The sequence below is a fragment of the Amphiura filiformis genome, chromosome 18 (assembly GCF_039555335.1).
Source record: "Amphiura filiformis chromosome 18, Afil_fr2py, whole genome shotgun sequence".
NCBI lineage: Eukaryota > Metazoa > Echinodermata > Ophiuroidea > Amphilepidida > Amphiuridae > Amphiura > Amphiura filiformis.
The window spans coordinates 23,017,304-23,087,762 of record NC_092645.1 but is presented as its reverse complement, the minus strand read 5'-3'; the positions used below and the strand labels follow the sequence as shown (position 1 = coordinate 23,087,762).

The following is a 70,459-nucleotide window of genomic DNA, read 5'->3' as shown; positions in this document are numbered from 1 at the left end:
TTGGACCGGAGCACTGATTGAATCTGAGAGCAATGTGTATGGGCACCGGTGAGGGTAATGTGCGATCATGGATGATCTCGTCCCATGTTCGTGTCCTCCCGCGTGATCTTGCATGTCGTTATCCGGCTCTTTTGGTGATCCCCGCTCCGATTAGGCGTAAGTGATCGATCCTTACTGAATCAGCAAGATTCAGTTGCGTGTGATTTGATCAGTTTTGAAAACAATCACCGCACACTTTTCCGCCGGGCCCGACTATGTACGATCCGGGACGGATCGGTTTGGGGAGGGGGGTGTGTAGCGGAAATGGATTCAGAAGAGAGATGGCGCCCTTCAGTTGTTTTGGGTCACGTGATATATCGGAGTATATAAGCCGGTGCGCCGATTGTTCTTGGCTCTTCCATACCCTGCGATCGTCGAGGCAGGTTGGTCAAGACATACATCTCTCTCTCTGCATCAATAACCACTACTACCGCTCCCAGCCGATCACTTGGATCAGCCCAGAACCCTAATAAAGGATGAGAACAATGACATATATCCGACTCCTTCGTCTGACTCATTAGTGTGACTAGTATCCATAAGACTGTGCGGATTGGCCGCACACCCACGTCATATCACCAAGTTGCCTTAGACACTCGCTACCAGATTCCGCCACAATACTTTAGACCCTATCATGTATTAATAATGTCGGTTCACAGCGGTTGAAAGAGGATTGAAGTAAGAAACAAAGGCACTAAAGTGACTTTAATTTGCTTAATTGCACACAAATCGCTTAAAACCGTTATTGCAGACTTGTGAAGTCCATCTTGGAGTCAGTTACGTCTTGTGGCCTTTCGTTTGAGGGCAACTACAATTAGCTTTATACCAGGGTCCATCACTGTGTTGTCTAGATCATGAGATTCGTGGTATTCGTAGGTAACCTTAGCGAAAACGTCAAAAGTTACCTTCGAATAAATCAATTTGGACACAAATTACTCAGAAACCAGAAGGTCGGTAAACATTTAAAATGAAGCACACATGACAGTTGACAAATCCAAGTATTTACCCCTTCTAATCTTCTTTGAATCTAATTTTTCTTTCAAATGAGCAGACCGTCGTCTATTTCAGTACATATTTTTCAACAATTAAGCCGTATTCAGTTTTGCATGGTGGGCATGTATGTGAATTCATAACTTTCATTGACATATGATTTGATAGCAAACATACAAGCCTTCGTTATGTACCAATATGGGCATTGGCATGAATGGCGGTGTTTCACAATACTGTCATGATGTCAAATTGTATTCGTACCATTCGGTTACCGAAATTTACCTACGAATACTTGCTTTTATTGTTGACATCTCAGAAATATTTAAACGCAGGCTATTGAAACTTGGTAGAAATAAAGAGTGCATTACCCTGCACCTATTGCTTAACTATTGTTTACTATTCTCTCACTTTGTGGAAATGACACAGCTTTTAACATGTATTCCAAACCTACCTTTGTGCCATTTAGAATTTCTGGCAGCTAAACACAATAATAAAGATGTCCGAATGCAATGCATTTCAGTATTGGACATATCAAAGCTTGTATCAATTGCGCATTTATTAGTGATTTCCATTTTTTAAAGATATATCTAGTGCTATGAAAAATTGTATTCGTAGGTAATGTAAAAAAATTATCACAAAAAGTTAATAATTATGTACAAATATGTGAAAAATTAAACAGGCAATCTTTGAATACACACCTTTCAGGAAATCAATTTAGATTCAATCCAATAACTTCTTTTCATAACTGATTTAGATGTTTTTAAAAATACTTTAAGAAATATTTTGAAAAAATGGGCAAAAATAGCATGTTTTGGGGTCTCTGTGTCTAAGTTTTTCACAGAAGGGGGTCTTATGGCGCGAAGCGTATGATCAAGGCGAATAAACACAATACAAAAACGAATGCCAATTGATTAATACTTTGAAGTTATGGCCCTGAACATGCCGTGTACACTTTTCGTTGGATTCGACCATATGATTGTTCCGATCGAGATTTATTTATTAATCAATCAAATAGCCACTGAATGTGAAATAACTTTGCTACTACAATGGTTATTATTAATGTATTTTGATTTTATATTATGCAGAATTAGTCTGACAATTAGAAAAATAGCAACTATGGGTTATAAGGCCTCAAACCAGTGAAAACATATTGCTTTGTATGATCAGGTCCTCAAAAAGTGTTTGTGTTAACGAGTTTCCACTGTATAAAAAGATATTTTACATAAATAAAAATCCATTTTCAGAAAACAGGATTCTTGTTCGAGCACACGTCTGTGAAGTTGGCCAAAGGAAAGATATACAAAATGGTTGGCGATGGTTTTTGTCGGATATAGACCCATGTAGTTGTACAAGCATCAGAGTTGGAGTTGATGATCCTGGCGATAGTTGGCGATGGTTTTTGTCGGATATAGACCCATGTAGTTGTACAAGCATCAGAGTTGGAGTTGATGATCCTGAGTTCACGAAGTACGTGGATATTCCGTTGGTTGGTGACGACGAAGAGAACATAAGGAACCGTTATAACTTGAATTGCAATGGTAAGAATCTATTAACATTGAGAACGAAAACACATAAGAGCTTGTATCCAAAACGGATTAAATTCACTTTTGGTCGAAATTGATATGTGCAAAAAGACATGAAAAACAGTTACAAAATACACAATTCGACCTTGTTCCACTATCCACCTGTGTACGGTGTACCATGTTCGTGCCTGAAGTTATGACCCACGGTGTGTTAAAGGAATTTCCGTAATTTTTTGAAAATGGTTAAAATTTGTTATTTAATCGTGGTACAACATTGATAGGAATGGTCTTAATCAAAAGATATCAAGAAAATGTAACATTAGTGGATAATTAATTATTTTGAAAATTGCACTCGAACGAAATTGGTCTTGTTTCAAGACATGTGCACAAAATTGTCAAAATTGACAGGATTCTCACAGAATAACAACATATTTAAATGATGTATTTTGTTTTCACATTATCTTTCATGTGCAACTGATTTTGATATACAGGTTTTTTGGTAAAGTGGTTTTACGAAAATGTGTCAAAACTGTTTGTTTCTAAAAATATGCCAATCAAATTAAGAATATTACCCACCACTAATTGTAACAGAATCCATTTCACGTGAATACATCTCCCAAAACAGAAGCCAGTAGCGTAGCCAAGACACAAAAAATGAAAGAAAAAAGTGCCCCTCTGACAAAAAATAAAAGAGGAAATCAGGAGGGCAAAGGAAAATAAAAGGGCAAAATTCAACCCGATCATGGGCGAAAATAGTGTAAAATACACAATTTTGCGCGATACGCGTGCAGATCGTCCCAATAAAGCCTTCTTTGAAGCTCGAAGAACTATGTATTGTATAATGCAACTGTAATTTTTTCGTCTGTGCCCCTGAAATTTGATTCCCCACCCCTCCCTGACCAAAAAAGCTGTCTACACACCTGCCAAAAGATTACATAAAAACATCTCAAATGTCCCCATAAATCCCCGTAGTGGAAGAGTGTCTAATTTGCATCAATCCAAAATGGCCGCTTTTGCAAAGGGCGAAATTTCAAAGTTGGTCAAATCTTGTTAATAAGGATTTGTCATAAGGATTCAGAAAAAGTGTGGTTTGACCTTTCTGCGATGTACATTTGTTGCATTATAGGGGAAAGTGTCAAAATGTGGACTCTACAGGGGACAAAACAAAAATGATAAAAATCTCCGATTTTGATAAAAATGGGCTCATATTGTTTACTGTTTTGTTTAGAGAGGGCAACGTCGAAAGGAGCAACCTTTGTAGAAACCACTTCTGAGAAAGCTTCTTCAGAGGCAACAACCAGTGAAGGAAAAATCTTTCCGAAAACTGCATCTGAAGGAACAACTTCTGACGAAACAACTTCTGAGACGACTTCTTACCAATCTTACCAAACAAGTTTAAAAGATACAACGTCTCATAAATCGAATATACTGTCAAAAGGTACGTCAAACACCTTTATGAAGCCCTTTAAATGCCAGAAAAATGTGGTGGCAAAAATGCATCTTGATCCAAAAAGAGATATGGCCCTTATAGGTCATGCAGAGGTGTAATTCAGATTTTGTTCAAAACTACTCATAATTATACGTGCACCCTGGTACTACAGCTTCCTGAAAATTTGATGTTGTTTTTCATTGCGAAAAAAAGTGTTACACTCCTGACAATTTTAGGATTATAATCGGTTGGCTTTTTTTTTTTCTACAAAGAGGGAGGCTTAGAATATTTTTCCATAAATATATGACTATCCAAGCACACATTCTAGAATCATTGTGGTTTCTGAAAAAGACTCTGTTTGTAAAATAACAGGAAAAAGTCAAAGGAGTCCTTTTGAGTCCAGTCCTCGGAATTTAGGGTTAGGGTTTAGGGTTGGGGTAGGGCAGTCTTGTAATAAGACTAGTAGAATTGCACCCTATTCGGTAATCGCTCCAGCAATTGCTCATCGATAATGATTCGACTGAGCACTAAGCTAAGCTAACTTACAAAATCAGTATTTTAACCTCCTTAAAATATACTATAGATTTACAATTGTACCCAATTGCTTTTGAACCACTGAAATGAATCGTACATTTTGGAATGCCAAATACCAATTCATCTCATTAGTCGGTCAATGCTCAACATTAATTTTAAAGTGCAATGCTAAAACAATAATTTAACATACTATCTTTTACGAGGGATGGTGGGTTGTAAGTAAATTTTGAGCTTTATTACGTAACTGTTTTGGCTGCGTTCTTCATATTTGCCCACTCGTTCTACTGGGACCATGCAGACTCGGGCCAATATCAAATCATGACTATGCCAAAAGGGTGCTAGCTAGCTTTTACTAACAGAGACAAAAAAATAAAATAATAGCAGGGATACTATATAGAAATACCCAAAATTGAATATACAATAGAATGTCGCATCAACACATGAATAAACAGAAAGAGCTTCATTATATCTCAACTACTACTCAAGCTCCAAAATATTAAATTCAAGCCTTTATCTCCATAGAATGTAGTCAACCCATGCCTCTTGGTATGGAAAGTAGATCCATCAGTGATGATCAGCTCAGCGCCTCTACTTCTGTTGGGTTAGGTTACAGCCCTTCAGAAGGCAGACTAAACAACGACAAACATTGGGCATCAGAGAGTAGCGATCCCAATCCATGGTTCCAGGTGGATTTCCGATTTGAAGTCATAGTAACAGGGATCATCACACAGGGAAGTTCGACGAGTGCGTATAATGCGTGGGTAACAGAGCTTCAAATTAAATTGGGCGATTCTGCGGATTCATTATTACCTATAATGGATGCTGATGATATGACCATAGTAAGTGTGCATAGTGGCGGATTGAACTCAATCTGGCAATTCTTCATACATGTTGGTAATGTGACCACATACGCTTCATTCCATCGCCATCTTGATTACCGACCTATTATGAGTGTTTGCCAAAATTCAACCACGCGTCTCCTGTTGCAAAAGGGACCTGACAACCCTGCTTTTATTGAATTAATTAGTATTTCTGAAATAAAGTATTATTAACTGTTATTATGAATTCATATTAAGCTAATTACATAGCACTTGAACCAACACTTCACAGCCTGTGAATCATTACAACAGGCATGAACAGATAGGTTAGCGCAGTTTATAGAACATTAAATTCCAGCGCGAGAGATCCCAAGTTCGAGCCCTGATGAGGTGAGGTTAAGTAATGCGCTAGCTTGTAACCTCCCTGGATAGGAAAGTAGCTGCCTAATTGTCTACGTTTACCCGTACGTTATAGCGAGCTGTTCCTGATCGCGATGGCTATATGTAGGAGACTAGGGGAGCTGCGTCCATGAATGTTGAAAAATGATTTATATCTTAGGCCACAGTGTGAAGAGGGGATTTATGGTGCACGATGCCAACATCGTGCACCATAAATCCCCACATTTTAAGTATTTATTATTTATAAGGAAACAACTGCCGGTTAAAACCAATGGAAAAGTCCTATTTCAAGATTTGCAAGTTCTGGGCACACACTTTGGAACATCTATTCGCTTCAGAAGTAGTGATGTAACAGGATTTTCAAAGTACCATAGCGATATTTGAAAGCAATTTCACACCATTGCTTATCAAAGAATAAGCATCCAGACCTGTATCGTAATTGAATGGAAATTTCAAATTATGCTGAGTCAATGTACGTTTAACTAACACCACACTTCAAAAAGAGCTGTATTGTATTCAATTTATGATTGCACACATACACAGAAAAGACATGTGATGAGTGCAGCCTACTTAACGTGCTGGGCAATACATTTACAAATTGTTTTCACTTATCGTTATGGTAATTAATCCTGTTACATCACTATTTCTACGAAGAATAGACATGCATAGGTGTACAGCGCCACGAATTATCACTTTCCCTTTGCTAGTTTTGACAAAAAGAGCCTCCAATATAAGATTAGGATATACTTATTAAGGGGAATCATGTGAAATAATGTAATTAAAATTTGTTTCTATTTTATCTAGACATTTGAAGCAAATACCGATCGCAACTCCGCGGTCCAAATATCTCGCCCTGAACCAATCGGTACACGGATTCTGCGCATCATTCCAACTACATGGGAGGATGGTTTAATCGGTTCATGGTGCCCGCTTCGTGTGGAAATAGTTGGCTGTAATTTATAAAGGAACATAATTGCTGCAGCAGGAGGCCTGTAGAATAAAGTCCGATTCTTACTCCACATCGCAGCTTGATGCGATGCTGCGATGCTTTCAAAACATCGCAGCATCGCGCGATGAAATTAAAAATGTGCATTTTAAAAACTCTATTTCAAACTCTAATGGTGACCCGCAGATCAAATTGCTAGAATTGTACATTAAACACACCTAAACAGACACAATGCAATTTGCAGGCAGCAGCTTAATCAGCGCCAATATTGCAACATTGAAACAAACAATTATACAAACATCCAATCCAACCCAACCACGTCCCCCAGTAGGCAATGAGGTTAAAGTGCCTTGCCCAAGGACACAACACGTTGGCACGAGCGGGGCTCGAACTCACAACCTATGCATTATGAGTCGGGCGCCTTATCCACTAGGCCACACGTGCTCCCATTAGGCCACACGTGCTCCCATTTTAATTTCAGCGCGCAATGTTGCGATGTTTTAAAAGCATGTGGGGGCTGCATCTACTTTAAAGGTCATTCTGTCGACCTTGATTTTCAAGCAGCCAATCACAAGCGTGCACGGCTGCGATATCGCAGCGCGATGCTATAAAGTTGAACAATATCCAACTCCATCGCGGGCCGAAATTTCCACCACGTGATGAGAATTTTCACCGCCGAGCTCGTTAAAACCTTGCTCAGATTTCAGTTTTTGCAGCATCGCATCGCGTTGCGATGTGGAGTAATCATTTGATATCATTTGTCCAAAAGGAATGACATACTAGTAAATTTCACCGTAATTTATTTTATAAAGCACACCAAAAGATGTCGTCCCATAACGTACACCACCATAAAGCATGCTATAATAGGTATTAGGGGAGAGTTGCACGGGGTTCCCTTTTTCAAGATTACCCTAGAGCCAAATTAATTAAAGAATTAAGGTGCATGTTATTTTCACCAGTTTATATCACAGACAGTAAAAATCTTACAGGGGAAAACAGTCACGGCTGTTTGATTTCGAAAAGAATGTCCACGTCACTTTGGCGTACTTTATGGTATTTGATGATGAATGTGTACGATGAGAATGACGGTTAAGATTTGAGTGACGCTAAGCTGAAGTCATCATTGCCTACGTGTATAATGTGCCCACACGCCCTTAAACGTTTGCCTTCGTGTAATCAACTGATAGAAATGGGAACATGTTGCTCATATCAATAGTATTTAATTGATGGATATTTTTGAAATTTTTTGTTTTTAGTATGAGGAGGAAAAGTAATAATAATGAGACATTCTTCAGACCGATATTTGTGTACAAACGTAATCGAGTATTTTACTCCTCCCCTTAAAGCCATATTATAACATTTCTGTAAAAATAGATTAGTATTTATTTTCCATAAAATGTTAGCTTTTAATCTCAGATATGTCCCCTTTTAATTTTGAGCCGAACAAGTGAGGTAAAGCATAGAAAATTGGAATTTACTACTAGCGCCCATGCATGTTACTCCCGCGGTTGTAATACGGTACGATCCTCGGGGTGTGTGTGTATGTGTATCCCGCACGCCGTGTACGTACTGTGCATACGTGTTCGACTAATATTTCCATCGTAATAATAAAACGCCGGTTCCATCGTTTTATTCAAAATCTCGGATTTTGACAAAACTACAGCACCTAAAGTCTTGATTTTTGCAGAGTATCTTTATTGACTAAAGTACATTACAATCGTGTAAAAACCAGAATTTAAAAAAAATGAGGGCGTTCTCCTCAGCAAATGTTATAATATGGCTTTAAACAGTTTCATTTATAGGACCTCATCGATCTTTCAGTTTGTTAAATTAGTTATCGTGTTTGGATTCTAATCACTATGTTTAACTTCAAGTTGTATTAGTTGACGAGGTAGTACCAATATTTCAAAATGTGATGTTGGCCTAGGTTAGGCCAGTAATCTAGGCTATGTGACACAGGCAATCAGATATGTTTGAATCACAACACTTCCGCTTAAGCAAGGCCTATATAATTATTTATCTAGGCTTATACACCTAAAATGAGCATGTTGGCTTAACATCATGTTTTTGTTGCATTTTTTTTTATACCGTCGTATTTTATAATGTTATTACAATGTTGCATTTACGTTGGCAAAGTCCCATGACGTTATTAAAACAACAACAACAATAACAACAACAATAACAACAAAAACAACAACACTTTCATTATATAACCATCAGACCTTCGTTGTTTTGACGTAACTACAGCCAAATTGCAACCAATGTTAAGAATGTTTCCCACTGGAAGATTATGCGCCTAGCGTAAGTGGGATTTCAAAATTTGCATGGATAACATATGCAAGCCTATAGCCTAGGCCATACTCATAGACTTAGCCTATTCTAGCCTAGCATAACTTCTAATCGATGTCTCTAGATAAAAAAGTTATGCTAAAAATATCTACAAATTGTCTCAAGGGTTAATAGGGGTGCCGTCATAATATTTCCTACGACAGGGTCCAAATTTCAATATTGATCAGATTTTGTTCAAGTAGGCCTATTCCTCAGGTTATAACGATGCTGATAAAGTATAGTTTAGTTTGAACTATCTGCGACATACTGCTTTTGGCCAGAAATCAAACGTTTGCCCATTGCAACAAAAACGTCTCAAATATTTCGGTATGTAAAATAAAGTCAAGTGAATATATAACATAATTGGTCATGTATTTTTAGGGTAAAGTAGTTATAAATATTGTTCTCTGCTTTTTCAACTAAATCTTGGTAATAAATCACTATAAAATGGGGTAACTTAAGCAGCTTTGACAGGTAATTTTTTACATTAAACTCTATATAAATCAATTAGTAAGTTTTTAGCGGGTTCACCGTCGGACAAGTTTAGAACTGCCAAGCTTTCGTCAGGAGTAGCTCTGACTTCTTCAGGACAATGTATCTGACAATGAGACATGTAGGCCGCCCCTTGTCTACTAGTGGCTCTGAAAAGAGCCGTTCACTGAAGACTGCCCCTTGTCAACAGCGAACAAGCAAACCTCGCCTATCTGATGATGTAAAAGGTTTGATTGCTCTGAAAAGAGCCGAAGAATGCCCCTGTTAACAGTGAACGAAGCAGACCTCGCCTATCTGCTGATGCAAAATCAGAGAGTTTACAACAAAGTAGGTAGCCCGTACCACTTGTGTGATTATTAAATAAATAAATAAATAGGCTGCCCCTTTATTTAATTGTGAAGTGAAAAAGACGGTGCCTCGCGTACGTAACAATACACACATCATTATAACCACACCCTCACGTGCGCGTATACATTATGTGAGATCAGTAATTATCAGGATTGCTTGTCAAAATGGCTGTCACAGGATGTTGCAAGTAACACCCACCATTGACAACCTTAAAACATTTTACAAAAGGGTTTAATTTAACGTTTGTGATATGCCAACTTAAATGTGTTAAGAAACGTTTAACATAATTGCTTAACATTGGATTTTGGCGACCGTATTGAAAAAAAAGCGCCCTCACATTAAAGTTATCAGGTTACAGGCTTCTTTCCTCATAAATTCTTGTTCCCCAATCCAGAAAAAACATATACGAATTTCTCATTTTCTTAGTGGGTGCACGTGGGGTGTTGGTACATTTAATGGTGGGTCAGTCCATGTCGAAACAGATTGAGTGTACACCCACCCTCTTGGATTTTGCTCTCCTTTGGCTCAGGGGTACCTTTCATGGATCCCTAGGTGAGGTCACAAGAAAAAAATTCAAATTCCATTTCGTTTGCGAATGGCGGGCAATCAAAGTTTGGCGACCTCGACCAAAATTGTGAATTTAAGGGTCCAAAGGACAAAGTGCTCTCTTTGAGGGGCACTTTCTTCTTAATTGAATCAGTTGTGATCCTCTTTTTGAATATGGTCACTCACTGGCTGTGTCTGAAATACCTAATGCCAAAAAAGATAGATTTCGGAATTTCGTTGGGATTCAGAGGGGGTCAAAATCAGCACTTCGTACTGTTCAATCAAATTATCTTGATTTTGAAGGACCCATGATAATGTCACAGTGCACTTATAGGTCCTAATTATGTTCAGAATGGATTAACCATATGCCAATGTCTATGAGCAATTAAAAAAAAGATAAATTTCTAGACCCCTATAGAATTTTAGGCCACCCCTAAAGTGGTTCAGCCACAAATGGCACTTAAAGTCGGCAAATTTTGACCCCTAATAACTTTAGGTGTACACCAGATATGAATTTCTAGTCTTTTGCATCTGAAAGAATGTAGTTTAATGTTACTAGGAACATAAGATTTGTTTTGTATTTTTTTGTTTTAGTATTAAGTTGACGCTTTTAAAAATAGTCATTTTTGCCTAACATACCATGCATACAGGATACGGTACAAAATGCCAATTTTAGTATGATATTTTTTTATATTTTTGATCACTTTATAGCCATTTGTATTATTTATCCTGATATTTCAAGTTGCTCTTGAGTCAAGTAATAAGAAAAAACTACTTTCTAATCCTCTGTATGGATGTTTAAGGGGGTCAAAACTGCACTTCCTGGCAACGATGCACATAAAGTACAGGTTATGGGGTCAAATTTTCAGAATGCTCCCAATTATGTCAAGTAATATATCAAATTACTCGTATGGTCATGAGGATTCCAAAATGTATAGTTTGTTATGTGTCAGACCTTTCAGGAGGGTGCTATGACGAAAAATGTTTATAGGTCAACGACCTTTTGAAAGTATCAAAACACAAAAATACAAAACAAATCTTATGTTCCTAGTAACATAAGACTACATTCTTTCAGATGCAAAAGACTAGAAATTCATATCTGGTGTACACCTAAAGTTATTAGGTGTCAAAATTTGCCGATTTTAAGCGCCATTTGTGGCTGAACCACTTAGGGGGGGCCTAAAATTCTGTAGGGGTCTAGAAATTTCTCTTTTTTGAATTGCTCATAGACATTGGCACATGGTTAATCCATTCTGAACATAATTAGGACCTATAAGTGCACTGTGGCATTATCATGGGTCCTTCAAAATCAAAGATAATTTGATTGAACAGTATGAAGTGCTGATTTTGACCCCCTCTGAAATCCCAACGAAATTCCTAAATCAATCTTTTTTGGCATTAGGCATTTCAGACACAGCCAGTGAGTGACCACATTCAAAAAGAGGTCACAACTGATTTAATTAAGAAGAAAATGCCTCTCAAAGAGAGCGCTTTGTCATTTGGACACCTTAAATTCCCAATTTTGGTCAAGGTCGCCAAACTTAGATGGCCCGCCATTCGGAAACGAAATTGAATTTGATTTTTTTCTTGTGACCTCACCTAGGGGTCCATGAAAGGTACCCCTGAGCCAAAGGAGAGCATAATCCAAGAGGGTGGGTGTACACTCAGTCTGTTTTGACATGGACTGACCCTGGTGTGTATTGTTACGTATGTTCGTGAAATACTAGCACTTAAATCTATTTTGTCTATGACGTGAATATTTAAAATAATCAATAAAACATACTAATTTGAAATCCGTTCAGTAGTATTTTATACTGTATTCTTGTGTATCTGGGGAAATACATGTAAAACTTACTTAAATAAAATTTGTAAAAATTCAAAAATGGGCTATAAGAACTGTGGCAAACGGTCACTATAGAGATCACACAACGCCATTGTTTGCTAATTATAACGTATAGGTTGAAGATATGTACACACTGGAATTAGGTACATTCATGTACAGGTACTTCATAAATGAGCTACCCTGTTCATTTGATAATAATTTTACTAAACGTTCTGACATACATAGACAAGATATGTTCTGACATACAAGACAAGATATGTAAATGACCTAAATTTAACCAAAAATAAGAAAGTGTTTTCTGATCATGCCATACGTACAAGAGGTCCCATTCTTTGGAATTCTTTAGATAAAAATCTGAAAGCTTCAAACTCTGTCAAACATTTCCGCAATGAATTTAAAAAAACCCTTATTTCTCAATATAATTAATCTTTTCCGTAAGCACGTCCCCGACCCTTGTCTTGTCTTTTGGTTGTGGTAAACTTGCTTTTTATTTTTTGTGCTAATTTCATTTGATTTTAGGGAAAGGCTAATTTTCAAGCCTTTTTGGTCTTCCAGCCTTTTCCTCCATATGTATCGTGTTTGTATATTTTTTGATGTAATGTATTGTAATGATTTTATGGAAATAAATATGAATATATATAAAGTTAAAAACAAAAGTAACTATTATAACAACTAGTTTCTCATAGGCCGCCCGTATTCTATTTTTGAGCATTTTTTATTTTAATCCACACCAAAAGTCTCTTAAAACATAAATAGATACAAAATCAACACAACTCAACCCCAGTGCTGCATACAGTTATAATGTTCAGATTTTATAATTGGCCTGACCATCTATAATGTGAAATTTGAGGCCTTTATATGATATTAGACCTAAAACAAAAGTTTTTGTTTTACTTTTTCAAGCCACCTACAGGAAACAAATGTTTTTTCCTAAGAACCTATAATCAATTTTACATTCGCTAATGAAGGCAATCAGTTGCTGTTTCTACAATATTACCCCCTCAATCAATCAATCAATCAATCAACCAATCAATCAATCAATCAATCAATCAATCAATCAATCAATCAATCAATCAATCAATCAATCAATCAATCAATCAATCAATCATTCAATGAAATAAACAATCAATTAATCAATCAATCATTCAATGAAACAAACAATCAATCAATCAATATATATATACTTGATTGATTAGCTGACTGCAATGATTGGATGTTATTTTTGTATAATTAGGCTCGTATTATGGTAATTCAGAAATTTGTATATATGTTTAGAGTACTTCAATTTACAAATGTATATTGTTTTTATTGTTGTTGTGTATTGCAGTCAGGGTAATAGCAGCATATAAAAGGATCAAAGATATCCAGGATTAAAGTCAACACATTTTCCAGATCACAGGTTTGTGGTTTAGTGGTTTAACATACGCTTAGAGTTCATTTTTTTGTGCAAGCTGTTCCTATTATTAACAACACCCCTCTGAAAACAAGCACCTAAAACACATTAATATTTAAAGCAATAATTACCTTGTGCTTCCTTTTTAGCCAGTTAAACACCGTGTTTTGGGCCAAAATAGTTAAAATTGCAATATTTGCTAAATTGTAGACTAGATTTGTCATTTCGTCATACAGACCGGCATGCCTATATAAAGCTTTTCAACTTGGCTTAAGCATTTCCTTGAGCCTGGTCCCATCAGGTCCTAAGCATAATTATGTCTGACCAGGCCGAATGGTTGAACAAAACAATTTTGAATAATATTAATTGTTATCGGATCTATAAAACCACTTTGGAAACACCTATACAAACACATTCACATACAATCCCAAAAGTGCGGGCAAAAAAAAAAGTGTAAACATTTTGGTTTCAATCGTTTAGTTTTACTCTCTCCGATGATACAATGAGTTGTTTCTATCAAAGTAACCACGCATGCGTAAATATTGTTTGTAGCAACGCCTCGTTGTATTATTATTATTTTAATATCGTCATTTTGGTTGTGTGCGGCGTCACTCCATAACCAAACCCCCTTTTGTGTGAATTTGTAGGAAGGATAAAAGCCGATTTCCATGGAATAAGTCTTAGATAAAAGTAAGTATGTTTTGTATTATTGGTCGTATTCTCAAATTTGCATGAAACTTCTAAGATGTAAGTTCATTATCATAAATATCAATAATGATTATGTGGGCAAACATAACGCAATAGTACTTTTTAGTGTTAATTAATGTATTACAATTTCAGCGTATCTTATAATCATGTATTGTCTCATATTATCTAGTCAACTCACAATTCAAAATCCATAATACTATGCCTTTAAGCCAACTTTTCATCAATACCCTTTTCATCAATGTTTAGTGTAGCAATAATACGTAATATCAGCACAATACCGTAGAATTCCGTCTAGAAGCATACATGCCTCTAAACGAGGTTTTTTTTAACGAAACATATGAAAGGCCAATACCCTTCTCAAAAACATTGCAATAGATTGGTCTTACAAATATACATGTTTGTACAGCCGCCTTTATCAGTAATATAGTTGTTCAAACTCCAAATAACGTTTTTGTTGAGAGTGTCTGCCTCTTGTCTCTTGTATCAAAAAAACCTCGTTTAGAGCAGTGTTGTAGGTCTCGAGACCAGGTCTCGGTCTCGAGACCATCTCGAGACCTTTTTTGTAGTGTCTCGGTCTCGGATGTCAAGGTCTCGGTCTCGGAACTCAAAAGTCTCGGTCTCGGACCTCAAAAGTCTCGGTCTCGAACGTTTTTTTGTTCGAGACCTGTCGAGACCTGAAGAAAAAGATATGATTTTCTGTTTTTGTTCATTATTTATTCCTTACCATAAATTTCAATGAATGTTGAAGAAATTGTTAAGAATAAAGATACAGAAATCATTTTATAAGGTTATAAAAGGTTATAAATGAATCATAAATGAGCTTGTTCGGATGTGAGCTTCGAATTTCAGTTCATGATTAAACATAGGTGGGCAGGTGGTGGAAGTGAGGATCCCACTTAACTTTTGCAAGGGGAACATTCTCCACAAAAGCAAAATAGATAACAAATATATAGTTGCCCTGTGCAATGTGCATCTTCTTTTCAGCACGAAAAACAGTGTGTTTTTGGCCCAAATATGGTAAAATTGCTCAATTTTGCGCGCTTCGTGCACTGTTGTTTCCTGCCCTTCACACACTAGCCTAATTTTGCCTTCACTATCGCCAACATTTTTGAAATTTTCCCAAAATTTGGAGAAAAAATTGCAAAAATTAAGACAAAAGTGTTAACTGCAGGTCCAAATTTCTTGAACAGTTGGTACAATGATGGGTTCCCTTTTAAATTCTCAGCGGCACACCCCTACCCAAACCAAACTTGAGTATCCCAGGGGATTAAACCAAGGTCTCGGGTCTCGGTCTTGGTCTCGGAACTTAGAGGTCTCGGTCCCGGAAGGGGTGGTCTTGGTCTCGGAAGGGTTGGTCTCGGTCTCGGTCTCGATCTCGGACGGGCAGGTCTTGGTCTCGGTCTCGGTCTCGGACATAGAGGTCTTGACTACAACACTGGTTTAGAGCCATATATATGCTTGTAGACGGAATTTTACGGTATTTAAAAATGACACAAAACTGGATAGGAAAAAAAATTGTAATAGGATGGAGTGCTTGATATTTTGCTGTTTGTTTGGTTGCTACTCCTGCTGTTGTATTGCTGTAAATTGTAGATATTATTATTTGGGAAGTTGCGGAAGTAAATATCTACCATTTCTGATACTAATTAATAATTTTTCTTTCTCAGTTCTTTAAACATGTGGGTGTCCCACTTGATGAATCGGTTTATGGTTGTACTAATGCTACAACTGCTTTGCGTTCTACCAGGTAGGTAATTTGTACTTGATCCTGACATTTCTTCCACCTTAACATTTCGATTATTATTTTTATTTTGGCTGTAACTCAAGTTAAAATCGGTTATGTATTCATGGTATTTGTATAACTTACACTCTGAACGCTGGTCACAGCTTCTTTTGTTATGCATAGTCGCGCATACATGTTGATCAGCATAATTCAGAAATAAACCTTTTTTCTTTGAAATTAATTATCTCGGTCAAATATAAAGCAATATTTTTGTTTCCTTCAGTAATGTCAGTTAAAAACATAGTGCTTGGATATACATTAAAAAGAAAAATCTTGGTGCTAAAATTAGGCATGAAATTGTGTATTTTACTGTAAGATTTTTATAGACCTTAATTTCGCCCGCGAGCTTTTTGCGGAATTCATGTTTTAGCGTTTCAAACTAATATAATTCGCTAAAGAAAGGTATTTCCCACCTCTGTAAGGCACATTATAGTTTCGTCAGAATATCCGTTTTGATTTCACCTTTTTTCACTTGCGACTCCCAAAATGTCCAACCAGTGCTTCATTTCTAATATAACTAGCAGAAATAATCGATATTTCTATTGTTGCTTGCAAACTCATCTATCCATGGGTACATTCGCGAGTTGATTTTGACCGAATTGGCGCAATCAAAACCGAAATTCAGACACAACTATGACATATAGCCCATTATGATGTGTTTTAGAAAGTTGGGAAATATCTTTCGTCAGCGAATTATGTTACTTTGAAAAGTAAAAACGTTAACCCCAGAAAAAGCTCGCGGGGCAAAATGAAGCCTGTGAAAATCGAAAATCTTACACTAGAAGCCTAAATTTCACACCTAAGTTTAACACCAGGGTTTGAAAAAATATACAGTACCAAGCATTATAGTTTTCTTCTGACATTTACCGAAGAAATGAAAATTATTGCTTTTCATTTGACCGAGAAAAATAATTATTGCGTGAAAAGGTGTAACTAAATATTTTGCTTATTTCAACACCGAATTCGATCGTTTCAAGCGCCTAATTAAGTGACTGAGTGGGTCTTGTTGAACAATATGCATCGACTGACTAGCGTTCAGCCTGCTGCTTAGGCACTTGCCAGAATGATAGCCGTTTATTTTCAAGTTGAAGTGATTAATTTGCAAGTCCTTTGAGTGTAAATTCAAGCATTTTAGTATGCCATGTGAAACAAGAATTAGAGAGGGTAGGGTAGAGTAGGAACAACCTTCCTCCACCGCTTTTATTAGACGAGGAAATACATGTAGGCGGGGGTGTGGGGGTGTGGGGTGTGTGGCGGATATGAGTGTGTAAAAATAGTAATATTGTTTGGAATTCAATACTATGCCATTTGCCTATAGTCTTGGCCTAAGTGCTTACCAACATCAAGTAGAAATTCAATTAACGTTTTAATCTAGTGATATACGTGTGTATAATTAATGACTACGGGTCATACTTTTGTCGTTGGAGTTTGGCGATTGAGATCTGAGCAGACTACATAGATCGTTTCTTTATTGTCTAACAAACCAATCTTAATTCATTTGGTAAAAAGCAATCGCTTTACGTGGCTTTGAATTAAAAAAGAGTGTTTTAATATCTAGTCGCTATTCTCTCAAGAGTAAAATCCCGTTGTTAATGGCAACCCGGGTGGCAACCATAATTACAAAATGCTTTTATTCCAATTAAAACTGTTGACGCGATGAGAAAAATTACCGGATGAATGGATTTGGGCATAAATCGAGAAATGAGCATCAAATTCAACAAATTTAAAATTTAACGAAATGGGCGATTTTATACATTTATTACGAGTTATGTAATCGATCATTGCTTCGCAATCAGTCAACCGATTCAAGTAAAAAAGGCATCTTCTAATCTATTTGATAACTAATAATCAAACGCCATATCAAACGTTAAATGACTTAGCCTATACTCAATATTTTGAATGCTTAGACTTGTGCCAAGTATTTTAAAATTTGCGTCTAAAATTGTAAGAAAACATTCAAAGTTGCTTTGGGAGGGGTGGGTCATTGTTCCTCTATATGAAAATGATGCTTTTGTACAGATGTATAGATAAATGTAAATACCACACACAAAAGCCTTTTTGCCAGCAAGCACTAACGGTCGGTTTCTCGAAGCATGGCTGTGATCAGGCTTCCTAAGCCATCATGCTTAAGCCCAAAGTCTTATAGTCTTATATACTAGTGCTTACAATTTCACATCATACATCACTTTGAAAGATAAATCAATAAAATGGATCCACTTTGGTAGAGCTAGTCTACTGGTTTAGGGAGCCTGACCACTAGCCCAGCTTCGAGAATTAATAAAGATATTTGTCACTTCCAAACTAAAAAGCCAGTTCTAAAATTTAATATTGGGCCAATGAGATGCGCCGTGTTTAACCTTTACTCTACTTGTCAGAAACAGGTCGGTCAAAAAAATTGTGCAAGTGAGAAGCGCCCTCTTTGTCAATTAGAAAATACTGTTGTGCTATGATGCTTACATCAATTGCAGTCTTAGCTTTTACATACTCTTTGTTTTGTTCAATTTGCTTGTTTTAATCTCGAGATATGTTTAGTTAAAAACGAAAGGGTAAAATCACAATTGTGCCACTTTTACTAGGGAAGGGGGCTGTACATGTAAATCAATGATAGCATCAAGTGTTTCAAGAGTGCCTTTGTGAAATCAAAAGAATGTATTACACAACAATACAAAATTGTTTTTGCTGTTTTATCATGGTAAGGTATAAATGAGTCTCTTTTTCCATTTGAAACAGATTAAAAGATAAATAAATATTTCACATTCTGCTGTAACATTAAATATAAAATGTACATGTCAATGATTTTATCATGGTAAATACTTTTATCTTTGTCATTCAAGATATGTTAAAAGACAAACAAATATTGCACACTCTGGTGTAAATTCAAATCATGTCAACAAAATGTTGCATATCGTATACGTTTGAAATTTTACTGAGTAATTATTACATAATCATTTCTAATCCTACAGGTGATTGTTCTTTTATTAAGGGGGTACTACACCCCTGGGCAATTTTGTGCCTATTTTTTGCATTTTTCTCAAAAATATAACGCATTGGTGACAAGTAAGATATGCATATTATAGGGGCAAGGACTACAACTACTGCACTGAAAAGTCAGCAACTTAAGGCAAGTAGTTATTGATTTATTGATCAAATATTGGTTGTCCCTCATTTTTGACTGTAACTCCACAACTGGTGTCTGTGTTGAAATAAAATTTCCAGTGCAGTAGTTGTAGGCCTTGCCTCTATAATATACATTTCTTACTTGTCACCAATTCGCTATAATTTTTGAGAAACATGCAAAAATAGGCACAAAATTGGGCAGGGGTGTAGTACCCCCTTAACTGAACTGTACAGGTATTTGGATATAACATTCTATTTAATTTTCTTCTAAAAAGTGGCACAAAAGAGTTTTTTATACATTTGTGTTTAGTGAGGCAGATCTCTGGATTGCGGAAACCAAAATGAATGAAAATAAACAGTATTTTGAAAGCTAGGACTACTTCCTTGACGTTGATATAAGCATCATGTCACAACAGTATTTTCTAATTGCCAAAGATGACGCTTTCCACTTGCACATTGTTTTTGAGACAGGCTGTATAACCTACTAATAATTGATTAGCTCATTATTATAGTTTTAATAACGAAAGGCTACTTTGCTCTTGTTAAAACCATTAAGGTGATGCGTGCAGGCATTAGGAACAATAAAAATGCAGGTTAAATTAAAAGATCTTTCTAGCCTGTAATAAATTATTTATCTTACAATCGACTTAACAATAATATAGTGACCTTTTAAAGCAATTATTGAACATAATCAAAAGACGCTTTCAATCTACTCCGTATTATTTTAACCAATCATTCATCACACAATCGACTTAACCCTAGAACTACTGAGCCATATTTTGTAACACGGACTACGAAGGGGGTTTATAATTTTCAATTATAAACGTCATACCGTTATACATGTATTTGGTTCCAATGGGTCTCCACTATCCAGTGATACCAAATTAAGTACAAACATTTCCCACATAATATCGCAATGACGTCATCATGTGTTTTTCTGCTAAAGTTATACCAGAGGATGATTCAAGGAAGCCCCATCATGCACTGCAAACGTGTTATCACTAGAGTTTCAACTGCCACTTTACTTTTCAAATCCCATTGAATTCTGTGCAAAAGATGTTGTTTAAGAATTGTGCGTGTGTCATTATTACTTGGTCGATTTCAGAACAAAAGTGATGTATGCATAAAGGATAATTCACACCTTCTGTAGGTAACATAAAATGTGAAATCGACTAGCATTTTGAATGCGTTTTTATTGTAAATATGTCAGTCCAAATTCAAATTTAACCATGCCCGTTAATGCAATGTGCGAGCAGTGGTGTCATGTTCACTCACACAGCTGTGCTAACCGCAAGTCAACACAGTGGCGTGGTGGGAAGTGCTTAAATCATCCTCTGAGTTATACGAACATGTGATTTTCACACCAAATTTTATCCTAATATTTCAAACTAACAAACAAGTAAGAAGTCAATATTTCTTGAAATTATTTTACAAGGGGGAAATGAAAATCGTGGATTTTACTGTAGAAACCTATGATGAGCCTCAGCACCCCCTCTCTATGGTCATCTTTGATGGTCGGTCCTACCCCCGGGTAAGATGCTGAGGTAAAAAAATCATCACTAAAATGAGCGCAAAGGATGAATCTACGGTTAGCTTAGTCGTTTGGGCGTAAAGACCCGGGTTTTTGCTACGATGTATGAAAACCTTGGGTTGGTACAACCCCTCTTCACTTTCTTTACTAAGTGCAGTTGTACCACCTCACTCACCCTATGGAGTTTGATACCAAACCCCTATTACTAAAGCCTTTCTGCTATGCAATGCTGACAAAATAAGTACCAACATGCTCCTCATAACATCACTATTACGTCATAATGTACGTGCGCACCTCGTAAAGTTGGGGAATTCTCAATTATGGCTACATGCACAACGCATACTCACTAAATTGATTTTGGCTAAACAAATCATACAAACTATAAATAGATTTTGACTAAAAATAAAAGAAATTCACTTTCCTATTCTAAATTTCAAGTTTCAGCTTAGTATCGCCTAGAATATTATATTTTTTTTGTAAGAGATATCAAAATCACTGGCCCTGAACAACAAACATACCCTCGAAGTTTGATCGTCAACCACAGCGGGCTGCAACGTTCATTGTTCTATTGTGTCTTATTAGAGCGCTGACATATTGGAAAATGTTGCCAATCAATATTCATTCCAGTTTTCGAAATTGGGTGACTTGTGCTTGGCAGGTGCGAAATACATCTGACTGGGCTCTTTAATTACGTAACGCACAACGGCATTGATGTCATCGAATGGCTGCTTAGTGCTGTCATGTGTTAAATTTATAATAATTATTATTACATTTCTTTTCCTTTCTTTTCTCTCTCTGTACTAGGCCTACACTAACTTTATCACTCCCTCGATATCCTTCTCTCTCTTGCCTTCATTTCCCTCTTTCTTTCTATAAAATGTCCTTAGCTTTCTGTTATTTTATTTACTTCTCATTATTTATTTCTCTTCATTTGTCCTCTTTCTCCCTTCCTGTAGGCCCCCTCATTCTCCATATCCCCCCTACCCTTTCCTCCCTCTCAAGACTTCTCACAGGGGAGAATCTGCCCACTCCTTTCCACCGCCGCTATTTCTATGCCAATCTCCTTCTTAAAATAAAAATGAATGGACATTTGTGAAAAAACCTTTATAGGCCTATACTTATGCTTACATGTATACGCAGCGATTACCATTATAGAATACTATAGAAATGTGTACCTGGCAGCTAATACATTCTGATGTGTAGTCGATCAGCAGGGGCATTCAATTTATTTAAATGAGGCGCCTCAAGTCAGGTGGGTGATAAAAAAGATTGTATCGACAACTAAAGCCTCCTTTATAGACACAGACCCGTACAAGCGCATATTTGGGATACGTAAGAACAATGGTACCACTTTACACATGACTGCCCTTACACCTGACTGTATTGTGGTCACTTATTTATACTCGCCTGTTGGGTAAAGCGTTAATATGATGCCGGATCAGTGACCAATTTAATGGCGGGACCCCTTTGTTCGAAACAATGGTACCTCTTTTATGAATAGCCTGTCGCAATCTCTAATCGGCATCAAAGGAACAAAGCATTACGTAACCTATTTCTTCTCCATTCTAGCTATCCTCCTTGGTCAACCATACTGGGGTGCATTGGTGGGTCATTTGTTTTTCTGACCACAATGAGTGCAAGGGATGGGTTTCTTGAGATTTTTTGCACAATTAGTCAATCAATAGCCATTGTTCATGGTGTTTATAAAAGATTAGTACTAGAGGTAATTTGGGACCCTTTGCTTACATGCAAGGATAATGTTGGAACTCAGAAACACGAAGTATGAGGTTGTACTAAAAGTATCCTTTCTATTGAATTGACGCATGTTTAATACCGATTATTGCCATCAACGGGTGATTAACATAATACACAAACTCCTGTACAAATCTTGACGAAACGACCTGCAGGAAAGGTGATCTTTTATACTTATATTGTTATATTTTCAATGAGTTAAGAACGATTAAAGAAATAGCGGGAAACGATATCCGATCGGATACTAAAAAATAAACATTGTTTCCTTTCTTTAAGGGATCGGGAATGAGCGTTTTGAGCGTTTCGACAGTATTTTTTGTGGGACATGAGAGCACATCAGACATATCGAATTACATTCTGAATACAAAGAATGTCTTTCTGATATCAAATAATTTTCATTTTTTGAATTCACGATATAATACACATTTTATGACAAATTATTAAAGTTTGATATTTATCACATTTTTGATATATAATAGTCCTCGAAGTAAATTTTATAAATCTAATGACATATTCTTAAAGTGTATGTAGCTGGGAGGAAAAGCCGACGATCAATTGAAAAAAAGACCTAATTTTTTTGTGTGTTTTGGGGAGAAAAATCCATATCTTCAATACGAAAGGTCAAAATTTTCAATTGATCGTCGGCTTTTCATCCCACCTACATACACTTTACGTATAAATCATCAGATGTATAAAGTTTACTTCGAGTACGTTAAATATCAAAAATATCAATTTTTAATCATTTGCCATAAAATGTGTATTACATACATTGCAAATTTAAAAAAACAATCAAAATTATTTGATATCAGGGCATTCTTCGTATTTAGAATGCAATTCGATATGTCTGATATGCTCGAATGTTCCACAATAAATACTGTCCAAACGTTCATACCCCACCCCTTAATATCATTATAAAGCATAATAAAATTCACTTTTCAGAGAATGAGATTCATGTTCGAGCAAACGTATGTGAAGTTGGCCAAGAGAAAGATAAACCTAATGGTGGGCGATGGTTTTATCCGATAAAGATCCATGTGGTTGTACAAGCATCAGACTTGGAGGATTCAATGCACACACTACTGGACGGTCGTTTGATCATGATTATATAGAGAGTCCGTGTGTTGGTGACGGCGGAGATCAAATAAGGAACCATTACAACTTAAAATGCAATGGTAAGAGTCTATTTTCACATTGAGAAAGTATACACATATTTATTTGTACCTTTTATCGAAAAAATTGAATAACACGACGATAAAGAGATATTCCAATATAGTTCCTAATGCTAGTATATTAATTTTGGGGTGAATTCCAGTTCATGCGCATCAGGTTTGAAGAAGCGATAACAAAAACAAAACCAACAACATCGTCGTTATTTAGTTTAAGCATGTTCCTGTTAATACGTATACATTTGGTATGACAAACCAAATGAGATTACATTACGACCAATGGCAAAACCACAAGAATCCGACGATGGAACCAAATTTAAGCTTAACGGGATCTGACAAAATATGAAAAAGTATGAACAATTTACAACTTCTTGGTACTATCAGACAGAAACAATTTAATCCATTGCAGGGTCCGAAGTTCGGTTTGAAAACTATTATCTCCGATTATTGATCATGGCTATAGTATTAGCAGTGTCATTATACTCTGCTCAAATCGAGCATAACAAGAATTACACCAGGATAAACAAAATGTATAAGAAACACACCCTTGTGATTAGAAATACATTAATTATTTTGAAAACACATTATTTTTGACTTTCACTCTAGGTAATGCAGTTTCTATTAAAAATACCCCATTACTAGGCATGTATGTCTACTGTTCCGTAGTAAAGTATGCCCCTGACACTTTACCTCATTCAATTTGTATTTGAAAATTCAATGTGGTATAAAGGTACAACTTTTCTTATATGTAGCATCAAAACAAGATAACAAACAACTTCCTGCATTCAAATTTGTTATTAGATGCATTTTCTAATACATTGTTTCATAATTAATAAAATTTTCTACAAATGAAGTTTTTGCATTGTATGTAAGTGCAACTTTCAAATCTGGACCTCAGTACATTAAATTGACCGTTTTTTATTGTTTTCTGGGCTATCGTATCAAATGAGGTGTCAAAATGCGCAGAAATAAATTCTGCTTCCAACGCATCGTCTATACACCAATCCGAGAAGCGTTTACTGTATTTGGCCCTCTATTGACGGAACCACAATTGTACCAGTGCGGGAGATTTAATTTGTTCAATCAATTCATGGTCGTGTATTGAAAATTACTGTTGTGTACAATTCTGTATAGCACACTAACAAGTAATTGATTGAACCCCGACCTTGGGACACCGCAGTTTTACGTCGGGGACACCGCAGGAATGGCCTAGTCGGATTGGTGTATATTGGAAAGCACCGCACACCACTAAAATCGTCGTCATTGATTTTGCCACGCAAGTTCCATAACTTTTTTTTATGCAAAAGAAGATTTTTTTCTTTACAGTTTCGAATTATAAATTCTGTATCATCTTAGAGAAGAATATTTTTCATAACAAAGCATGAATGGCTCAATATTATGAACATTGCTCGTCTACTTGTTGAGAAAACTAGCGATACATAAAATTCCGACTGCTAACTACATTTTGGCCTTGTATATTCATGCGCAGATAGCCGTAAATATTGCCCAAATATTCCTGTTTTATTTAAACCTGTGTGGCATTCACATTTAGAAATTCTATTCAAACATGGTTTTGAACACTAAAATTGCTAATATTGTATCAATTTGTCACATTTTGTATGTAAAGATGGCACTACATGACTGATAAACTTAGGCAGAAGTCTGATTTAGTGGTATAAGCCCTGGAATTAAAATGACCACGTGGTGATACATAACTGGGTGGAATATTTTCTAAAACAATGCAAAAATTCTTCAAATTATTTGCGAACCACGCAAAAGGTTAATCAAAATTGTTAGGATATAAATGCAATATATTTCTTAATTCACATTTGATTCACAAGTTGACAAATATTTTTAAAGTTACGAACACGTATATTTCATTATATATCACCAAACTCGATTGAAGAGTCTATGCAAAACATCATACTTTAAAAGTATGTACAAAATAATGCTATACCGGTCTATTAGCTATTCTATACACTTTTCAATAGCCTTATTGTGATGTGCGGGAGTTTTAAAAGCTGAGCCATGAACAAAATATAATGCGAGCACCCGGGGGCATCAACTTTAGAAGTGACGGTATATGCCTGTCAATAATACGCCCCTCTTTTGAAGTCGACTATACCCGATGACCATGCACCTTCAGTTTTCAAAATATTATTCCCAATGACCCTTTTTCATTTTGATTGTACATAATGACCCCATTTTTTTTTTATTAAAAAAAACCCCCAACGTTTTGTACTGATATGCCCCTACTTCGCGACGCTTGTAGGCACATACCCATCAATTCTAAAGTTGAGTGCCCCGGGGCGAGCGCATACTGCGGGCCAATGAACAATGAGCCAACGAGTAGGAGGAGCACTCACAAAACAACAGCTAAAAATCATATTCCAGCAGCATGTAATTTATTGGGGGGATTTTAATGACGAGTTATTATATGGTAGAATAGGAGTTAGAGCAGAGTGAGGTATTTGGGATATGGGAATATGTTTGAAGTCGACATGGTCGATGGCGTGTGGATTTGTGGATGTAGGTGCTACGCGGTGTGTGGGGTGTGGGGGTGTGTGTGTATTAAGGGTTGCGGGGTGAGGAGTTAGAAGTGAGAGTTAGGATTCAGAGAGTCATGTGTTACGGTTTGGGGTTATAGGGCTAGGTTTAGGATTAAAGCTTAGGTTATAAGTTAGTGAAGTTTAGGGTATAGAACAAATTTACTGGGTTTTGGACTAATGACCTCAAGAATATCGGCGTGTAACCCATAACTTACTGACACTGTCTTGAATATTAATTAGGTTTTATCCTAATTGTGAACAAAAAGAAAGACCTTCATATATTCGACGTTATAACCCCTGACCTAGAACTATGACAATTGTCTTTTTTAAAATTCTTAGCGATGAGAGGAACAATTTGAGATTACAACATTACAACATGATAGAATCTTTTTTTAGTATTGGCCCCATTATGACCTTCAACCCCTCGTGGGAATCTTAATTGCTTTTAAAATAATGCCAGAAAATGAGAACAATCAAATAGCTACATATTTGATACAATTTTCGTCAGTGAAACTTGTGTTTTGGTGATTTGTATGTCCCCTTACCCCTTAATATTGTCATATTTTACGCTGTTAGACATTGAATATTAACATTTTAATACATTTTATGTCTATCTACCAGACAACTAATGACTTAATTGCTTTTAAAATAATACTAGAAAGTTAGAACTATCAAATAGCTACATATTGATACCAAAATGAATTCATTTTCATCAGTAAAACTTGATTGATTGATTGATTGATTTTATTCGATTAAAATTCAACATAAAATTACAGCAAAAAACAGAATATACAATATAACTTTAAATTACAAATACAATGTATCAAACAATGTTGAATTAAAATCTTGATTACCCAAGAAAGCCTCCAAAAGGGGCTTATTTCCATTGGGGTCCAATTATAAAAACATATATTATATAATAAGAAAAGCACATTCAATTCAATACAGAATCAAGAAATAATCGATATACAATATTTAAAGAGAAATTGAAAAATAAGCATATATAAAAACACTAAAAAAATACCATGAAATTATGAATTGGTTTCACTTAGGTAGGTCTTTATTGCACTTTTAAAACAATTCTGATTTTTGATGGATTTGATATGATTTGGGAGTGAATTCCAATCTTGGATCGAGGTAAAATAAAAAGTATTGCACGCTTGACTTTTGGCACGGGGAAGAATAAAATTAAACTCACTGGAACGAGTGTTATAGCCATGTATATCAGAAAAGAGTTTGAAATTGTCCGAAAGATAAGAAACTGAGGTGCCATTAAAAATTTTAAAAACATGATTCATTTTAAGTTGAGTAACCCGATCTTTTACATAAAGCATGCGCAGTCTGTCAAGTTCCTGTTGCCCTATATGTGTCCGGGAGTCTAGGTTCAGGATGAATCTGACCATTTTGTTTTGTATAATTTGGAGTTTATTTTTGAGTTTTTGAGAGAGAGCCGAGTACCAGGAAGTGCATGAATAGTCAAAATGACATTGGATGAGGGCAGAACACAATGTTTTACGCGATTTTTCATTCAGAAACGAACCTTGTCTGTATAAAAATTTAAGCCTGGCACTAGATTTTTAATGACATTGAAGGCAATTTCATCGCAAGACAAGCATTGATCCAGAGAAATACCCAGGTACTTGACAGAATGCGCACATTTAATAACTTCATCATTACATTTAACCACAAAATCAGTAGCTTTATTGAGTTTTTGTTTAGTACCAAAGAGGATGGATTCGGTTTTGCCAAGATGAAGGGAAAGCTTGTTGTCAGTTAACCACTCTCTACATGAATCGAGTTCTTTGCTAAGGGAATTACCAATTTCGCTAGGATCCTTACCAGAAATGAGGAGAGCACTGTCATCAGCATACAAAAGTAGTTTACAATTAACACTCATTGGCATATCATTTACATAACATAAAAATAAAAGTGGGCCTAAAATACTTCCCTGCGGGACTCCACATGAGATGTTTAGAGGATCAGATTCCACATCATTGACACTAACGATTTGCTGCCTATTTGAAAGATACGAACGGAACCATGATGAAGAACCAATGCCCATAGCGATAAGTTTATGACATAATATATCATGGTTCACTGTGTCAAAGGCCTTTTGTAGGTCCAATAACACCATACCAGTATAATTGCCAAGAGAAGTTTGAGTGCGAATGTAATCGGTAAGATGGACGAGACATGTATCTGTGGAGCATGATCCTCTAAAACCAGATTGGTAATCATAAAGCAATTTCTTCTCCCTCAAGTAAGATTCAACTTGGACATATACAGCTCTTTCCAAGATTTTAGATGTGACACTGAGGATACTGACGGGTCTGTAGTTCCCAACATCAGTTCTGCTATTCTTTTTAAACAAGGGCTTGACACGAGCCAATTTGAAATCATTGGGAACTGTATTAGTGGTGATGGAAAGATTGACAATATGTGTTATTGGTTCAACAAGCACACAAGCACCATCCTTCAGAAATCTAGAAGGAATATCATCAATGAGTTTTGGTGATTTGTATGTCCCCTACCCCTTCATATTGTCATATTTTACGCTGTAGACATGGAATATCAACATTTTTCTCATATTGTATGTTTAACTACCTGACAACTAATGGTTTAATTGCTTTTAAAATAATGCCAGAAAATGAGAACAATCAAATAGCTAGATATTGATACCAAAATAAATTCATTTTCATCAGTAAAACTTCAGTTTGGGTGATTTGTATGTCCCTTACCCTTAATATTGTCATATTTTATGCTGTTAGACATTGAATATTAACATTTTCATACATTTTATGTCTATCTACCGGACAACTAATGGCTTAATTGCTTTTAAAATAATACTAGAAAGTTAGAACTATCAAATAGCTACATATTGATACCAAAATGAATTCACTTTCATCAGTAAAACTTGAGTTTTGGTGATTTGTATGTCCCCTACCCCTTAATATTGTCATATTTTACGCTGTTAGACATGGAATATCAACATTTTTCTCATATTTTATGTTTACCTACCTGACAACTAATGGTTTAATTGCTTTTAAAATAATGTCCGAAAATGAGAACAATTAAATAGCTACATATTGATACCCAAATGGAATTCATTTTTGTCAGTGAAACCTGTGTTTTGGTGATTTGTATGTCCCCTTACCCCTTAATATTCCCTTACCCCTTAATATTGTCATATTTTACGCTGTTAGACATTGAATATTAACATTTTCATACATTTTATGTCTATCTACCGGGCAACTAATGGCTTAATTGCTTTTAAAATAATACTAGGAACTATCAAATAGCTACATATTGATACCAAAATGAATTCATTTTCATCAGTAAAACTTGAGTTTGGTGATTTGTATGTCACCTACCCCTTAATATTGTCATATTTTACGCTGTTAGACATGGAATATTAACATTTTTCTCATATTGTATGTTTAACTACCTGATAACTAATGGTTTAATTGCTTTTAAAATAATGCCAGAAAATGAGAACAATCAAATAGCTACATATTGATACCAAAATGGAATTCATTTTCATCCGTAAAACTTGTTTTTGGTGATTTGTATGACTTGTCTCCTACCCCTTAATATTGTCATATTTTACGCTGTTAGACATGGAATATTAACATGTTCGTATATTTTATGTCTATCTACCTCACAACTAATGGTTTAATTGCTTTTAAATAATACTAGAAAGTTAGAACTATCAAATAATTACATATTGTTACCAAAATGAATTCATTTTCATCAGTAAAACTTGAGTTTTGGTGATTTGAATGTCCCCTACACCTTAAGGGCTGGGGTATGAACGTTTGGACAGTATTTATTTTGGGACATTAGAGCACATCAGACATATCGAATTGCATTCTGAATACGAAGAATGTCCTTCTGATATCAAATAATTTTGATTTTTGAAATTCGCAATTTAATACACATTTTATGGCAAATCATTAAAATTGATATTTTTGATATTTAACAGTACTTGAAGTAAACTTTATAAATCTGATGATTTATACTTAAAGTGTATGTAGGTGGGATGAAAAAAATTAGGTCTTTTTGGGAAAAAAATCCATATCTTCAATATGAAAGGTAAACATTTTCAATTGACCGTCGGCTTTTCCTCCCTGCTACATGCACTTTAAGAATATATCATTAGATTTATATAATTTACTTCGAGGACTGTTATATATCACAATTTTGAAAAATATCAAATTTTTATAATTTGTCATAAAATTTGTATTATATTATGATTTTCAAAAATGAAAATTATTTGATATCAGAAAGACATGCTTCGTATTCAGAATGCAATTCGATAGGTCTGAGGTGCTCTCATGTCCCACAAAAATACTGTCGAAAAGCAATAAACGCTCATTTTAGATCCCTTAATATTGTCATATTTTACAGTACTACACATGATAAATTGACATTTGTTAGCATTTTATGTCTTTCCAGCTAACAATTAATGGTTATTTTGCTTTAAAAGATTACAACAACCAAATAACTATATATTAATGCCAAAATGAATGAATTATAATGAATAAATGTCGAGTTACGTTGGTTTGTACGTCCCCTAACCTTTAATATTGTCAAATTTTACGCTGTTACACATTGGAAAATTAACATTTTTATCATATTTTATGTCTATCTTATGGTTTTTCTGTTAAAAATAATACTGGAAAGTTAGAGCAATCAATTAGCTACATGTTGATACCAAAATGAATTCATTATTATGAGTAAAGGTTGAGTTATGGTGGTTTTATTTCCCTACCCTTAATAATGCCATATTTGACATGGTTATACATAGAAAAGTAACATTTTCTCCCATTTTATGGCTATCTACCTGACCATTAATGTTTGCTTTGCTTTAAAATAATACTAACACGTTTGAACAATCAATTAGCTACATATTAATTCCAAAATTAATTCATTATCATGTGTTGAAGTTAAGTTATGATGGTTTATTTTCCCCCTACCCCTTAATATTGTTACACACGCTGCTACATGTGGAAAAGTAACTATTTTTTTACATTTTCAGTCTATTTTCCTGACAAACAGCGGTTGATCTCACCCCACACATATAAATATTCAATATAATACATGAATGGCAACTTACCAAACAAATTTTGTTAATAGAACTTATATAGTTCAGCCGAGTGACATATTAAGACATGTAAAACACCCCAACCCTGAACCCTATACACACCCCGCACCCACCCCCACATACCCACACGCACCTACCCCAAACCCACACAACACAAACCAACATGCAAGCAAACATGCACATACATAAATATTTGAACCAGAACATCAAAGTTTGCCTAGATATGCTTGATATTAAAAACAAAATTAAAAAATGGAAACTTAATTAATTTTGAAAATAGAAATTGGCACAACAGTAAAATTTGAAGCCAATGTCACAAAAACATCCACCCTACGCATTTTTCACTAGTGTATGGACTGGCCACTTCAAATCATGATCAAATAAAACCTAGGTTTGCTTTCAAATAATACTAGGCAGTTAGAACAATCAATTAGCTACATATTCACACCAAAATAAATTCATTATTATGAGTAAAAGTTGAGTTCTTGGAGTTTATATTTCCCCTACCCCTTAATTTTGTCCTATTTTTGGTGATTTTATGCGATTATACGTCCATACATAAAATGACCTGTAAAAAAAAGTGATACCACAATTTGAGTCCACTACCTACCTAGCAGTGATCTAGAGGGTCCATACTAACTACCTATGGTGTCAAACCTTGTATGTAGTGGGGGTGAACCAAGTCCTTATTTAGGCCCCCTGTGGGATCTTGCTCCTGGACTATATTAATATAATATTATTCATTTAATATCATTCAATGTATCACTTGTATATTGTTTTTTCCTATAATTGCCTAATTCATCACTTTTTATAAACTACAAAGTGCTAATTACTACAGCAGTCAAGTTAGCTCAATCGATAAGGCGTTCGACTTCGACTATGGTACGAGAGGTTGCGGGTCCGAACCCTGGCGGTGCCTAGTACGGTCTCGTGGAAAAATTGAGTTAGCTTGAAATTCCCCTAAACAAAGGAACTTACTGATAATTTGTCTCGTTGTAACCCGTACGAAACTCGGGGAGCTGATCCTGGTTGCGAAGGTTATTTGTGGAATGTCTAAGGTGTGCGTGCACTCTTTGAAGCAGCAAAGTCCCTGTATTGTTGTTTAATGGTTTATGGTATGATATGGGGCCGTAGTGGTTAGCGACAAGCTGTACAGTGTGCTGAGGCTTGTGGATCAACGTATAGGCGTTGTGCCTGTGCGTAGCGCACTATAAATCACTGCGCTTTTTTTAAAATTCAATATTCTTCAATAAATTTCACTTAAATATGTCAATTCGAAATAAAATATCATACATTTCTGTACAAATGATGACGAATGTGATTTGGGTACTTTTTATGAACATCTGACGAATTATAAAAATATGTATTTCTGCAACGAATTATTGATGGTATAAGTGTGAACTATTTGTATTTGTTATGCATGCAGTTTATAGACAATATGCCTTACGGTGTGTATGGATGACAAATGATCGCACCCTTTGAGCGCAAATGTCTCGTGTTATTATTATTATTTTATCATTATGATTATTATTCATTTATTATCACAGACTATCAGTATTATTTTTTCTATATTGTATAATTCATCCTTTTCTATAAACCACTATTTTTGATCCTAGAATATTCTTTTCATGACATTTTTCAGTAGATATTCACGAAAAACCCTCATTCAAAAATTTCAGTTCATTCCGATTTTGCGGTTGCGAGTTATGCATGATTATGTGTATTACGCTGCTCCATAGGCCAGTGTGGTAATGTTGATTGGTATACCAGAACTAAAATTCAAATTTGACGATATGTAAGAAATGTTTGGTACATAAACATTATGTAGCCAGAGGTTTCCAGTGGTATAAAAATCTCAACTGTTTTTGAAAAAAGTGGGGGGATGAGGCTGTGGATCACGAAATGCCCTTTTAAATAGGCGAATTGGAAACAAAATATCTTATTTAATACATTTCTGTACAGGACATCACTATCTATATTATTGTTTTTTTATCCTTTTTTTAAAAACTACAAAGTTCTTAGTCTTAAATAAGCCATTTCGAAAGAAAATATCTTATTTTATACGTTTTTCTACAGATGTGGATGAATGTGCTTTGTGTACTGATAATTGTGGCGAAAATGCTCTTTGCACCAACAACGATGGTTCCTTCACATGCGCATGTATGGACGGTTATACTGGAGATGGGATAATATGCACAGGTTAGTCTATTTTGTGGTTTTTTTTGTTTTTGTATTTGTTGTATAATTAAGGAAAAAAAAAAGGTTTCTCTCAAAGCTTACGAGCGGTTTGAAAACAAATGCGAAATGCGATTTTTTTTTCTAATTCAAAATTTTTCAATAAAGTTCACTTAAATAGGCGAATTCAAAACAAACTAGATATATTGCATCCTCAGAAGGCTGCGAAGTCCAGCCGTGACCTCTTATGACCTTGAAAAGATTTGAAACACAATTGCCTTTTCGTAAAAAATTTTGGCATTACGTTTGATAACAATCTACCTAATAAATTAAATTTGACCTTTGTTGACCTCTGATGACCTTGAAATGACCTCCATTTTGTTTTTAATCATATCAATATTACATATTCTAATTTAGATTTAAATTGGACGAATTTTGGAATTTGACCCATTTTGACCTTTGGTTGACCTCTGGTGACCTTGAAATGACCTCCATCATATTTTGAATCATACCGTGATTACATATACTAATTTTCATTTGAATTGGGCAAATTTCAAAATGTTACCCCTTTTGACCCCAAAACAGACCCCTCCCCAAATCTGGTTATAACCCTATATGCACCCAATGCTATAGTCATTTTGGCATTATTCTGATGATCACAGCACTTAATATGCAGTAAAAAGTTAACTTTAAGGTGATTTTCAGTAATCAACCCTATTTTACCCCTTCATGACCTTGAACTCAAAATCCGTGTTTACCCTATAGACACCAGCTAATGTCAGTGCATATGTGTCAATCTCATCTCTGTACTATGTAATCTGTAGGAAAGGAAGCATTTTGAAAGTATTTGGTTATGTGCAGAAAAATCCCTTAATGACCATTGACCCCAAATCTGTGTTTACCCCATAGACCCCAACTATAGTCCATGCTGATGACCTAGTCTCATTGCGCTACCATGTAATCTGTAGAAGAAGAAGCATTTTTGGTAAAAATCGCATTTTTAGCTAAAATTGCTCATGCGTGACATTTGACCCCAAATGGGCCAGGTCACATGTAAAGACTGGGGTAGTGGAGCTTTTGCCCAAGTTTGGTTATAATCGGTCAAATAATGAAGGAGCTAGAACCAATTATGCAAGGTTGACAGAAGAAAGAAGAAGAACTAGACTTAGCTGTGGTCTAACAAACGAACACAGCCGTGTTGTGACCCCTAATGACCTTTGACCCCAAAATATATGAAAACGCCCATAGACATTGGCTAATGTCAATGCATGGGTGCACGTGGCACCACTTTTCGTCTCAGACATGAAGTGACCCCTTAATGACATTTGACCCCAAATAAAAAAATACCACATATGAATTGGGTAACCACAATTCATGTGTGAACATACCGTTACTGTCCTATGTTTTTCTTATCAAATAAAATTTTTTGAAGGTTTTTCGTTTTATATCGGAAGTGACCCCTTAATGACATTTGACCTCAAACAAAAAAATATCACATATACATAAGGTAAACATAATTCATGTGTGCACATACCGTCACTCTCCTATGTTTTTCTAAGCCTATAAAATTCTTTGAAGGATTTCGGTTTTATACCGGAAGTGACCCCTTAATGACCTTTGACCTCAAATCTGTGTATGATTCATAGACACTGGGTAATAGCAATGCATGTGTGCAAGTTGCGTCACCGTCCTATGTAATTTGTGGGAAAAGTAGCATTTTGAAGGTATTTCGTTTTATACCGGAAGTGACCCCTTAATGACCTTTGACCTCAAACAAAAAAATACCACATATACATTGGATAGACACAATTCATGTGAGTTGAGTTGAAATCACGTTTTTGACCCCTGTGACCCCTACATGACCTTTGACCCCACGAATTTCATGTGACATGTAGGGGCATGTTCAGTGATGATAGTGACTAAGTTCGGTCAAAATCGATGCATGCATGTAAATGCTAGAGCAAATGTAATGGTCGGCAGAAGAAGAAAGAACTAGACTTAGCTGTGGTCTAAGACCACGAACACAACCGTGTTGTGACCCCTTAATGACCGTTGACCCCAAAATCTACGAAATCTGTGTATGATTTATAGACACTGGGTAATAAAAATGCACGTGTGCAAGTGGCGTTACTGTCCTGCGAAATTTGTGGGAGAAGTAGCATTTTGAGTTGAAATCACGTTTTTGACCCATGTGACCCCTTCGTGACCTTTGACCTCACATACCGTCACTCTCCTATGTTTTTTAGCTAATAAAATTTTTTGAAGGAATTTGGTTTTATACCGGAAGTGACCCCTTAATGACCTTTGACCTCAAATCTGTGTATGATTCATAGACACTGGGTAATAGCAATGCATGTGTGCAAGTTGCGTTACCGTCCTATGTAATTTGTGGGAGAAGTAGCATTTTGAAGGTATTTCGTTTTATACCGGAAGTGACCCCTTAATGACCTTTGACCACAAATAAAAAATACCACATATACATTAGGTTAACATAATTCATATGTGCACATACCGTCACTCTCCTATGTTTTTCTTAGCTAATAAATTTTTTGAAGGAATTTGGTTTTATACCGGAAGTGACCCCTTAATGACCTTTGACCTCAAATCTGTCTATGATTTAAAGACACTGGGCAATATCAATGCATGTGTGCAAGTGGCGTTAATGTCCTGCGAAATTTCTGGGAGAAGTAGCATTTTGAGTTTAAATCACGTTTTTAACCTCTGTGACCCCTACGTGACCTTTGACCCCACGAATTTCATGTGACATGTAGAGGCATGGTCAGTGATGGTTGTGGCCAAGTTAGGTCAAAATCGGTGTAAGCATGTCAGTGCCAGAGCAAATGTAATGGTCGACAGAAGAAGAAGAAAAAGATCCTGTAAGAAAAAAGACACAGCCGTGACGCTGTGTAAAGAAGAAGATCCTGTAAAAAAGACACAGCCGTGACTAACGTCACGGCTGTGTAAGAAGAAAGAAGATCCTGTAAGAAAAAAGAAAAAAGATGTGGAATAGGTCGTTTTTATATTGAGCCCCTCAATTGATTTCCTGAAAGGTGTGCATTCAAAGAGTACCTGTTAAATTTTTCACATATTTGTACATAATTATGAATTTTTGTGATAATTTTTGAGTGGTATTTTTTACATTACCTACGAATACAATTTTTCATAGCACTAGATATATCTTTAAAAATGGAAATCACTAATAAATGCGCGATTGATACAAGCTTTGGTATGTCCAATACTGAAATGCATTGCATTGGGACATCTTTATTATTGTGTTTAGCTGCCAGAAATTCTAAATGGCACAAAGGTAGATTTGGTAAAAAATATGCATTACCTCCGAATACATGTTAAAAGCTCTGTCATTTCCATAAACTGAGAGAATAGTAAATTATATTTAAGCAATAGGTGCATTGTAATGTACTCTTTAATACTACTAAGTTTCAATAGCCTGCATTTAACCATTTCTGAGATATTAACAAAATAAGTAAGTATTCGTAGGTAGCTTTCGGTAGCTGAATGTTGCCTACAAATACAATTTGACATCATGACCCTATTGTGAAACACCGCCATTCATGTCAATGCCCATATCGGTACATAAAGAAGGCCTGTACGTTCGCTATCAAATCATATATCAATGAGAGTTGCGAATTCACATACATGCCCACCATGCAAAACTGAATACGGCTTAATTGTTGAAAAATATGTACTGAAATAGACGACGGTCTGCTCATTTGAAAGAAAAACAGATTCGAAGAAGATTAGAAGGAGATAAATACTTGGATTTGTCAGCTGTCACGTGTGCTTCATTTTAAACGTTTACAGACCTTCTGGTTTCTGAGTAATTTGTGTCCAAATTGATTTATTCGAAGGTAACTTTTGATGTTTTCGCTAAGGTTACCTACGAATACCATGGACAAAAACGACTTTTCTCGTTGTCTCATGATCTAGACAACACAGTGGTGGACCCTAGTATAAAGCTAATTATAGTTGCCCTCAAAAGAAAGGCCACAAGACTTATCTGACTCCAAGATGGACTTCACAAGTCTGCAATAACGGTTTTAAGCGATTTGTGTGCAATTAAGCCAATTAAAGTCACTTTAGTTCCTCTATTTCTTACTTCAATCCTCTTTCAACCACTGTGAACCGACATTATAAATACATGATAGTGTTTCAAGTATCAATAAACACACATAAAGAAAATAATACATTCAAAGTGCTTTATAACATGAAGATTTGATTGCGATATCCTAATTCTTACCTACAAATACTGAAATGTTACTTACGAATACAGCATAATACATGACATGTGTAATGAAGTATCCCTACCAATGGAAATTAATTGTCAAAAACTTTAAGCGGTACCCCCAGACAATATTATTACCCATATACGGATTCATTCAACAATTATTTATTATGTAAATTTGCTGTTTAACTACTTGTATATCAAAATGAAGTGTTCAAAATCTTGATAAAAGCATCAAAAATTTTTGATCTAAGGTAATATCATTTATTCATTTGGACGTACCATCTGAAAAAGATCTAAAAACTACCATTTTATTCATTCATTATCATAATAGCAAAATTTGAACCTCTAAACTCAATATAGATATTGTTAAATCGCTCATGTCACTCTGCCCCTGCCCCCCCCCCCCCCCATCTAAACCATAAACTGCCACTTAAACTGACTTAGGCTTTGAAATATTAAATCCAAATCTGCTGCTTTTCTCTATAGAATGCAGTCAACCCATGGCTCTTGGTATGGAAAGTGGATCCATCAGTGATAGCCAGCTCAGTGCCTCTTCTTTCTTTGTTCACGATATCTGGGAAGTTTCAGCCCTTCAGAAGGTAGACTAAACAACGACCGACCTTGGGCAACTGAACGTAACGACCCCAACAAGTGGTTCCAGGTTGATTTCTATATGTAGTCACAATAACAGGGATCATCACACAAGGAAATGGGGTAGTCTGAATGGAAATTGGATAACAACGCTTCAAATTGCATTGGGAGATTCTGCAAGTTCATTGTTGCGTATAAGTGATGCCGATAATAATATCATAGTAAGTGGACGTGTGCATTGTGCCAGTTTGAACACAATCCACCAATAACAAAATATTTTTTCATTATAGATTTTTGAAAGTCTATTTTATTTTTCATTTGAGCATAATCTAGCAGTTGATGTTATTGTTGCAAACTGTGCGCACAGTAATAAAACAATAATTTGTTTAAAATATTTTTTTTTCTGATGACTTGCAGTTATTGTAAGATTTCTATTTGTGTGGCTATAGTGTAAATGATGATGACGACGACGATGATGATGATGATGGTGATGATGATGGTGATAATGATGATGGTTTAGATGATGATGATGATGATGATGTTGTTGTTTTGTTGTTGTTGTTGTTGATGATGATGATGATGATGATGATGATGATGATGATGATGATGATGATGATGATGATGATGATGATGATGGATAATACAACTGATGTCAGATGATTATTAGAGTCGTGATGGTGACGATGATGGCAGTGATGAGGGATTTAATTTAGTATGAAATTCTCAACCCCCTCCCGCACCCACCAGTCAATGTTGTTTTGATACTGAGACAGGAACGGACAATTGGTCTAGTATTGGCTCCAACATTGCTTTGGGGGGTGTAAGCTAATATGAAACATTAATGTTTGCCACTTATGTTACTTGTAATGTTTAAACAAATAGCACGTTTCTATGGTATCACTCACAGCATGGAAATAGTAGACATGCTCACATGTTCGGCAAGCCCCACGTGTCAAGGCCAAATCGACTTTTACAATGTTTATTGAAGAGATAAGATATGCATAATCTTAGTTTGCGAGAAGATAAGAGGTCAAACGTTTCCATGTTAAAAATAGAATTACATGCTAGGCATGTTTGTTCCTCTTTGTCGTTTGTGTATTAATTATCATCATCATCATCATCATCATCATCATCATCATCGTCATCATGCAACCCATTCTCATTCTTATTTTGTACATATGATACAAATGGTCAAAGCAGTTAAAATGTATATATGATACAAATTAGACCATGCGCAAGAATGGATGCGCAGTAGTCAAGGATCATCATCATCATCATCATCAAATTATACGGCAGTAAATAGCGCCCTCTGTTGATCAAAATTCACTTTAGTAAGTACTTTTTAAGAGAGTTAATAAATATTTGAGTTAATAAGTGACACTATAAATTATGAAAAGCAGAATTTTGTTAAGTTAAAAAACTGAAATGAGGTATGGGGCTGGCTGGGGGTGGCTACGGGGCGTTAGCTCAAGGACAATATTGTTCAAGGTTGCGCCGCAGGCCTATAAAGAAACAATGTTGCTCCCAATACAATAGCAAACAAGCTTAAACTGTAAATTAGCCACCGATAGAGGGCAGGGCCTGAAGAATGAGGGAAATTATGGGGTAAAAATGTAAAAAAAGTACAAAGTGTGAAATGGGTGACGGGCTGTCTCTAAGTATGGATATGGGTGACAGGCTGTCGATAACAGAATCCCATTTTCGTTATCGACAGCCCGTCACCTAGTAGAGACAGCCCGTCACCCTTAAGGTTACGCTAGCCCTAACCCTAACCCTAACGCTAACCCTAATCCCCTAACCCTAATCCTAACCCTGACCCACTAACCCTAACCCTAACCTCCTAACCCTAACCCTAACCCTAACCCTAACCCTAACCCCTAACCCCTAACCCTAACCCTAACCCTAACCCTAACCCCTAACCCTAACCCTAACCTAACCCTAACCCTAACCCTAACCCCCTAACCCTAACACTAACACTAACCCTAACCCTAACCCTAACCCCCTAACCCTAACCCTAACCCCTAACACTAACCCTAACCCCTAACCCTAACCCTAACCCTAACCCTAACTCTAACCCTAACCCTAACCCTAACCCTAATCCACTATCCCTAACCCTAACCTTAATGTAAAATTGACCAACAGTAACCTTAATGTATAAAATTGGCCAACAGCAACATTAATGTAACACAGAGGGCGCTAATTACTGCCGTGCTAAATATACAAAATAAGCATCATCATCACTTCAGTGAAATGCGCAGAAGTCGGATTTTTCTTAAAATGTAATATATTTACATTTTAATCTTTCTATTGCGCATGCCTTAAAATGTATCATATAAACAAAATTAGGTGTTCACGATTTGTAACATATATACAATTTAGCTAGAGAATGACTTGCATCATCATCATCATCATCATCATCATCATCATCATCATCGTCATCATTATCATCATCGTCGTCGTCGTCGTCATCATCATCATCATATCATCATCATCATCACCATCATCATTACCTGACTACTAGCCACAACTGAAACCCATACCAAGGAAAATAAAATATCAATTTTGCTGCAAACCATCAGAGAAAATTAATATACAAATATTTAAAATCGTGTTTTATTACAACGTATCTAATAGTAATAGGAATTTACACACAACCATGACAACTGCTAAATTAAGCTGAAATGAAGAAAACATAGACTATAACAAAGTCTAAAATGAAAATAAATGTTGTTTTAACAGTTTGCATATCTGAAGTCAGCAGATTGCATACTAAGCTAGCTGAATATTAAGTATGGTTTCATGCTTATCAAAAGGCTTATCACACCATGCCCAGCTAGTATAATTTCATACTTATAGCAGAAGACATCATTGACCAAACACATTGTAAAATATTATTTCGATCAACAAAAATCTGAAATCTATTCTGTAGAAGTAAATACTAAGGAAAAATAAAATAACGGGATCAAAATAAAAAAGCATGTAGTATTCGAACCCCTGCGGTTAACTTTTCCCGTTTAAATGGTACGCGCTCTACCAATTGAGCTATTTAATGATACTCGATTTGTTTGGGATAATTTAGACCATATCAATGTATAAGTTTTACGGTATGCAGACACAATAAAGATTTTAATACTATGTCTCTACAATGTTTACTGGCTTGCATACCGTGCAATTTTCTATTTATGTCAAGTTTTGGAATCTAATTTGTGAAGAACAGGTCTGAATACCGTGGTTCTCTATTCAATAAGCCAATTATTATTGCATAAAACAAGTGGATTAGTTTTTAACACTTTTTATTCGTTTATAATGAATCTATAGTACAAAGGTGCACGTAGAATAACAACACCTCAATAGCTCAGTGGATAAGGAGACTGACAGTTAACGGAAGGGCGTGGGTTCAATTCCCGGCATTTTTTTTCTCCATTTTTTTTTGTTTTAATTTGCTTTTGCCTATGAATAGGCCTCGTTGTCCGAGTCGTGGGTTCAGCCGCGTAACATGGGGCGCGCTTCGCGCGTCCTAAGCCGCGTAGCTGCCTCGTTGTCCGAGGAAATGAGCCAGTTCTAGGTAAAGACAATGTACGTGTGCATGGAGTTCGATAATGAACGATAAACCAAATCATATCTATTCAAATTGAGGAAGGTGCGATGATGGCTTATAGCAGAATTAGCGCTATTATGCTAACAATGCTATTAGCATTTAATTAGTATGCTATCTCTATGCATTATAGTGCTAATAGCAACGCTAATGAAAAATTCGTTAAAACTGCTATTACCATACCACTTTTAGCGTTTTAGCAGTTATTAGAGCCTCATTTGCAAATATGTCAATAACGCTAATAGCAAGTAATAGCACGTCATATGCAATTGTGCTAAATCTAAAAAGTTTGTAAGTCTAGGGAAAGCGTGCTATTAGCGCTAATAGCGCTATTAGCGCTAATAGCAAATAATAGCACGTCATATGCAATTGTGCTAAATCTAAAAAGATTCTAAGTCTAGGGAAAGCGTGCTATTAGCGCTAATAGCGCTATTAGCGCTAATAGCAAATAATAGCACGTCATATGCAATTGTGCTAAATCTAAAAGATTCTAAGTCTAGGGAAAGCGTGCTATTAGCGCTAATAGCGCTATTAGCGCTAATAGCAAATAATAGCACGTCATATGCAATTGTGCTAAATCTAAAAAGATTCTAAGTCTAGGGAAAGCGTGCTATTAGCGCTAATAGCGCTATTAGCGCTAATAGCAAATAATAGCACGTCATATGCAATTGCGCTAAATCTCAAAAGATTCTAAGTCTAGGGAAAGCGTGCTATTAGCGCTAATAGCGCTATTAGCGCTAATAGCAATTAATAGCACGTCATATGCAATTGTGCTAAATCTAAAAAGTTTGTAAGTCTAGGGAAAGCGTGCTATTAGCGCTAATAGCGCTATTAGCGCTAATAGCAATTAATAGCACGTCATATGCAATTATGCTAAATGTAAAAAGATTCTAAGTCTAGGGAAAGCGTGCTATTAGCGCTAATAGCGCTATTAGCGCTAATAGTAAATAATAGCACGTCATATGCAATTGTGCTAAATCTAAAAAATTTGTAAGTCTAGGGAAAACGTGTTATTAGCGCTAATAGCACTATTAGCGCTAATAGCAAATAATAGCACGTCATATGCAATTGTGCTAAATCTAAAAAGTTTGTAAGTCTAGGGAAAGCGTGCTATTAGCGCTAATAGCGCTATTAGCGCTAATAGCAAATAATAGCACGTCATGTGCAATTGTGCTAAATGTAAAACGATTCTAAGTCTAGGGAAAGCGTGCTATTAGCGCTAATAGCGCTATTAGCGCTAATAGCAAATAATAGCACGTCATATGCAATTCTGCTAAATCTAAAAAGATTCTAAGTCTAGGGAAAGCGTGCTATTAGCGCTAATAGCGCTATTAGCGCTAATAGCAATTAATAGCACGTCATATGCAATTGTGCTAAATGTAAAACGATTCTAAGTCTAGGGAAAGCGTGCTATTAGCGCTAATAGCGCTATTAGCGCTAATAGCAAATAATAGCACGTCATATGCAATTCTGCTAAATCTAAAAAGATGCTAAGTCTAGGGAAAGCGTGCTATTAGCGCTAATAGCGCTATTAGCGCTAATAGCAAATAATAGCACGTCATGTGCAATTGTGCTAAATGTAAGAAGATTCTAAGTCTAGGGAAAGCGTGCTATTAGCGCTATTAGCGCTAATAGCAATTAATAGCACGTCATATGCAATTGTGCTAAATGTAAAACTATTCTAAGTCTAGGGAAAGCGTGCTATTAGCGCTAATAGCGCTATTAGCGCTAATAGCAAATAATAGCACGTCATATGCAATTGTGCTAAATCTAAAAGATTCTAAGTCTAGGGAAAGCGTGCTATTAGCGCTAATAGCGCTATTAGCGCTAATAGCAAATAATAGCACGTCATATGCAATTGTGCTAAATCTAAAAAGATTCTAAGTCTAGGGAAAGCGTGCTATCTAATAGCAATTAATAGCACGTCATATGCAATTGTGCTAAATCTAAAAAGTTTGTAAGTCTAGGGAAAGCGTGCTATTAGCGCTAATAGCGCTATTAGCGCTAATAGCAATTAATAGCACGTCATATGCAATTGTGCTAAATGTAAAAAGATTCTAAGTCTAGGGAAAGCGTGCTATTAGCGCTAATAGCGCTATTAGCGCTAATAGTAAATAATAGCACGTCATATGCAATTGTGCTAAATCTAAAAAATTTGTAAGTCTAGGGAAAACGTGTTATTAGCGCTAATAGCACTATTAGCGCTAATAGCAAATAATAGCACGTCATATGCAATTGTGCTAAATCTAAAAAGTTTGTAAGTCTAGGGAAAGCGTGCTATTAGCGCGAATAGCGCTATTAGCGCTAATAGCAAATAATAGCACGTCATGTGCAATTGTGCTAAATGTAAAAAGATTCTAAGTATAGGGAAAGCGTGCTATTAGCGCTAATAGCGCTATTAGCGCTAATAGCAATTAATAGCACGTCATATGCAATTGTGCTAAATGTAAAACGATTCTAAGTCTAGGGAAAGCGTGCTATTAGCGCTAATAGCGCTATTAGCGCTAATAGCAAATAATAGCACGTCATATGCAATTCTGCTAAATCTAAAAAGATTCTAAGTCTAGGGAAAGCGTGCTATTAGCACTAATAGCGCTATTAGCGCTAATAGCAAATAATAGCACGTCATGTGCAATTGTGCTAAATGTAAAAAGATTCTAAGTCTAGGGAAAGCGTGCTATTAGCGCTAATAGCAATTAATAGCACGTCATATGCAATTGTGCTAAATGTAAAACTATTCTAAGTCTAGGGAAAGCGTGCTATTAGCGCTAATAGCGCTATTAACGCTAATAGCAATTAATAGCACGTCATATGCAATTGTGCTAAATGTAAAAAGATTCTAAGTCTAGGGAAAGCGTGCTATTAGCGCTAATAGCGCTATTAGCGCTAATAGCAATTAATAGCACGTCATATGCAATTGTGCTAAATGTAACAAGATTCTAAGTCTAGGGAAAGCGTGCTATTAGCGCTAATAGCGCTATTAGCGCTAATAGTAAATAATAGCACGTCATATGCAATTGTGCTAAATCTAAAATATTTGTAAGTCTAGGGAAAACGTGTTATTAGCGCTAATAGTGCTATTAGCGCTAATAGCAAATAATAGCACGTCATATGCAATTGTGCTAAATCTAAAAAGTTTGTAAGTCTAGGGAAAGCGTGCTATTAGCGCTAATAGCGCTATTAGCGCTAATAGCAAATAATAGCACGTCATGTGCAATTGTGCTAAATGTAAAAAGATTCTAAGTATAGGGAAAGCGTGCTATTAGCGCTAATAGCGCTATTAGCGCTAATAGCAATTAATAGCACGTCATATGCAATTGTGCTAAATGTAAAACGATTCTAAGTCTAGGGAAAGCGTGCTATTAGCGCTAATAGCGCTATTAGCGCTAATAGCAAATAATAGCACGTCATATGCAATTCTGCTAAATCTAAAAAGATTCTAAGTCTAGGGAAAGCGTGCTATTAGCGCTAATAGCGCTATTAGCGCTAATAGCAAATAATAGCACGTCATGTGCAATTGTGCTAAATGTAAAAAGATTCTAAGTCTAGGGAAAGCGTGCTATTAGCGCTAATAGCGCTATTAGCGCTAATAGCAAATAATAGCACGTCATATGCAATTCTGCTAAATCTAAAAAGATTCTAAGTCTAGGGAAAGCGTGCTATTAGCGCTAATAGCGCTATTAGCGCTAATAGCAAATAATAGCACGTCATGTGCAATTGTGCTAAATGTAAAAAGATTCTAAGTCTAGGGAAAGCGTGCTATTAGCGCTAATAGCAATTAATAGCACGTCATATGCAATTGTGCTAAATGTAAAACTATTCTAAGTCTAGGGAAAGCGTGCTATTAGCGCTAATAGCGCTATTAACGCTAATAGCAATTAATAGCACGTCATATGCAATTGTGCTAAATGTAAAAAGATTCTAAGTCTAGGGAAAGCGTGCTATTAGCGCTAATAGCGCTATTAGCGCTAATAGCAAATAATTGCACGTCATATGCAACTTGTGCTAAATCTAAAAAGATTCTAAGTCTAGGGAAAGCGTGCTATTAGCGCTAATAGCGCTATTAGCGCTAATAGCAAATAATAGCACGTCATATGCAATTGTGCTAAATCTAAAAAGATTCTAAGTCTAGGGAAAGCGTGCTATTAGCGCTAATAGCGCTATTAGCGCTAATAGCAAATAATAGCACGTCATATGCAATTGTGCTAAATCTAAAAAGATTCTAAGTCTAGGGAAAGCGTGCTATTAGCGCTAATAGCGCTATTAGCGCTAATAGCAATTAATAGCACGTCATATGCAATTGTGCTAAATCTAAAAGATTCTAAGTCTAGGGAAAGCGTGCTATTAGCGCTAATAGCGCTATTAGCGCTAATAGCAATTAATAGCACGTCATATGCAATTGTGCTAAATGTAACAAGATTCTAAGTCTAGGGAAAGCGTGCTATTAGCGCTAATAGCGCTATTAGCGCTAATAGCAAATAATAGCACGTCATATGCAATTGTGCTAAATCTAAAAAGATTCTAAGTCTAGGGAAAGCGTGCTATTAGCGCTAATAGCGCTATTAGCGCTAATAGCAATTAATAGCACGTCATATGCAATTGTGCTAAATCTAAAAAGTTTGTAAGTCTAGGGAAAGCGTGCTATTAGCGTAGCGCTATTAGCGCTAATAGCAATTAATAGCACGTCATATGCAATTGTGCTAAATGTAACAAGATTCTAAGTCTAGGGAAAGCGTGCTATTAGCGCTAATAGCGCTATTAGCGCTAATAGTAAATAATAGCACGTCATATGCAATTGTGCTAAATCTAAAAAGATTCCAAGTCTGGGGAAAGCGTGCTATTAGCGCTAATAGCGCTATTAGCGCTAATAGCAAAGAATAGCACGTCATATGCAATTGTGCTAAATCTAAAAAGATTCTAAGTCTAGGGAAAGCGTGCTATTAGCGCTAATAGCGCTATTAGCGCTAATAGCAATTAATAGCACGTAATATGCAATTGTGCTAAATCTAAAAAGTTTGTAAGTCTAGGGAAAGCGTGCTATTAGCGCTAATAGCGCTAATAGCGCTAATAGCAAATAATAGCACGTCATATGCAATTGTGCTAAATCTAAAAAGTTTGTAAGTCTAGGGAAAGCGTGCTATTAGCGCTAATAGCGCTATTAGCGCTAATAGCAAATAATAGCACGTCATGTGCAATTGTGCTAAATGTAAAAAGATTCTAAGTATAGGGAAAGCGTGCTATTAGCGCTAATAGCGCTATTAGCGCTAATAGCAATTAATAGCACGTCATATGCAATTGTGCTAAATGTAAAACGATTCTAAGTCTAGGGAAAGCGTGCTATTAGCGCTAATAGCGCTATTAGCGCTAATAGCAAATAATAGCACGTCATATGCAATTCTGCTAAATCTAAAAAGATTCTAAGTCTAGGGAAAGCGTGCTATTAGCGCTAATAGCGCTATTAGCGCTAATAGCAAATAATAGCACGTCATGTGCAATTGTGCTAAATGTAAAAAGATTCTAAGTCTAGGGAAAGCGTGCTATTAGCGCTAATAGCAATTAATAGCACGTCATATGCAATTGTGCTAAATGTAAAACTATTCTAAGTCTAGGGAAAGCGTGCTATTAGCGCTAATAGCGCTATTAGCGCTAATAGCAAATAATAGCACGTCATATGCAATTCTGCTAAATCTAAAAAGATTCTAAGTCTAGGGAAAGCGTGCTATTAGCGCTAATAGCGCTATTAGCGCTAATAGCAAATAATAGCACGTCATATGCAATTGTGCTAAATCTAAAAAGATTCTAAGTCTAGGGAAAGCTCGCTATTAGCGCTAATAGCGCTATTAGCAATTAATAGCACGTATTATGCAATTGTGCTAAATCTATAAAGTTTGTAAGTCTAGGGAAAGCGTGCTATTAGCGCTAATAGCAATTAATAGCACGTCATATGCAATTGTGCTAAATGTAAAAAGATTCTTAGTCAAGGGACAGTGTGCTAATAGCGCTATTAGCGCTAATAGCAAATAATAGCACGTCATATGCAATTGTGATAGGGAATTGTGCTAAGTCTAGGGAAAGCGTGCTATTAGCGCTAATACCGCTATTAGTGCTAATAGCAATTATTAGCACGTCATATGGAATTGTGCGAAATCTAAAAAAATTTTAAGTCTAGGGAAAGCGTGCTATTAGAGCTAATAGCAAATAATAGCACGTCATATGCAATTGTGCTAAATCTAAAAAGATCCTAAGTCTATGGAAAGCGTGCTATTAGCGCTAATAGCAATTAATAGCACGTCATATGCGGCCTTGATGGTTTTTGCTGATGGTGGGGACAGCGGTCACACTAAGTTTCTTGCCCTGCGGGGCCCTTTTATATTTGAACTCACTTGGAGTGTTTAGTTGTCGTATGGAAGTCTCCGGCCCTGCGGCCTTGATGCTTTTTGCTGATGGTTGAGACAGCGGTCACATTAAGTTTCTTGGCCTGCGGGGGCCTTTTATATTGGAACTCATTTGGAGTGTTTAGTTGTCGTATGGGGTCACCGGCCTCGGGCCTGCTGGCCCTGCGGCCTTGATGTTTTTGGCTGATGGTGGGGACAACGGTCACACTAAGATTCTTACCCTGCGGGGCCCTTTTATATTGGAACTCATTTAGAGTGTTTAGTTGTGGTATGGGGGTCTCCGGCTTCGGGCCTGCCAGCTCTGCGGTCTTGATGATTTTTTTGTTGATGGTGGGGACAGTGGTCATACTAGCTTTGTTGGCCTGCAGGGCCCTTTTATATTGGAACTCACTTAGAGTGTTTAGTTGTCGTATGGGAGTGTCCGGCCTCATGCGTGCCGGCCCAGCGGCCTTGATATTTCTTGTTGATGGTGGGGACAGCGGTCACACTAGCTTTGTTGATTTGCGGGCCCTTTTATATTGGAACTCACTTGGAGTGTTTAGTTGTCGTATGGAGTCACCGGCCTCGGGCCTGCCGGCCCTGCGGCCTTGATGTTTGTTGCTGATGGTGGGGACAGCGGTCACACTAGCTTTGTTGCCCTGCGGGGCCCTTTTATATTGGAACTCACTTGGAGTGTTTAGTTGTCGTATGGGAGTCACCGGCCTCGGGCCTGCCGGCCCTGCGGCCTTGATGTTTGTTGCTGATGGTGGGGACAGCGGTCACATTAAGTTTCTTTGGCCTGCAGGGCCCTTTTATATTTGAACTCACTTGGAGTGTTTAGTTGTCGTATGGGAGTCTCCGGCCTGGGCCTGCAGGCCCTGCGGCCTTGATGTTTTTGTTGATGGTGGGGACAGCGGTCACACTAGCTTTGTTGGCCTGCGGGGCCCTTTTTATATTTTCAGCTCACTTGGGGAGTTCGGCGGGCGTGGGGGGGGCACCGGCCTCGGGGCTGGCGGCCTCGCGGCCTTGATGTTTGTTGCTGATGGTGGGGACAGCGGTCACACTAGCTTTGTTGCCCTGCGGGGCCCTTTTATATTGGAACTTACTTGGAGTGTTTAGTTGTCGTATGGGAGTCACCGGCCTCGGGCCTGCCGGCCCTGCGGCCTTGATGTTTGTTGCTGATGGTGGGGACAGCGGTCATACTAAGTTTCTTGCCCTGCGGGGCCCTTTTATAGTTGAACTCACTTTGAGTGTTTAGTTGTCGTATGGGAGTCTCCGGCTTCGGGCCTGCCGGCCCTGCGGCCTTGATGTTTTTGTTGATGGTGGGGACAGCGATCACACTAGCTTTGTTGCCCTGCGGGGCCCTTTTATATTGGAACTCACTTGGAGTGTTTAGTTGTCGTATGGAAGTCACCGGCCTCGGGCCTGCCGGCCCTGCGGCCTTGATGTTTGTTGCTGATGGTGGGGACAGCGGTCACACTAGCTTTGTTGCCCTGCGGGGCCCTTTTATATTGGAACTCACTTGGAGTGTTTAGTTGTCGTATGGGAGTCACCGGCCTCGGGCCTGCCGGCCCTGCGGCCTTGATGTTTCTTGCTGATGGTGGGGACAGCGGTCATACTAAGTTTCTTGCCCTGCGGGGCCCTTTTATAGTTGAACTCACTTTGAGTGTTTAGTTGTCGTATGGGAGTCTCCGGCTTCGGGCCTGCCGGCCCTGCGGCCTTGATGTTTTTTGTTGATGGTGGGGACAGCGGTCACACTAGCTTTCTTGCCTTGCGGGGCCCTTTTATATTGATACCGTTTATAACAATATTATCGTGATGTGCGCTAATAGTGCACATCATGCTATTAGCGCCTGCAAAGGTGAGAAATTTTTTAGAACATTTGTGCAAATGATACGCTATTTGGGATAAAAGCGCTATAAGCACATCTTATAGCGCCTATAAGCATGTTATGCTATTAGCGCTAATAACGTACCTGATGCTAATGAGTGCTATTAGCGCTATTAGCACACCTTACGCTATTAGCGCTAATGGCGCACCTCGTGCTAATGAGTGATATTAGCGCTATTAGCGCAAATAGCGCTAATAGCACCTACCATCCGTAGAAAATGGTCAATTTTAAAATTTGCAAACGATACACTAATGAGCGCTAATATCGGTATTAGCACACACTACGCTATTAGCGCTAATAGCGCTAGTAGCAGACCTTACGCTATTAGCGCACCTTGCGCTAATGAGTGCTATTAGTGCTATTAGCACATAATACAATGAGTTGTAAAATCGTTATTAGCATACCTGTCGGTATTAGCGCTAATAGCGCTAATAGCACGCCTTATGCTATTAGCGCTAATAGCACATCTCACGCTAATGAGTGCTATTGGCGCTAATAGCGCTAATAGCGCTAATAGCACCTACCATCCGTAGAAAATGGTCAATTTTAAAATTTGCAAACGATACACTAATGAGCGCTAATATCGGTATTAGCACACACTACGCTATTAGCGCTAATAGCGCTAGTAGCACACCTTACGCTATTAGCGCTAAAAGCGCACCTCGTGCTAATGAGTGCTATTAGTGCTATTAGCGCTAATAGCGCCTACCATTTGCAGAAAATGAACAATTTGCCACATAATACAATGATTTATAATATCGTTATTAGCATACCTGTCGGTATTAGCGCTAATAGCGCTAATAGCACGCCTTACGCTATTAGCGCTAATAGCACATCTCACGCTAATGAGTGCTATTAGCGCTATTAGCGCTATTAGCGCTAATAGCACCTACCATCCGTAGAAAATGGTCAATTTTAAAATTAGCAAACGATACACTAATGAGCGCTAATATCGGTATTAGCACACACTACGCTATTAGCGCTAATAGCGCTAGTAGCACACCGTACGCTATTAGCGCTAAAAGCGCACCTCGCGCTAATGAGTGCTATTAGTGCTATTAGCGCTAATAGCGCCTACCATTTGCAGAAAATGAACAATTTGGCACATAATACAATAAGTTGTAATATCGTTATTAGCATACCTGTCGGTATTTGTGCTAATAGCGCTAATAGCACGCCTTACGCTATTAGCGCTAATAGCGCATCTCACGCAAATTAGTGCTATTAGCGCTAATAGCGCTAGTAGCACAAATTGCGCGATTGAGAGCATTTTTAGAACTTTTGCAAGTGATATGCTAATGAGTGCTAATAGGGGACAGCGGTCACATTAAGTTTCTTGGCCTGCGGGGCCCTTTTATATTTGAACTCACTTGGAGTGTTTAGTTGTCGTATGGGAGTCTCCGGCCTCGGGCCTGCCGGCCCTGCGGCCTTGATGTTTTTTTGTTGATGGTGGGGACAGCGGTCACACTAGCTTTGTTGGCCTGCGGGGCCCTTTTATATTGGAACTCACTTGGAGTGTTTAGATGTCGTATGGGAGTCACCGGCCTCGGGCCTGCCGGCCCTGCGGCCTTGATGTTTGTTGCTGATGGTGGGGACAGCGGTCACACTAGCTTTGTTGCCCTGCGGGGCCCTTTTATATTGGAACTTACTTGGAGTGTTTAGTTGTCGTATGGGAGTCACCGGCCTCGGGCCTGCCGGCCCTGCGGCCTTGATGTTTCTTGCTGATGGTGGGGACAGCGGTCATACTAAGTTTCTTGGCCCTGCAGGGGCCCTTTTATAGTTGAACTCACTTTGAGTGTTTAGTTGTCGTATGGGAGTCTCCGGCTTCGGGCCTGCCGGCCCTGCGGCCTTGATGTTTTTGTTTGGTGGGGACAGCGATCACACTAGCTTTGTTGCCCTGCGGGGCCCTTTTATATTGGAACTCACTTGGAGTGTTTAGTTGTCGTATGGAAGTCACCGGCCTCGGGCCTGCCGGCCCTGCGGCCTTGATGTTTGTTGCTGATGGTGGGGACAGCGGTCACACTAGCTTTGTTGCCCTGCGGGGCCCTTTTATATTGGAACTCACTTGGAGTGTTTAGTTGTCGTATGGGAGTCACCGGCCTCGGGCCTGCCGGCCCTGCGGCCTTGATGTTTCTTGCTGATGGTGGGGACAGCGGTCATACTAAGTTTCTTGCCCTGCGGGGCCCTTTTATAGTTGAACTCACTTTGAGTGTTTAGTTGTCGTATGGGAGTCTCCGGCTTCGGGCCTGCCGGCCCTGCGGCCTTGATGTTTTTTGTTGATGGTGGGGACAGCGGTCACACTAGCTTTCTTGCCTTGCGGGGCCCTTTTATATTGATACCGTTTATAACAATATTATCGTGATGTGCGCTAATAGTGCACATCATGCTATTAGCGCCTGCAAAGGTGAGAAATTTTTTAGAACATTTGTGCAAATGATACGCTATTTGGGATAAAAGCGCTATAAGCACATCTTATAGCGCCTATAAGCATGTTATGCTATTAGCGCTAATAACGTACCTGATGCTAATGAGTGCTATTAGCGCTATTAGCACACCTTACGCTATTAGCGCTAATGGCGCACCTCGTGCTAATGAGTGATATTAGCGCTATTAGCGCAAATAGCGCTAATAGCACCTACCATCCGTAGAAAATGGTCAATTTTAAAATTTGCAAACGATACACTAATGAGCGCTAATATCGGTATTAGCACACACTACGCTATTAGCGCTAATAGCGCTAGTAGCAGACCTTACGCTATTAGCGCACCTTGCGCTAATGAGTGCTATTAGTGCTATTAGCACATAATACAATGAGTTGTAAAATCGTTATTAGCATACCTGTCGGTATTAGCGCTAATAGCGCTAATAGCACGCCTTATGCTATTAGCGCTAATAGCACATCTCACGCTAATGAGTGCTATTAGCGCTAATAGCGCTAATAGCGCTAATAGCACCTACCATCCGTAGAAAATGGTCAATTTTAAAATTTGCAAACGATACACTAATGAGCGCTAATATCGGTATTAGCACACACTACGCTATTAGCGCTAATAGCGCTAGTAGCACACCTTACGCTATTAGCGCTAAAAGCGCACCTCGTGCTAATGAGTGCTATTAGTGCTATTAGCGCTAATAGCGCCTACCATTTGCAGAAAATGAACAATTTGCCACATAATACAATGATTTATAATATCGTTATTAGCATACCTGTCGGTATTAGCGCTAATAGCGCTAATAGCACGCCTTACGCTATTAGCGCTAATAGCACATCTCACGCTAATGAGTGCTATTAGCGCTATTAGCGCTATTAGCGCTAATAGCACCTACCATCCGTAGAAAATGGTCAATTTTAAAATTAGCAAACGATACACTAATGAGCGCTAATATCGCTATTAGCACCCACTACGCTATTAGCGCTAATAGCGCTAGTAGCACACCGTACGCTATTAGCGCTAAAAGCGCACCTCGCGCTAATGAGTGCTATTAGTGCTATTAGCGCTAATAGCGCCTACCATTTGCAGAAAATGAACAATTTGGCACATAATACAATAAGTTGTAATATCGTTATTAGCATACCTGTCGGTATTTGTGCTAATAGCGCTAATAGCACGCCTTACGCTATTAGCGCTAATAGCGCATCTCACGCAAATTAGTGCTATTAGCGCTAATAGCGCTAGTAGCACAAATTGCGCGATTGAGAGCATTTTTAGAACTTTTGCAAGTGATATGCTAATGAGTGCTAATAGCGTTAGTGATGAAAATAGCACGACTCGCGCTAATAGCGCTAATAGCACGCATTACGCTAATGGCCGCTATTAACGATATTAGCGCTAATATCACTTACCTTGCCGAGAACAGTTTTAGCACTTTTGGTAATAGCGCGCAATTGGTTCACCACAATTAGCACGAAATAGCAGAGGTTTGCTATTATCACGCTATCGGCGATATTAGCGCTATTAACGTGGAAAAAGCAGCAAATTGCAAATACCGTGCAATTTGCAAATTTGCTAGTGAGCAGCGCTAACGCGCTAAATAACCATCATCGCACCTTTATCTTCAAATTCTTGAGACATCGCTAATTAAAATCTATACTCTCACAGATTTCTTTATTGATCATAATTATTTTTGTTAAAATTTGAACCGACGTAGGTGTCATCTGAGATTTTAAAAAGGGATAAGGTGCAGATTTTGTAAGTAAAAAACAGGCGACAATGGGACTCGAACTCTAGATCTCGTGATCACAAAGCATTAACAAAACCACTATACACTGTAGGAGGGCCGTTGTTAGTTGTGCAGATTTATTTATAATAAGTATAACGCTAACGGTCGACACAATCAGTTTAAAAAGAAATCAATGTAATTTTCTTTCTTTAAATTTTGTCGACCGTGGGGAAGTTAATGAATCCAAATTCCAAATTTATGTTTACAACCCTAAATACATTGCCAACAAATATATTCGGAGTAAACCGATAAAATTATGTCTATTTGATACGTTTCAGTTAAGTTTTCTATCACGCCACGGACCATACGTACATTGAATAACTTAATATACATTATAAATCGATTAACTGTTCAGAGAGTTCCTCGTGTCGCAGCGGTAGAGGCTGTGACTTGTGAACTATAATAGGTTATAATGATAGCCATGAGTTCGAATCTTCTGTAGTGCTATTTTTTAATAATATTACTTTTCCTATCCTCTTCTGTACGATATGTTTAAAAGCTTTTTTTACCTCAACTTCTTTCTTTCTTTCTTTCTTTCTTTCATTCTTTCTTGTTCCTATTGTCAATTTACACTTTTTCTGAATTGTGTAGTTATCCAAATTTCTTTATACACACCTTGCTCCTAGCGAGTGTGGCTCCATACTTACATGTTAGCAATATTCCAAATTGGCCGATGTTTTTGCCCCCAAGCACTAAGTATGATATCATACTTATCGAAAGGACGATACACACAATTCCCCTAGTAAGTATGTTTTCATGCTAAACAAATACGTCTTCATACTTATAGCAGAAAACATACTTGGCTCATGCCTATATTAAATCATACTTCAATAACAGTTTGCATATCTGAAGTCAGCAGATTGCATACTAAGCTAGCTGAATATTAAGTATGGTTTCATGCTTATCAAAAGGCTTATCACACCATGCCCAGCTAGTATAATTTCATACTTATAGCAGAAGACATCATTGACCAAACACATTGTAAAATATTATTTCGATCAACAAAAATCTGAAATCTATTCTGTAGAAGTAAATACTAAGGAAAAATAAAATAACGGGATCAAAATAAAAAAAAAAGCATGTAGTATTCGAACCCCTGCGGTTAACTTTTCCCGTTTAAATGGTACGCGCTCTACCAATTGAGCTATTTAATGATTCTCGATTTGTTTGGGATAATTTAGACCATATCAATGTATGAGTTTTACGGTATGCAGACACAATAAAGATTTTAATACTATGTCTCTATAATGTTTACTGGCTTGCATACCGTGCAATTTTCTATTTATGTCAAGTTTTGGAATCTAATTTGTGAAGAACAGGTCTGAATACCGTGGTTCTCTATTCAACAAGCCAATTATTATTGCATAAAACAAGTGGATTAGTTTTTAACACTTTTTATTCGTTTATAATGAATCTATAGTACAAAGGTGCACGTAGAATAACAACACCTCAATAGCTCAGTGGATAAGGAGACTGACAGTTAACGGAAGGGCGTGGGTTCAATTCCCGGCATTTTTTTTTTTTCTCCATTTTTTTTTTGTTTTAATTTGCTTTGGCCTATGAATAGGTCTCGTTGTCCGAGTCGTGGGTTCAGCCGCGTAACATGGGGCGCGCTTCGCGCGTCCTAAGCCGCGTAGCTGCCTCTTTGTCCTAGGAAATGAGCCAGTTCTAGGTAAAGACAATGTACGTGTGCATGGAGTTCGATAATGAACGATAAACCAAATCATATCTATTCAAATTCTTGAGACATCGCTAATTAAAATCTATACTCTTACAGATTTCTTTATTGATCATAATTATTTTTGTTAAAATTTGAACCGACGTAGGTGTCATCTGAGATTTTAAAAAGGGATAAGGTGCAGATTTTGTAAGTAAAAAACAGGCGACAATGGGACTCGAACTCTAGATCTCGTGATCACAAAGCATTAACAAAACCACTATACACTGTAGGAGGGCCGTTGTTAGTTGTGCAGATTTATTTATAATAAGTATAACGCTAACGGTCGACACAATCAGTTTAAAAAGAAATCAATGTAATTTTCTTTCTTTAAATTTTGTCGACCGTGGGGAAGTTAATGAATCCAAATTCCAAATTTATTTTTACAACCCTAAATACATTGCCAACAAATATATTCGGAGTAAACCGATAAAATTATGTCTATTTGATACGTTTCAGTTAAGTTTTCTATCACGCCACGGACCATACGTACATTGAATAACTTAATATACATTATAAATCGATTAACTGTTCAGAGAGTTCCTCGTGTCGCAGCGGTAGAGGCTGTGACTTGTGAACTATAATAGGTTATAATGATAGCCATGAGTTCGAATCTTCTGTAGTGCTATTTTTTAATAATATTACTTTTCCTATCCTCTTCTGTACGATATGTTTAAAAGCTTTTTTTTACCTCAACTTCTTCCTTTCTTTCTTTCTTTCTTTCTTTCTTTCTTTCTTTCTTTCTTTCTTTCTTTCTTTCTTTCTTTCTTTCTTTCTTTCTTTCTTTCTTGTTCCTATTGTCAATTTACACTTCTTCTGAATTGTGTAGTTATCCAAATTTCTTTATACACACCTTGCTCCTAGCGAGTGTGGCTCCATACTTACATGTTAGCAATATTCCAAATTGGCCGATGTTTTTGCCCCCAAGCACTAAGTATGATATCATACTTATCGAAAGGACGATACACACACAATTCCCCTAGTAAGCTAGTATGTTTTCATGCTAAACAAATACGTCTTCATACTTATAGCAGAAAACATACTTGGCTCATGCCTATATTAAATCATACTTCTAACAAAATATTTTTTTATTTTTGTTTTTTGAAAGTCTATTTTATTTTTCATTTGAGCATAATCTAGCAGTTGATGTTATTGTTGCAAACTGTGCGCACAGTAATAAAACAATAATTTGTTTAAAATATTTTGTTTTTCTGATGACTTGCAGTTAATGTAAGATTTCTATTTGTGTGGCTATAGTGTAAATGATGATGACGACGACGACGATGATGATGATGGTGATGATGATGGTGATAATGATGATGGTTTAGATGATGATGATGATGATGATGATGTTGTTTTTGTTGTTGTTGTTGTTGTTGTTGATGATGATGATGATGATGATGATGATGATGATGATGAGGATGATGATGATGATGATGATGGATAATACAACTGATGTCAGATGATTAGAGTCGTGATGGTGACGATGATGGCAGTGATGAGGGATTTAATTTAGTATGAAATTCTCACCCCCCCCCCCCTCCCGCACCCACCAGTCAATGTTGTTTTGATACTGAGACAGGAACGGACAATTGGTCTAGTATTGGCTCCAACATTGCTTTGGGGGGGGGGGGGGTGCAAGCAATATGAAACATTAATGTTTGCCACTTATGTTACTTGTAATGTTTAAACAAAGAGCACGTTTCTATGGTATCACTCACAGCATGGAAATAGTAGACATGCTCACATTTTCGGCAAGCCCCACGTGTCAAGGCCAAATCGACTTTTACAATGTTTATTGAAGAGATAAGATATGCATAATCTTAGTTTGCGAGAAGATAAGAGGTCAAAGGTTTCCATGTTAAAAATAGAATTACATGCTAGGCATGTTTGTTCCTCTTTGTCGTTTGTGTATTAATTATCATCATCATCATCATCATCATCATCATCATCATCATCATCGTCATCATCCAACCCATTCTCATTCTTATTTTGTACATATGATACAAATGGTCAAAGCAGTTAAAATGTATATATGATACAAATTAGACCATGCGCAAGAATGGATGCGCAGTAGTCAAGGATCATCATCATCATCATCATCAAATTATACGGCAGTAAATAGCGCCCTCTGTTGATCAAAATTCACTTTAGTAAGTACTTTTTAAGAGAGTTAATAAATATTTGAGTTAATAAAGTGACACTATAAATTATGAAAAGCAGAATTTTGTTAAGTTAAAAACTGAAATGAGGTATGGGGCTGGCTGGGGGTGGCTACGGGGCGTTAGCTCAAGGACAATATTGTTCAAGGTTGCGCCGCAGGCCTATAAAGAAACAATGTTGCTCCCAATACAATAGCAAACAAGCTTAAACTGTAAATTAGCCACCAATAGAGGGCAGGGCCTGAAGAATGAGGGAAATTATGGGGTAAAAATGTAAAAAAAGTACAAAGTGTGAAATGGGTGACGGGCTGTCTCTAAGTATGGATATGGGTGACAGGCTGTCGATAACAGAATCCCATTTTCGTTATCGACAGCCCGTCACCTAGTAGAGACAGCCCGTCACCCGTAAGGTTACGCTAGCCCTAACCCTAACCCTAACGCTAACCCTAATCCCCTAACCCTAATCCTAACCCTGACCCACTAACCCTAACCCTAACCTCCTTACCCTAACCCTAACCCTAACCCTAACCCTAACCCTAACCCTAACCCTAACCCTAACCCTAACCCTAACCCTAACCCTAACCCTAACCCTAACCCTAACCCTAACCCCTAACCCTAACACTAACACTAACCCTAACCCTAACCCTAACCCCTAACCCTAACCCTAACCCCTAACACTAACCCTAACCCTAACCCTAACCCTAACCCTAACCCTAACTCTAACCCTAACCCTAACCCTAACCCTAATCCACTATCCCTAACCCTAACCTTAATGTAAAATTGACCAACAGTAACCTTAATGTATAAAATTGGCCAACAGCAACATTAATGTAACACAGAGGGCGCTAATTACTGCCGTGCTAAATATACAAAATAAGCATCATCATCACTTCAGTGAAATGCGCAGAAGTCGGATTTTTCTTAAAATGTAATATATTTACATTTTAATCTTTCTATTGCGCATGCCTTAAAATGTATCATATAAACAAAATTAGGTGTTCACGATTTGTAACATATATACAATTTAGCTAGAGAATGACTTGCATCATCATCATCATCATCATCATCATCATCATCATCATCATCGTCATCATTATCATCATCGTCGTCGTCGTCGTCATCATCATCATCATATCATCATCATCATCACCATCATCATTACCTGACTACTAGCCACAACTGAAACCCATACCAAGGAAAATAAAATATCAATTTTGCTGCAAACCATCAGAGAAAATTAATATACAAATATTTAAAATCGTGTTTTATTACAACGTATCTAATAGTAATAGGAATTTACACACAACCATGACAACTGCTAAATTAAGCTGAAATGAAGAAAACATAGACTATAACAAAGTCTAAAATGAAAATAAATGTTGTTTTAACAGTTTGCATATCTGAAGTCAGCAGATTGCATACTAAGCTAGCTGAATATTAAGTATGGTTTCATGCTTATCAAAAGGCTTATCACACCATGCCCAGCTAGTATAATTTCATACTTATAGCAGAAGACATCATTGACCAAACACATTGTAAAATATTATTTCGATCAACAAAAATCTGAAATCTATTCTGTAGAAGTAAATACTAAGGAAAAATAAAATAACGGGATCAAAATAAAAAAAAAGCATGTAGTATTCGAACCCCTGCGGTTAACTTTTCCCGTTTAAATGGTACGCGCTCTACCAATTGAGCTATTTAATGATTCTCGATTTGTTTGGGATAATTTAGACCATATCAATGTATGAGTTTTACGGTATGCAGACACAATAAAGATTTTAATACTATGTCTCTATAATGTTTACTGGCTTGCATACCGTGCAATTTTCTATTTATGTCAAGTTTTGGAATCTAATTTGTGAAGAACAGGTCTGAATACCGTGGTTCTCTATTCAATAAGCCAATTATTATTGCATAAAACAAGTGGATTAGTTTTTAACACTTTTTATTCGTTTATAATGAATCTATAGTACAAAGGTGCACGTAGAATAACAACACCTCAATAGCTCAGTGGATAAGGAGACTGACAGTTAACGGAAGGGCGTGGGTTCAATTCCCGGCATTTTTTTTCTCCATTTTTTTTTGTTTTAATTTGCTTTTGCCTATGAATAGGCCTCGTTGTCCGAGTCGTGGGTTCAGCCGCGTAACATGGGGCGCGCTTCGCGCGTCCTAAGCCGCGTAGCTGCCTCGTTGTCCGAGGAAATGAGCCAGTTCTAGGTAAAGACAATGTACGTGTGCATGGAGTTCGATAATGAACGATAAACCAAATCATATCTATTCAAATTCTTGAGACATCGCTAATTAAAATCTATACTCTCACAGATTTCTTTATTGATCATAATTATTTTTGTTAAAATTTGAACCGACGTAGGTGTCATCTGAGATTTTAAAAAGGGATAAGGTGCAGATTTTGTAAGTAACAAAACAGGCGACAATGGGACTCGAACTCTAGATCTCGTGATCACAAAGCATTAACAAAACCACTATACACTGTAGGAGGGCCGTTGTTAGTTGTGCAGATTTATTTATAATAAGTATAACGCTAACGGTCGACACAATCAGTTTAAAAAGAAATCAATGTAATTTTCTTTCTTTAAATTTTGTCGACCGTGGGGAAGTTAATGAATCCAAATTCCAAATTTATTTTTACAACCCTAAATACATTGCCAACAAATATATTCGGAGTAAACCGATAAAATTATGTCTATTTGATACGTTTCAGTTAAGTTTTCTATCACGCCACGGACCATACGTACATTGAATAACTTAATATACATTATAAATCGATTAACTGTTCAGAGAGTTCCTCGTGTCGCAGCGGTAGAGGCTGTGACTTGTGAACTATAATAGGTTATAATGATAGCCATGAGTTCGAATCTTCTGTAGTGCTATTTTTTAATAATATTACTTTTCCTATCCTCTTCTGTACGATATGTTTAAAAGCTTTTTTTTACCTCAACTTCTTTCTTTCTTTCTTCTTTTCTTTCTTTCATTCTTTCTTGTTCCTATTGTCAATTTACACTTCTTCTGAATTGTGTAGTTATCCAAATTTCTTTATACACACCTTGCTCCTAGCGAGTGTGGCTCCATACTTACATGTTAGCAATATTCCAAATTGGCCGATGTTTTTGCCCCCAAGCACTAAGTATGATATCATACTTATCGAAAGGACGATACACACACAATTGCCCTAGTAAGTATGTTTTCATGCTAAACAAATACGTCTTCATACTTATAGCAGAAAACATACTTGGCTCATGCCTATATTAAATCATACTTCAATAACAGTTTGCATATCTGAAGTCAGCAGATTGCATACTAAGCTAGCTGAATATTAAGTATGGTTTCATGCTTATCAAAAGGCTTATCACACCATGCCCAGCTAGTATAATTTCATACTTATAGCAGAAGACATCATTGACCAAACACATTGTAAAATATTATTTCGATCAACAAAAATCTGAAATCTATTCTGTAGAAGTAAATACTAAGTTAAAATAAAATAACGGGATCAAAATAAAAAAAAAGCATGTAGTATTCGAACCCCTGCGGTTAACTTTTCCCGTTTAAATGGTACGCGCTCTACCAATTGAGCTATTTAATGATACTCGATTTGTTTGGGATAATTTAGACCATATCAATGTATGAGTTTTACGGTATGCAGACACAATAAAGATTTTAATACTATGTCTCTATAATGTTTACTGGCTTGCATACCGTGCAATTTTCTATTTATGTCAAGTTTTGGAATCTAATTTGTGAAGAACAGGTCTGAATACCGTGGTTCTCTATTCAATAAGCCAATTATTATTGCATAAAACAAGTGGATTAGTTTTTAACACTTTTTATTCGTTTATAATGAATCTATAGTACAAAGGTGCACGTAGAATAACAACACCTCAATAGCTCAGTGGATAAGGAGACTGACAGTTAACGGAAGACATCGCTAATTAAAATCTATACTCTCACAGATTTCTTTATTGATCATAATTATTTTTTGTTAAAATTTGAACCGACGAAGGTGTCATCTGAGATTTTAAAAAGGGATAAGGTGCAGATTTTGTAAGTAAAAAAACAGGCGACAATGGGACTCGAACTCTAGATCTCGTGATCACAAAGCATTAACAAAACCACTATACACTGTAGGAGGGCCGTTGTTAGTTGTGCAGATTTATTTATAATAAGTATAACGCTAACGGTCGACACAATCAGTTTAAAAAGACATCAATGTAATTTTCTTTCTTTAAATTTTGTCGACCGTGGGGAAGTTAATGAATCCAAATTCCAAATTTATTTTTACAACCCTAAATACATTGCCAACAAATATATTCGGAGTAAACCGATAAAATTATGTCTATTTGATACGTTTCAGTTAAGTTTTCTATCACGCCACGGACCATACGTACATTGAATAACTTAATATACATTATAAATCGATTAACTGTTCAGAGAGTTCCTCGTGTCGCAGCGGTAGAGGCTGTGACTTGTGAACTATAATATAATGATAGCCATGAGTTCGAATCTTCTGTAGTGCTATTTTTTAATAATATTACTTTTCCTATCCTCTTCTGTACGATATGTTTAAAAGCTTTTTTTTTACCTCAACTTCTTTCTTTCTTTCTTTCTTTCTTTCTTTCTTTCTTTCTTTCTTGTTCCTATTGTCAATTTACACTTCTTCTGAATTGTGTAGTTATCCAAATTTCTTTATACACACCTTGCTCCTAGCGAGTGTGGCTCCATACTTACATGTTAGCAATATTCCAAATTGGCCGATGTTTTTGCCTCCAAGCACTAAGTATGATATCATACTTATCGAAAGGACGATACACACACAATTCCCCTAGTAAGTATGTTTTCATGCTAAACAAATACGTCTTCATACTTATAGCAGAAAACATACTTGGCTCATGCCTATATTAAATCATACTTCTAACAAAATATTTTTTCATTATAGATTTTTGAAAGTCTATTTTATTTTTCATTTGAGCATAATCTAGCAGTTGATGTTATTGTTGCAAACTGTGCGCACAGTAATAAAACAATAATTTGTTTAAAATATTTTGTTTTTCTGATGACTTGCAGTTAATGTAAGATTTCTATTTGTGTGGCTATAGTGTAAATGATGATGACGACGACGATGATGATGATGATGGTGATGATGGTGGTGATAATGATGATGGTTTAGATGATGATGATGATGATGATGTTGTTTTTGTTGTTGTTGTTGTTGTTGTTGGTGATGATGATGATGATGATGATGATGATGATGATGATGATGATGATGATGATGATGATGGATAATACAACTGATGTCAGATGATTATTAGAGTCGTGATGGTGACGATGATGGCAGTGATGAGGGATTTAATTTAGTATGAAATTCTCAACCCCCCCCGCACCCACCAGTCAATGTTGTTTTGATACTGAGACAGGAACGGACAATTGGTCTAGTATTGGCTCCAACATTGCTTTGGGGGGGGGGGGGTGCAAGCAATATGAAACATTAATGTTTGCCACTTATGTTACTTGTAATGTTTAAACAAAGAGCACGTTTCTATGGTATCACTCACAGCATGGAAATAGTAGACATGCTCACATTTTCGGCAAGCCCCACGTGTCAAGGCCAAATCGACTTTTACAATGTTTATTGAAGAGATAAGATATGCATAATCTTAGTTTGCGAGAAGATAAGAGGTCAAACGTTTCCATGTTAAAAATAGAATTACATGCTAGGCATGTTTGTTCCTCTTTGTCGTTTGTGTATTAATTATCATCATCATCATCATCATCATCATCATCATCGTCATCATCATCATCATCATCATCATCATCATCATCATCATCGTCATCATTATCATCATCGTCGTCGTCGTCGTCATCATCATCATCATATCATCATCATCATCACCATCATCATTACCTGACTACTAGCCACAACTGAAACCCATACCAAGGAAAATAAAATATCAATTTTGTTGCAAACCATCAGAGAAAATTAATATACAAATATTTAAAATCGTGTTTTATTACAACGTATCTAATAGTAATAGAAATTTACACACAACCATGACAACTGCTAAATTAAGCTGAAATGAAGAAAACATAGACTATAACAAAGTCTAAAATGAAAATAAATGTTGTTCAATATCTTCATACAGGTCGGTAACATCACCAGGGTCCAAAGATTTTCGCGGCGCGAAATCGCGCAAAGTGCCGCGAAAGTTTCTTTTCTCTGCGCAATTTCATTGGCTCCGCGAAATTCAAGATTTCCGCACAATACACTATGAATTGTTGGATTGTGAACAAAAATGGTATTTTGTGTGTGAAGCGCCATATTAATGTAACTATTTGCTAATCTGTCTCGTTGCCTACTTTCGCTTATTTTCACCTCTTTCGATGCTCTTTGTCAGGCCATTTGAAGTCAGGATTAGCCCATGCTGCTTTTTGACGTGAATAATGTCATAATCTAAGTGACTATTACGTGAGAATGTATGATTGTGTTCCATAACCTTGAACGGAACACGGTTCAATAAGACAGGTCTGTAGTTTTCAGGGCTTCATTTCTCTCCCATTTTGTAGATTGTACTGACGTTGGCTTCAGACCACTGATGCGGAATTTCACCTTCATCAAAGATTCTCTTGGAAGAATTTGGTAAATATTGGTAGAAGTTCAGTCACCTCCATCTTGATCAGCTATGTTGGAATGCCGTCAGGTCCAGATGCCTTATTTGGATTAAGATTCTGGAGGTACTTAAGTACCCCTTCTTCCTGAAAAATCAGCTTCTTGGTGTAAGGATTGTTGCTACTGCCAAAATTTGGAATGGTAGTATCTTCCTTTGTGAAAACACTGCTGAATTGGTCGCTGAACGACTCAGCCTTATCTTTGTTGATACAAAGCATTTTGTTGTTCACCTTGAGAACTGGTAACTCCCCTTCATCCTGGCGAAGCTTCTTGATAAATGACCAGAACTCTTTGGCGTTGTCCTTAAGAGAGCTTTCAACGTGATCTTTAACATATTCCCTTCTGGCGTAGTTGAGATTTCGTCTAAGGTCTTTCGAGTAACGTTTGTACCTTTTCCAATAAGCATGATTTCTTTGCTTAAACGCTTCGCCTTGTTTAAGGCCCTTTGTTTCTTTCTACACAACCTTCTGTGCTCCTCTTAAACCATGGCAGACTCTGCCTTTACCAGACCATTTTTGATGGAACATATTTTTCCATGACGGTTTTGAGTTGTTTCTCAATGGCGTCTCATTTCTCTTGGATAGTTGTCTCAGTCAATTTGTCGTAAGTTTCCTGGAACTGAGTCATGGCCTCTTAAATTTTGTCTAAGTCAGATTTGTTTTTCAAGTAGACTCTGCGGCCGGCGGATTTCTTATTCATTCTCAGCTAGTTCAAGTCAAATTCAAGTCATACCACGCTATGATTACTCATACCACGTACTACTTCTACAGTCTTAATAGAATGTGAAATCGTTTAACTGATTTTTTCAATCCAGACATTTACTGCAAATACTGATTCATCCTCCGCGGCTACTATCTCGCTCCCTGAACCAAGAAATGCACGGATTCTGCGCATCATTCCTACGGCATGGTATCAGTATGATGGGTGCCCTCTTCGCCTGGAAGTTGTTGGCTGCAATTAAATGCATTATTGATGTACCAGTCTGCAGATAATAGTCCATTTACAAAGTATATGGTTTACATATGTCATGTAGGTTGTGTGATTAAAGTTTGTAAACAAATTATTGATTTGCTGAAGATCTTGAAAAGAGTTATGGCCCCTCTGAAGGTCACACAAGGGTCAAATTTCAAAATTGATTAGATTTTGTTCGAAACCACATCACTGGTCAGAACGATTTATAAAAAGTATTGTGAAGTCTATCTACGATGTATGGTTCTCTAGTTATAAACAAGAAAGGTCAAAGGTCGCAATTAGGGCCCCATATGGGTTAAAAACTTAACAAATGCTAATTGAAAATGATTTTAACCGAAATGGTTTTAAATTGTTCGTCTTGCAAAGGTAATTGAATTTCAGAATAGTTTGACTTATCTAGGATATATCCTTACAAAGGTAATCGCCAAATAGGTCAAGGTCAAAACTTCATTAATGGTTCAGAAAATGTATAGATTAGCCTATCTGCGACGTACGTATAGGTCTTGAGTTATGAGCAAAAATGTCAAAGGTCGTACATTTTCACTCGCTTACTTATCCAAACGTTATTTGAATTAGTATCAAAAATCATACAATTAGACATTTTTTTTATGAAGATCAGAGTGTTTTGGCCCCTGTGGAACTGGTATCAAAATTCACACAATAAGAGACCAGTTAAAAAAATAAAAATCGGAGTGTTTTTAAGGTTTTGATCCCTCTTGAATTGGTATCAAAAATCATACAATTTTGCGAACCTTTGACCCATTTGGTTATAACTTTTGTAATTTCATCCCTGATTGACCTTAACTCTTTTCTGATCAAGGTGCATTTTTATCATCTCGTTTTTCCTGTTCTTTGAGGTCAGATTATATATATTATTATAACTGATTCTGCACGGGAATTAGCTTGCTTTGTGACTATAAAGTCATTTGATCAACAAGAATGACTTAAATTTTACAGTAATTTAGATTGATAATAGAAATCATTGGTCTATTATTATTGGTCTTTAAAATATTTATACAAACGATATTTGACTGCATAGTTCAAAATGCTGAAACTACTGAAAAAAACTATTGAACTTTGTCGACTTTTATAGGATAGCTTTTCCACATGTTTCCAAATTGAGTCCAAAAGGGTAAATTTTTCAAACAAGTATTCTTGTTTAGCTGATTAACAGGTCCAAATATTATAAGGATTTAAAATACATTTTATAGTCTACATACACCCTGATTCAAAAGAAGTTCATTGATATCTGTGGTTTGTCTTGTTTGAGAAATTGAGACATGTTTGCATTTTTTTTACAAATGCAATTTTCGTTTCAGAAGCTTTCAAAGGCTTAAGGTTAAGGTATAGACAAGAACCCTTCACCCCGTATTATACCTCTGTTCATCATGAGGTTGGTGATGGCGTCAATAGCCAGAAGTAGCTATGTCAGTGTGTTTTCTCAATTACATGTTACTCATTTTGGCAATAAATGTACGGTTAATTATGCCCGCCATAATAAATGCAAGTGACTTTGGGGTATATGTAGGGCAGAATTAACCGTCCATTTGTTACCGAAATGAATAACATGTAATTGAGAAAACAAATGGACATAGCTAATTCTGGCTCTAAGCCCTAGATATGCCCAGTAACCCAGAAGTTTTGGCCACTGCCACGACCTCAATCTCACACAACGTTAATCTCCAACGACGTTAATCTCCCACGACGTTAATCTCCCGCGACATTAATTTCTCACGACGTTATTCTCTCGCGAAGTTATTCCCCCACAACGTTAATCTCCCGCAATGCTGTTTGCGCCGTCGATCGAGAATATGAACCAGCGCAGAGTAGGCTACCCTTCACTTTTTTTATAAAGAAAAAGAGACCGTTTAGAAACGAGGAAGACGTATATGAGCATGGAGGTTGTTTAGAGGTCAATGGCTATCCAACGAATATCGCGAATATCATATCCGTAATGAAAGGCAAAGTTCGGGTCATTTAAAATAAATGTGTATGTAAATAGTCGCGAGTCGTGACTTATGAGTCTGTCGGCTTAAATTGCTGCTCATTCTTCTTTTGTTTATGTAGAGAATAAAACGAAGTCATTAAAAGCCGAGAACAATTGCATAATATCCGGTAACATTTTAACCTCCATCGTAACCAAAACCTACAACAGAATGATACTTCATAGGATCAGACCTGAAATTGACAAGCATCTGCAAACAAATCATAATGGATTTAGAGTTGGTAGAACAACTGTTGGACACATCCTTGCACTGCGTAGGCTGATTGAAGAGGTAAAGGCGCATAACCTGCCAGCGATAATAACATTCATCGACTTCAAGAAAGCTTTCGACACCATCCATAGAAGCAAGATGTTGAAGATACTCCATGTCTACGGTACTCCGTAACTCATTGTTGAAGCTATTGGCAAAATGTACCAAAACACAAAGGCCAAAGTAATATCACCAGATGGCGAGACAGAGTTGTTTGAAATCTAAACGGGAGTACTTCAGGGGGATACCCTCGCCCCATACCTGTTTGTGATTATCCTCGACTTTGCACTGAGAATAGCTATTGATGTAAATGAAGAGGAAGTAGGATTCCATCTGGAAAAGAGGCGAAGTAGGAGAGTTGGCCCAGTCGTGGTGACAGATTTTGATTTTGCTGACGACATTGCTCAGGAAATACACCAGGCACAAGAACTGCTTCATAGAGTGGAGACTTCAGCTGCTAAAGTGGGCCTGAAGAGGAATGGAAGTAAAACAAAGTATAATTATGTCCTACAATAACAGGAGAGAAAGTATCACAACAAATGAGGGTGTATACTAGAGGAGGTAGATGACTTCAAGTACCTAGGCGCCTGTACCTAGGCACAGAAAGGGATACAAAGTTACGTAAGGCAGCAGTATGGAGGGAGTGCAGTACAGTTAAGAAAATCTGGAGGTCAACTCTTACCAGGAGTTTCAAACTTCGAATCTTTGCTGCAACAGTGGAGTCGGGGGAGACCGGGATGCAACTACCATACCCACCTTTTCCCCGTTCTGCCTAAGGTAGTCGAAAAAGCTGGTGACACATCGTCAGATTCAGATCATTGTGACAGCATTGGACAATATCAGTCGGCCTATTATACTAATCAATAGTACAGAGACTGCATTCTAAAAGTTAAGAACTTTCGTTGGTATCGATGGAAAGGGAGGACCGGGAAGCAACTACTATACCCACCTTTTCCTCGTTTGTTAGGCGTGTTACACAAAATACCTCAGTTAGACGAGGGTTAAGTAAATAATGTGTTTAGACATGCTACATTTTTTTGTTAAAGTAGTTGATTGGGACTCTTGGTAGAATTTATTAACATTTTCGTGATATATTAAAAAATAATTTTCATAAATAGTTAGAGTATGTTAAAGGAGTGTTTCGTGATCCTAGCACCCTCGTTTTATAACATTTCCACGAAAAAAGCTTATTCCCAAAGTTCCGCTTGATTCCGATTTTGCATTTTGCAGTGTGTATTACACTGCTCCATAGTCATGATAGACAATGTGTTGTAATGTGTTGTTGAAATTCAAATGTCTCGATATCTTTACTAAACGAATTAATCTGCAAGACAATTTTTGTACATAAACATTATGTAGTCAGAGGTTTTAATTCCAGTGATATAAAAATCTCATTTTTTAATAGAAAAGTGGGGGTTGATACTGTGGATCACGAAATGTCCTTTTAATTTGGTATCAAAAGAAAGTTGACGTTATTATCTAAACCTTTATACTGTAAGTAGAATAGTTACAATAAATAACTTAAAGCGTCAAGTTTTCACTGTGGTCTTTTTGTTTTATGAATGCGTCATTGGAAGAAATTGGATGGCAAAAATTTGGTATCAGATTTCTTACGATATCTTAAAACCAGACCGAATAATACTCAATACTAGTGGCGGCGGAATCATTTAGTACGGTGGGGACTAGCATATCATGTACCGGTTTTTCTGAGGCAAATTAATTTTAGAATCTGTGACCTAAGTAAAGGTAAATTTTGTGACCCGAGTAAAGGTAAAATTTTACTTCATTTGCATCAGGTGTATTTCCTTCAAAGAACAATTTCAACATAACACCTGTTATTTAGAAGAGCAACATGGATCAGAACGCATTAAAGAGCTATCGCCCTGTTGCGAATATTACATTTCTGCCTATGGATGTCGCGGGACCATATGGTCCCCACCATTATGGTCCTGCACTATATGGTCCTGCACAATATGGTACAGGAGCATGTTTGACTTACTTCAATTAAAGTATATGCTCCAGGAGCATGTTTGACTACTTATAAATATTTTCAATTTAAGTACATGCTCCAAGAGCATGTTTGAATAAGAAACATGCTCCAGGAGAACATGCTCCTGGAGCAACATGCTTCCGGAGCATGTACTTGAAAATATTTATAAGTCAAAAAGCTGCCTGTAAACACCGGAAGCAGCTGGACGCAGGCAACCAGCAATAGTTCACAGGGCGCCGTGAAGACCCAC

The 70,459-nt window shown here is 37.0% G+C and overlaps 1 protein-coding gene across 1 annotated transcript; it reads left to right on the top strand.

Annotated features, from left to right (window-relative positions):
* Nucleotides 1-14,210: 14,210 nt before the first annotated feature.
* On the top strand, nt 14,211-66,359 carry LOC140139408 (uncharacterized). Its single transcript, XM_072161171.1, has 6 exons — nt 14,211-14,315; nt 16,001-16,080; nt 23,456-23,688; nt 33,412-33,534; nt 38,243-38,568; nt 65,807-66,359. Exons 3-5 carry the CDS (start codon nt 23,526-23,528, stop codon nt 38,362-38,364), a joined length of 408 nt encoding a protein of 135 aa, XP_072017272.1. The 5' UTR covers nt 14,211-14,315; nt 16,001-16,080; nt 23,456-23,525; the 3' UTR covers nt 38,365-38,568; nt 65,807-66,359.
* Nucleotides 66,360-70,459: the final 4,100 nt, after the last annotated feature.

Bases quoted from the DNA above. Each gene is read 5' to 3' on its own strand.
- LOC140139408 (XM_072161171.1), top strand. From the start codon at position 23,526: ATGGTTTTATCCGATAAAGATCCATGTGGTTGTACAAGCATCAGACTT. The intron at 23,689-33,411 runs GTAAGAGTCTAT...GTTTTTCTACAG, and splicing joins TTACAACTTAAAATGCAATG to ATGTGGATGAATGTGCTTTG. The intron at 33,535-38,242 runs GTTAGTCTATTT...TTTTCTCTATAG, and splicing joins AGATGGGATAATATGCACAG to AATGCAGTCAACCCATGGCT.